The sequence below is a fragment of the Carcharodon carcharias genome, chromosome 15 (genome assembly GCF_017639515.1).
Source record: "Carcharodon carcharias isolate sCarCar2 chromosome 15, sCarCar2.pri, whole genome shotgun sequence".
Lineage (NCBI taxonomy): Eukaryota > Metazoa > Chordata > Chondrichthyes > Lamniformes > Lamnidae > Carcharodon > Carcharodon carcharias.
Window position 1 is genome coordinate 129,012,022 of NC_054481.1, and position 72,089 is coordinate 129,084,110.

A 72,089-nucleotide genomic window follows, 5' to 3' on the forward strand; every position below is an offset into this window, starting at 1 on the left:
GCAAAAAACTGTGGATGCTGGAAATCCAAAACAGGAAACAAAAATACCTGGAAAAACTCAGCAGGTCCGGCAGCATCTGCGGAGAGGAACGCAGTTAACGTTTCGAGTCCGAATGACCCTTCAACAGAACCAAGTAAGAATAGAAAAGAGGTGAAATATAAGTTGGTTTAAGGGGGGGGAGGGGGACAAGAAGAGCTGGACAGAGGGCCAGTGATAGGTGGAGATAACCAAAAGATGTCACAGACAAAAGGACAAAGAGGTGTTGAAGGTGGTGATATAATCTAAAGGAATGTGCTAATTAAGGGTAGAAAGCAGGAGGAGCAAGGTACAGATAGCCCTAGTGGGGGTGGGGTGGGGGAAAGGGATCGAAATAGGCCAAAAGGTAGAGATAAAACAATGGATGGAAATACACTTAAAAATAATGGAAATAAGTGGGAAAAGAAAAATCTATATAAATTATTGGAAAAAACAAAAAGGAGGGGGAAAATCAGAAAGGGGGTGGGGATGGAGGAGAGAGTTCATGATCTAAAATTGTTGAAGTCAATATTCAGTCCAGAAAGCTGTAAAGTGCCTAGTCGGAAGATGAGGTGCTGTTCCTCTAGTTTGCGTTGGGCTTCACTGGAACATTGCAGCAGGCCAAGGACGGACATGTGGGCATGAGAGCAGGGTGGAGTGTTGAAATGGCAAGTGACAGGGAGGTCTGAGTAATGCTTGCGGACAGACCGAAGGTGTTCTGCAAAGCGGCCACCTAGTCTGCATTTGGTCTCTCCAGTGCAGAGGAAACCGCATTGGGAGCAACGAATGCAGTAGACTAAGTTAAGGGAAGTGCAAGTGAAATGCTGCTTTACTTGAAAGGAGTGTTTGGGCCCTTGGACGGTGAGGAGAGGGGAAGTAAAGGGGCAGGTGTTGCACCTTCTGCGGTTGCATGGGAAGGTGCCGTGGGAGGGGGTTGAGGTGTAGGGGATGATGGAGGAGTGGACCAGGGAGTCCCAGAGAGAACGATCCCTGCGGAATGCTGCCGGGGGCGTGAAGGGAAGATGTGTTTGGTGGTGGCATCATGCTGGAGTTGACGGAAATGATGGAGGATGATCCTTTGAATGTGGAGGCTGGTGGGGTGATAAGTGAGGACAAGGGGGACCCTATCATGTTTCTGGGAGGGAGAGGAAGGTGTGAGGGCGGATGCGCGGGAGATGGGCCGGATACGGTTGAGGGCCCTGTCAACCACCATGGGTGGAAAACCTCGGTTAAGGAAGAAGGAGGACATGTCAGAGGAACTGTTTTGGAAAGTGGCATCATCAGAACAGATGCGACGGAGGTGAAGGAACTGAGAGAATGGAATGGAGTCCTTACAGGAAGTGGGGTGTGAGGAGCTGTAGTCGAGGTAGCTGTGGGAGTCGGTAGGCTTGTAATGGATATTGGTGGACAGTCTATCACCAGAAATTGAGACAGACAGGTCAAGGAAGGGAAAGGAAGTGTCAGAGATGGACCATGTGAAAATGATGAGGGGTGGAAATTGAAAATTAATAAATTTTTCCAGGTCCAGACGAGAGCATGAAGCAGCACCGAAGTAATCATCGATGGACCGGAGAAAGAGTTGTGGGAGGGGGCCGGAGTAGGATTGGAATGTTCCACATACCCCATAAAGAGACAGGCATAGCTGGGGCCCATGCGGGTACCCATAGCCACACCTTTTACTTGGAGGAAGTGAGAGGAGTTTAAGGAGAAATTGTTCAGTGTGAGAACGTTCAGCCAGACGGAGCCATATTTCCTTCCTCAGTGACTGTCTCTGTCTCCAACTTACCCCACATGGATGCCAACTGAAGTTCCATCTCTCATGTTTCAAACCCACCCAGGATTATAGGTATCTCCGTGAGATATAATGCTCCTCGGACTGCTGTTCTCAACGCATTCTAAGATCCACACTCAGTGCCATGCGCCGCCATATGAACACACTCGACCTCTCCCTCCAGCAGCACCGCCGTACCCTTTTTCAAAGCTGCACGTGCCCCCAGTTTCATTTTATTCTTCGGCTCATCCGACGCCTCAACAAGAAACTTTGTCTCTTTCTTTCAGGTGCAAAGGAACGCAAGCTCCAACAACTCATCAACACCAACACCCATCTAGGACCCTCCACACCTGCCTGTCCCTCTGTCCCCACCCCATCTTCCAATCCCAGCCCCGGCCGTGTATTCACTATACCCCCTGACCTTCCCCTCTCTGATGCTGAACGTTCAGTGCTCAGCAAAGGACTCAGTTTCATACCCTTATGCCCTCATCTCAATGAATTTCGGGCTCAGCACGATGCTGAACTCTTCTTCCGCCGCCTTCGTGTCCGTGCTCACTTCTTTGGGCAGGAGTCCTCTCCCCGTTCAACGGATCCTTTTACCCACCTCAAATATTCTCCCTCCACCTGGACCCCTCCTTCTGGATTCTTAGCTTCTCTGGATCTTTTCATTGATAACTGTCAGCGTGACCTTAGTCGTCTCAATTTCTCTGCTCCTCTCACCCACTCTAACCTGTCTTTCTCTGAACTTGCTGCACTCCGTTCTCTCAGGTCCAACCCTGACATTGTCATCAAACCCGCTGACAAGGATGGTGCTGTTGTTGTCTGGCGCACTGACCTCTACCTCGCAGAGGCTGAGCATCAACACGCAGACACTTCCTCCTACCTCTCCCTGGACCTTGACCCCACCACTGAATATCAAGCCATTGTTTCCAGAACTGTTACTGACCTCATCTCCTCTGGAGATTTTCCTTCCACAGCTTCCAACCTGATAGTCTCCCAAACTCGGACGGCCCGCTTCTACCTCCTACCCAAAGTCCACAAACAGACTGTCCCAGCTGATCGATCGTGTCAGCCTGTTCCTGCCCCACGGAACTCATTTCTTGCTATCTTGACTCCCTTCTTTCTCCCCTTGTCCAGTCCCTTCCCTGATTCCTCTGATACCCTACATCATGTCAACAATTTCCAGTTCCCTGGCCCCAACCGCCTCCTCTTCAGCATGGACATCCAATCCCTCTACACCTCCATCCCCCACCAGGATGGTCTGATGGCTCTCCGCTTCTTCCTCGAACAGAGGCCCGAACAATCCCCATCCACCACTACTCTCCTCCGTCTGGCTAAACTTGTTCGAACACTGAACAATTTCTCCTTAAACTCCTCTCACTTCCTCCAAATAAAAGGTGTGGCTATGGGTACCCACATGGGCCCCAGCTATGCCTTTCTCTTTATGGGGTATATGGAACATTCCTTGTTCCAGTCCTACTCCGGCCCCCTCCCACAACTCTTTCTCCAGTACATCGATGATTATTTTGGTGCTGCTTCATGCTCTCGTCTGGACTTGGAAAAATGTATTAGTTTTGCTTCCAATTTCCACCCCTCATCATTTTCTCATGGTCCATCTTTGACACTTTCTTTCCCTTCCTTGACCTCTCAGTCTCAATCTCTGGTGATAAACTGTCCACCAATATCCATTACAAACCTACCGGCTCCCACAGCTACCTCAACTACAGCTCCTCACACCCCCCTTCCTGTAAGGACTCCATCCCATTCTCTCAGGTCCTTCGCCTCCGTCACATCTGTTCTGATGATGCTACCTTCAAAAACAGTTCCTCTGACATGTCCTCCTTCTTCCTTAACCGAGGTTTTCCACCCACAGTCGTTGACAGGGCCCTCAACTGTGTCCGGCCCATCTCCCGCGCATCTGCCCTCACACGTTCTTCTCCCTCCCAGAAACATGATAGGGTCCCCCTTGTCCTCACCTATCACCCTACCAGCCTCCGCATTCAAAGGATCATCCTCCGCCATTTCCGCCAACTCCAGCATGATGCCATCACCAAACACATCTTCCCTTCAACCCCCCCCCCCCACCGGCGGCATTCCACAGGGATCGTTCCCTCCGAGACACCCCGGTCCACACCTCCGTTACCCCTAAACCTCAAACCCCTCCCACGGCACCTTCCCATGCAATCGCAGAAGATGCAACACCTGCCCCTTTACTTCCCCTCTCCTCACCGTCCAAGGGCCCAAACACTCCTTTCAATTGAAGCAGCATTTCACTTGCACTTCCCTTAACTTAGTCTACTGCATTCGTTGCTCCCAATGCGGTTTCCTCTACATTGGAGAGATCAAACGCAGACTGGGTGACCGCTTTGCAAAACACCTCCGGTCTGTCCGCAAGCATTACCCAGACCTCCCTGTTGCTTGCCATTTCAACACTCCACCCTGCTCTCATGGCCACATGTCCATCTTTGGCTTGCTGCATTGTTCCAGTGAAGCTCAACGCAAACTGGAGGAACAGCACCTCATCTTCCGACTTGGCACTTTACAGCCTTCCAGACTGAATATTGAGTTCAATTTTAGTTCATGAACTCTCTCCTCCATCCCCACCCCCTTTCCGATCCCCCCCTTTTTTCCAATAATTTGTGTAGATTTTTCTTTTCCCACTTATTTCCATTATTTTTAAATGTATTTCCATCCATTGTTTTATCTCTACCTTTTAGCCTATTTCGATCCCTTCCCCCCACCCCACCCCCACTAGGGCTATCTGTACCTTGCTTGTCCTGCTTTCTACCCTTAATTAGCACATTCCTTCGATAATATGACCACCTTCAACACCTCTTTGTTCTTTTGTCAATGACATCTTTTGGTTATCTCCACCTATCACTGGCCCTCTATCCAGCTCTACTTGTCCCACCCCCCTTAAACCAGCTTTCTTTCACCTCTTCTATTTTTACTTAGTTCTGTTGAAGGGTCATTCGGACTTGAAACGTTAACTGTGCTCCTCTCTGCAGATGCTGCTAGACCTGCTGAGTTTTTCCAGGTATTTTTGTTTCTGTTTTGGATTTCCAGCATCCGCAGTATTTTTTTTTGCTTTTAGAAAAGAGGAACCAGACCCACTGAACCAATGTTTTAAATTGGCCTTTTAAACGCCCATTCCACATAAACACTGAGCGACAGGAAGACTGTAAGAGGAGTTTTTAACCAGCAACAAAACACACAGACAGGACTCTACTGAACATTGGGTCTGCAGGATGGGAGAATCATTAACAACATCCAAGTACTGGATTGCTTTAATCCTGGGGTAATGATTTGGGCGGAGCTAAATTCGCGAAACTAGAAGTAAAAGTGTAGACTTCATCTTACGCTGGAGGCTGGAGTTCGGAGCAGGGACAGTTTTAAACGGCGTTTTCTCCGGGATTGGGGTCGGGTTCCCGTCTCTGTGGAATGGGGATCACTCCGGTGAGTGATTGGGTTTGAGAGAGTGTCCCGGGTGTGAGTGTCCCGGTTACTGCAGGCTCCGGGTTCGAGCTTCGTGACCGCACATGGACACTGACAATAGCGGCGGGGGGCGGGGAGAGATTGTTTTTTCTTTAATCAAAATACCTGGAAAAACTCAGCAGGTCTGGCAGCATCTGCAGAGAGGGACACAGTTAACGGTTGGAGTCCATATGACTCTTCAACAGAACTAAGTAAAAATAGAAGAGGTTGAAAGGGGTGGCGAGGGGGAGGGTGGGGTGTTGGGACAGGTGGAGCTGGATAGAAGGCCAGTGATAGGTGGAGATAACCAAAAGGTGTCACAGACAAAAGGACAAAGAGGTGTTGAAGGTGGTGATATTATCTAAGGAATGTGCTAATTAAGGGTCTAAAGCAGTATGAGCAAGTGACAGATAGCCCTATGGGGGGTGGGGTGGGGTAAAGGGATCAAAATAGGCTAAAAGGTAGAGATAAAACAATGGATGGAAATACATTTAAAAATAATGGAAATAGGTGGGAAAAGAAAAATCTGCATAAATTATTGGAAAAAACAAAAAGGAGGGGGAAAATCGGAAAGGGGGTGGGGATGGAGGAGAGAGTTCATGATCTAAAATTGTTGAACTCAATATTCAGTCTGGAAGGCTGTAAAGTGCCTAGTCAGAAGATGAGGTGCTGTTCCTCCAGTTGGCGTTGAGCTTCACTGGAACAATGAAGCAGGCCAAGGACGGACATGTGGGCATGAGAGCAGGGTGGAGTGTTGAAATGGCAAGCGACAGGGAGGACTGGGTCATGCTTGCGGACAGACCAAAGGTGTTCTGCAAAGCAGTCACCCAGTCTGCATTTGGTCTCTCCAATGTAGAGGAAACTGCATTGAGAGCAATGAGTGCAGTAGACTAAATTGAGGGAAGTGCAAGTGAAATGCTGCTTTACTAGAAAGGAGTGTTTGGGTCCTTGGACGGTGAGGAGGGGGGAAGTAAAGGGGCAGGTGTTGCGCCTTCTTTGGTTGCATGGGAAGGTGCCGTGGGAGGGGATTGAGGTGTAGGGGATGATGGAGGAGTGGACCAGGGTGTCACAGAGTGGTGATAAGTGAGGACTCCCCCTGGCCGTCTCTCCCTCCCCCCTGGCCGTCTCTCCCTCCCCCCTGGCCGTCTCTCCCTCCCCCCTGGCTGTCTCTCTCTCTCTCTCTCTCTCTCTCTCTCTCCCACCCCCCCCACCCCCCATCCGTCTCACCGCCCCCGGCCCTCTCCCCCTTCGCATGACAATTCACTTTTCTTTCAGATTTGTTTCATCCTCCTATTGGTTCATTACCTACAAGTCGTGGTCTGTTGTGGCCAAGATGAGTATACCATTAATGGACAGTGCTGCTCGATGTGTTCACCAGGTAAGTGATGGCCTCTATTTTAAACAATTGTCATTATTCCACAAAAAATGTGGTCATTTTCTTTAACTTTGGAAAGTGCTACATGAATAATTGTTCTTTTAGCAGTGTCAGTTGCCTATTGTATGAGACATATGGCGCCTGTTTCCCCTTTTCCTTAAATATTAATTAAGGTATGTGTTTTAATTTTTCTGTAAAACATTTCAATTTCTCATAAGTATACAGGTCATTAATTGTTTCAGTATTTAAAGCTCAGATTAATAGTTGTATTGTTGATTATATTTTTCAATGACACCTACCCAACGGTATCTAATTTTACCAGAATAAACTTTGGAATATTCATTTTCAGGTTTACTTACTTAAATCATAAATAAGACTAGGCTGTGGCTGTGCAGAAATTGCTGACTGGGGTTTCACGTTTCAATACTCCTGTAAATATATTGGCTACTCCATGTTTTTCAATGAGCCGTTCACCTCGCTGACAGCTGCATCAAAGTTTTTGCAGTCCTTTGAGCAGAGGGTTGCTGTAATCAGGCGTCTGAGTAGGAGAAAAAAACACAAGGGTCAACCAATCAGATTGAAGAATCCTCACTGAAACACGCAGGAGGCTAAATTGGATAACCTCTAAAGGAGGATACATGGAGTGTGATACACAATTAAACCATGCCCATTATTTGAAAGCCAGGCAAAATGCTAAATCTGTGCTGCCTATGCCTTCCAATGCTTTCTGCATGCAGCCAACACTCCCCACACTGTTCAATGGCTGCACACACCAGCAGAAGGGTCAATAGTGTTGGTACCTGGACTGCACCTGTTAAAGGGGAAGGGCATTGTACCTGCTGGTGGTGCTGCAATCATTCTAAATATTGCACGATGTCAGAATCAACAATGGCTGGCAAGAGGAGAGAGCATGCACTAAGGCTTTCAGATGCTGTACTGGAGGTCTTGGTGAAATAGATAAAAGAAATAAGAGCAGTTCCATACCGTAAGGGGGGTGGTGCCGGAAGCCTTCCAGGTACATGCTCAGAAAGCAGTGACAAAAGGGAACAGACGAGGTCAATGCCAGGAATCTAATGCCAGGAATCTAATCCCAAGGACCTGGATGCAGTGCAGGAAGAAGTGTAATGTTCTCACACAAGTTGTCAAGGTTAGCAAGTACCTCTTCAAATGATATAAAGTTACACACTACTTCTACAGCAGAGGACTCAGGTGAGGACTTTAGATAGTTTAGGCTACCTGCAGGAAAACCTGCATTCTGTGTTAAGTAGTATGAAGGAGCCCAGCACCAATTTGTCACAGGGCATTCCACAGAGCTTGGAACTCACACTTTCAAAGGTGGAATGAATGGGCACCTCGATAAACACACTTGTGGAATCAACAATTATGCTGCATTTGAAGTCCGATGTCTGGGCTTTCATTACAGCATGAGCAGCATACATTCACTCTCTGGAGTGCTGCAGTGGAAGCTGAGACTGTTGTTATTCAAACTCAGCTTGCTGAGATGGAAGCTCGGCCTGCTGCCATTATGACTCTTAATACCAAAGTGAAAGGGGCTTCCAGGGGTTCACAGCACTCCAGACATCTGTTCTGCATTAAATCTATTCCCTAAAGACCCTTTGTGGATATGGCCTTCTGCTGAGATGTCTTCTAGCCCTCCTCCTCCTCCCTCTGCTAGCAGCTCATCCTGCTCTGCATGGCCTCTAACATTTTTGCAGTCATGCAAAATTCAAAGAGGAAGCCCAATGAAGTCACCCATGTCTGGGTGAAATTAGTTTGTGCACAAGCCATTAAAGTCATCATAAAGTACTTCAGTACCAGCCAGACAACTCCCTGAAGACTATTGAGACTTTTAACAAGTATAGAACAGTACCCAAAGCATGTGGCATTGCAGCAACAGCTTAAAGATGTATTAAACTATTAAAACTTCACTTACTCCTGAATGCAGCAAACCTAACTTTTTCTGGTGTGTTTAATGGTATCTAATGGGTAAGTACCTGAACTTTGTGCCCTTACATGAGTAAACCCCTTGATTATACTATAATTTCCCTGTTCTTCCTGAACTACTGTGATTGCTGTCTAAAAATAATAAAGGTTCTCATGTCATTTTCATAGCTTCTTGCAGCAGAATCCTTTCTGTCAACAGTTTTCCAGGAGCAGTGCAAGTTTTGTAATTTCGCAACTGACTTACACATATGTTTTTGTTTTGCAGGCACAATAGTGTTCAGGCATTGCAGGATAGGTTTTGGTACAGTATGTAAACCATGTACAACTGGAAGATATAACGACCATCCTAATGGGTTAGAGAAATGTTTTAAATGTGCAGCTTGTGATCAAGGTAAACATCACAGTCACATTTATTTTACCCAGAGTGTTGTGGAGGCTGACTGGTTAAATATATTCAAGGCACAGATAGACATATTTTTGAACAAAAGGGGAGTCAAGGGTTATGGGGAACAGGCTGGAAAGTGGAGATGAGGCCAAGATCAGATCAGCTTTGATCTTATTGAATTGTAGAGCAGGTTCATGAGACGTTATGGTTCCTGCTCCTATTTCCTTTTGTAGATTGAGTATTTTCTTAGGAGCAGTAATCGAGCAATTGTTTAAAAATGCTATGGTTTAGCAAAATATCATTGTTCAAGATCTTCCTTAACTGGGTTTGCTCTCACTGCTGTTGAAGAAACAGTGGAAAATCTCTCATGTGCAGCGCTGCTCTGGGCAACGCTACACAGATTATATTTATTCCCAGGGGATAGACAGTGCCAGAAGCCTCTACCTGCACAATCTAACAGTACTATCTGCCCCTGGGGAATTGGCACAATCTGCCTATTGCCACTATGAACAAATTTTATTCAAATAACATTAGTAGACCTTGTTGGTGAGCAACAGATCCATAATTATTTTTTATTCGATTATGGGACTTGGGCATCACCAGCTAGGCCAGCATTTATTGTCCTTCCCTTATTGCCCTAAAGGTGGTGGTTAGATGCCTTCTCAAACTGCTGCAGTCCTTGTGGTGTAGGTACATCCAAGGTGCTGTTAGGGAGGGAGTTTCTGACTACATCAATGGTGAAATCATGCAGTTCAACTTCAAACCTGATATGAAATTTCCTGTCACCAAAATCTTGTTTTGGAGTTAGGTGTGATCAGATTAAATCAGATTAGATATTTTGTCTAACATTTCCTGTTTCCATTTTTCTATCGTCTCCATTCCCAAGGATGCTCACCTGTGCTGGTATATGGTTGCACAGGTGCCATTAACTCTCCTGACCCTCAGCCAACTACTCAGTATTCATAAAGGAGGCAATCTGATGAGAGGATGGGGCCATGAAAGTCAAGTCCTCCTCTTTTGTCATTTAATGTAGCAGACGAAGGTGGCTGGTTAGCTTTTGAGGTTAGTGTGTGGTTCAGAATAATGGCAACACTATGGGCTCAACTCCTGTTCTGGCTGCAGTAGGCTTGGAAGAGTGGAAGACAATGGCAAACCACCACTGACAAAAAAATGACCCAAAAAGTGCTCAGGCTGAAGCATCAGCAAACAATGAACAAAGGACCTCCTTTCAGGCAGGACACATATCTGTGTTGTAGAGGAATGGGAGCAGCTGCTGAGTCTTCTGCCTGTGGACATGATACCAGTTCATCCTTTCAGTTACTCTGGTTGAAATGAACAAATGCAATTTTATCCGGACTCCTTGGGGCATTTAATTACAGTACTGAGCTATTGGGGATGAAAAACAACTGCCCGCATATTTAACATGTAAATATAAAGTTCTGGAAGTGCCCAGCAAGTCAGGCAGCATCATCAGTGGAGAGAGGAAGGTACGGTTCATGATTCAGGTTGTTGACCTTGGACATTGGCCTTGGTGGGGGTGCAGCACAGATTCATCAGAATTATATTAGGAATTGAAGGGAAAAATAAATTGTGAGTACAAATTTCATGAATTCTGTTTGTATTCCCTTGAGCTTAGTTCTGAGGGCTGAAGTAATCAAGCTCCTTAAAAAATTAAAGGGATTTAATTGACAAGATACAGAGAAACTCTAATGGAGTGAAAATCCAAACCAAGGGATGTAATCTTAAAATTAGAACTCAGCCATTTAAGGGTGAAATTTGAAAGCAGTTTTTTCAAATAAAGGATAATGGAAACATGGAACTGCCTTACTAAAAGTCTCTGGGTTCTACGTCAGCTGAAATTTTCAAGATTGATTTTGTTAGATTTTTGGTAAGGGTATCAAAATGATACGGAGCAAAGAGGGGTAAATGATGTGGAGGAACATAAGCCATAATTCAATTGAAAATGTTCAGGAACTGAATGGTTTACTCCTGTTCTACCTTCTAATGCTCCTACGGAACTAGATGGTAGTCGTCAACAAAGTTGTAAGAAAGGAATGCTGAAAGGATTGTTAACAAGAAATGGAAGGAGATAAATGCAGCCACAAATGAGCTAAATAAAAATTTTCCCATTCTTAATCTCCTCCTGTAAGTGAAAGCCAAGACACTCAGTATATATGATTTTTTTTAAAAACTGATCTATAAAAAAACACTCAAGAATTTGAGGAAAACATTAAAAATGTTAACTGAAAAATATGAACCAGAAAATCGCCAGAGTCTCTGTGTGAAGGAAGGGGAAAAAGTTTGAAAGGAATGTGGAAAATAGAAACATGACAATGAAGAAACAATGAGAACAAGTTACTGGAAAAGCAGGAACTTCGCGACTCTGAGATTGGCCCCCAATCCACGCCCCCTCATTAAAGATCACAACTTGCTGGCTCATGTGAACAAGTCTGGGGGCTCCGAATCATGGTTCCCTCTTCTTCATTAGATTGGATGATTGGTTGATGCGTTCCACCCAGTTGGTCACCCAAAAGTCAAAATCAATCCTCTAGATTCTAATCTTAAAAGAGAAGCCTTCGCTATTTCATGTTTTGTATCCATTGTGTACCTCATAAGGAGGTATAAAGTGAAGTCATTCATATTTCATTTCTATCATGTTTTCTATTTATAGAGCTTGGGCTTCAAGTTAAACATGAATGTATTGCTACACAAAATACAGTATGTGAAGCAAGAGAAGGTTATTACTGCATAGACAAACCCTGCCAGCTGGGTAGAAAGCACAAAACATGCCCTCCAGGTGAAGGAGTTAAAGAGAAAGGTATGGTGTCAGAGTTCCTTATGTTTCATTACTTAATCCTGTCTTGTAGAAGATAATATGCATGACTTTCCTCCACTATATCCCTTAGGATATTAGCAGCAGAGGATGGACAATCAGGTATGAAGGCTGGTTGCCATATACTTGATCCTAAAGTGTCATATGACCTTTTAATGGTCTGTAGATTTGATTATGGGAAGGACTAGGGAAACAAACCAAATTTGATATAACTAGAGGGAGCTTGTTCCCAGACAGGCGATCTGCATTGGGACACCCGATGGGCACCTGCACCTTGTCAGATTTATTCCAATAAGGATCATGGACAAATCCGGGACAGTCTCTGGGCTGGATTTTTAGGCCCTGCTGACATCAGGAATGGAGGCGAATGGGGCACAAAAATTACGTGGCTGGCTGGCGTGCTGGCTTCCTGACTCCCTTCCTGACGTCAGCCATTATGGCCAATGTGGGTTCAGGGCACTGGAAGACTACCCGCCCCACAAGGCGGACAGGCATTTAGGCTCAATACTTGCTTAACTTGCACTGCAACCGGGCGCATCTCTGTAGCTGGAAGGCCTCTGGCAATCCAGCTTCGAGAGCCTGCCAGCTGCCCTTAATTGGATAGGAAATCAGTCCCAATGTCAATTAAGGGGGTTTGTCAACATTCCAGGTTAACATCGCCCCCTTTGGGCTGGTTTGAGATCTGGAAATAGTCCCAGCTCTTATTTTGTGCCCCAAAGTGAAAATTCAGCCCTTTAGGCCTATCTTCAGGTGCACTAATTCATCCTATGGAACATTTTTCACCTATTATTAGGCCATATGGATTCAGGCTCCCTTTGCCTAATTCATCACTTGCCTTTTACTGGCCAAAACTCAAATTTGTCCAAAAACTGGGCTTCCCGCATTCCTGTCCACACCATCACCCCATCATCTCTGCTCACTGACCTGCACGTCTTCCCTGTTAGACAACAGATCCCATTTAAAATCACTGGCTTCACCCTCAAATCCCTCCGTGGATTTTCACGTCCCTACCTCTGTAACTACCTCCTGCCACAGATCCTCTCATGAACCTGACAACCCTCTGACTCCAGCCTTCTGGACAACTCTCCATCCCCTTTCCCTGCCATTGGTGGCAGAGTTTTTGATAGCTTTACTCCTGGTGCTGAATTTTTTGCCTGTCGGGCGGGCGGGGATCTGATTCCCGCTGGAGAAGCAGGCCCCGCCGCCATTTTAAGTGTGGGGGCCAATTAAGGCCCGCCCAGCGTGGTGTCTACCGGGAAGCGTTATGCACTTCCTGGGCGGTGGCGGGATTCCCCAAATGCGAGAGTGCGCTCTTTCGCGATAAAGAGCACATCTCCCTGAGGCTAAGTGCTGCCTCAGGGAGATCGCTGAAAGGTTTTCAAACTTTAAAAATAGAAAAATTTTAAAAATCATTAACATGTCCCCCTCATGTGACAATGTATGAGATGGGACATGTTAATAAATTGCACAAAAATTTTAATAAACTTTTTTTAAACCCTACATGAAACCTCATCCCGCCAGTGGATGAGGTTTCATGTTTTTTCAGTAGTCCGCTGGGGTTCCTGGCCTACCCACCACCGTTAAGGTTGGACGGGCAGGGCCTTTTTTAATTGTTTTAATTATCCTGTCAATGACCTCAGTTGGCCATTGAGAGGTCGGCGGGCAGACAGCTGATCTTACTGTGCCCCCGCCTTTCTGAAGATTCCCCCCAATGTCATCCCACATCATTTTTGCGTCAGCGAGCGATCCCAGCCCCCTTCTCGCCGACGGAAAAATTCAGCCCCTGCTGTCTGCACCGTGTAGTAGAAAGGGTTTATGTGGGACAGGGTACAGTACCATTCACATAGTGATGTAAGAGAACACATGACCCACACCCAGAGGTCAGTGTAGTGTTGGACAGAGCAGTAAGTAGAAGCAAACATGGAGACAGCTCCTATCTTAGACCCTTTACTGTACACATGGATATAGTTACTAGTAGTTAATAAATACTGACAGTTGAACAACCTAAGACTATTATTACCTTAATAAGAGTTACTGAGCTGTACCCAACATCCTACAACATGGTGACGGCAAATGGAAGAACCCAAAACCTTGCAAAGACTGCAGAAGAAAATTAAAATCCTGGATCACCAAAGGAAAAAATCAAAGAAGCATTCTTACCCGCAGAAAAGCTCAAGAAGCGAAAGCGCAGATGGAAATCACCAGAGAAAAGATCCAAAGAAAACGTGGAAGCTGAGGGCAGAAATAAAACTCTTCACTGCAGCCAAAGACTACACGGGATCCCGTGGAAGCCCAGTTTCAAAACCCAGAGAGTGCAGAGTCAGCAGACCTTGCAGGGATGAGCAAAAAAGTAAAAAAATTCCTGGACTAAACAAATCCTGAAGAAGTTTAAATATTGCAGTGGTCAAAAATTGCCACTTAAATCACAGTGAGAGAAACCCGATTCCTGATTCTGTGCCTAAACTATGCCGCCACAGCCAAGTCCACTTCTAAAAGAAAAGAAATAATTAAAGATTAATCACGACTGAGTAGGCAGCTTTACAACCAAGCAAAAGCCGGAATTCAACAACCCAAAAACATAACACTGAAGCAGGGAGCACTTTAACTAGTTTGTCCGAGCAGCCATTGTTCAAAAAATCTAAATGTTGAGATTGCAAGCACCATGACTGCGGGAGCCTGCCAAAACCAGCAAATGCAAAAAACGCTTTGCACAGAAGCATACGGTGGCAACATCTTGGATTTTCGGAAACCTCTTAAAGCTGAACCTGCATTTAAAAATATTTAACCATGAATCAGAAATCTACTCTTCCTCGGATTTATCCAAGGCCCAAATCAATCACAAAATTGGGAAACTTGAGAAAGACATTCCTTAGACACAGGATTGCTTCAGGTTCGGATAAAAAGACAGAAGCTGAACAAGTTAACACACTGCCTTATTGGGTAGGCCTGATAGCCAATGATATAATAGCTAGATAAGGAATAAATGAATCATCTGCATAATTTGATGAAGTTTGAAAACCATTCAACACTTTTTTTTAACTTCTGAATTAACAGAATCTGTTGCAAGGCTGTGATTACGGTGATGTGAAATCTGAGCTAATCAGGGATACAATAGTTGTAGGAGTGGCGGACGACGTATTCTCAGACATGCTTCAGGTGAAGGAAGATTTGACCCTTGTCAAGCAATCTGAAATCTATTTGCAGCACAGATCCATATTAAGAGGAGAAAGTAACCCGTGGTACAAAGTAAACCTCACTGTCCAGCTAGAGAAACAGCACAGAAACAGGGATACTCCAAGCCGAGGGAAACAATACCCTAACTGAGCAGTAGAGCAACCATGCCAGCACAATGGAGCAAAGTGGCCTCACAGGCATGATCAATGTCCAGCAATTTCAGCCCAATGCTTTCAATGTAACTGAACAGGACACATTGGAAAAATGTGCAAAACTAAAACATCAAAACACAGAGAATCGCAAGATGATTCATGAGGTCAAGACAGCACACCAAGAGGACACACAACCATGCTTCTTGGGTCAGGTCAAAGATCCTGGATTTTCATTCTGGAATGCAGACATCTCGGTTAATCTCACAAACTTTAAGTTGGACATGGGAACCAATGTTACCATCTTGTTGGGCAAAGAACCGTGGCTGAGAGACCCCTGGCTAAGAACAACAGACGCACCACTTTATGGGCCCAGAGGTATCCGACTTCCGGTCATAGGCGTAATTCTGGAACCATTAAGTTATGGTGCCAATCAAACCTTCGAGCTAATGTACGTCATCTGTAACCATTCTTTTTCTCTCCTGAGCAGAGATGCCTGTGTAGCCCTAAATCTCCTCAAAACAGCAGAAGATGTCAAGACAACATCTGTCATAAATTATACAGAACTGCAATTTCCCAAGAACTCCAACAAGAAAGGTTCTCTCGACTGGGCCTTCAGCTCTGAATTGTCTTCTCTCTTTGCACAGCTGGTTTGTCCATTTTCTGTGCAGGTACCAGAAGCTCTTCATTGGTCAGAGCAGCCAACCACTCACATGGTTACCACAGCGCCTGGAGTGGATGATAATCAAGAGAGCAACCAACAGCGAGAAGTACCTCAACCTCTGGCTCTGACTTTGTTGGTCAGATAAACTCAGAGGCCACAAAGGCGACGCTGCAATCCCCAGCCAGCATGACAGTGCCATGGACGATGTTGGAGAATAGTAGCAGCCATCCACTCATCACAACATGCTGCCAAGCGAAAAGGTGAGCTTTATCCCAATCACACCCTCACAACAGGAAGGGCCATCTTCTGTCCCAACATGTATCATGACAAGCCACATGATGGAAGGAAAGGAAAGAACACTGTAGAGATGAGCTGTGAGTTCCTTTGCCCCATAAAGCATAGGGTAAACCAACTAACTTCTGTCACTACAACTGGGGAATCAGCAAAGAGTGATTCAGTGTCAAAGAACGGAAAAATGATGAAAAGACACCCTGATGCCAGAACAACTTCCAATTCAACAAGGTGGACCTGCAATGACAGGGCCTACCAGTCCTCTGATTGTAGTGAGAACAAGATATAGAAGGGTTACAACGCCTCCAGACCGCCTGAACCAATGAACTCAGAGACTTGAAGATGGGAGATGTAGTAATAATGTTGTTAATTCAGTGGGTAAATTGGGATAACTTGTAAATATGTTGGATAAAGACTTGGTGGGTTAGGTGTAGTATAAGGGTCTGGCACATAAAGGGTTAATGTGGGACTTGGGTACATTACTGCCCACATAATGATGTGAGAGGACATATGACTCACACCTCGAGGTCAGTGTGTGTGTGTTATATATATATATATATATATATATATATGTATATATATATCTAAATTTAAGTAAGAACTACCAAACTACATCCACCATTTTACAACAGACTTCCCTCCTACATCCCAAATTCCTCCAGTAAGAAGAGTAGGAGTAATACAGTCCTTACCTCTTAAGATGGACTACAAACTGCAACCCCACACCACACAAAGTGGATTTAAGTACACAAGATAATTGGATCTTAAGGGGGTGCTAATTATTTTATTGAACATGTTTACAGTGATTACTTAGTGCAAACTGTAAGCCAACACTGGTTAGAGAGAATTAAGCACACAAAAAAATCGTATCTCCACTTGGAGAGGCAAGGTTTGATCAGGGATAGTCAGCATGGCTTTGTCAGAAGGAGGTCATGCTTAACAAATTTGATTGAATTTTTTGAGGAGGTGACCAGGTGTGTGGATGAGGATAGTGCAGTTGATGTAGTTTATATGGATTTCAGCAAAGCCTATGACAAGGTCCCACATAGGAGACTTATAAAGAAGGCAAATGCACATGGGATACAGGGTAATTTGATAAGGTGGATTCAAAATCGGCTTAGAACCATAGAACACTACAGCACAGAAAACAGGCCATTCGACCCTTCTAGTCTGTGCTGAAATATTATTCCGCTGGTCCCATTGACCTGCACCTAGTCCATAACCCTCCAGATCTCTCCCATCCATGTATCTATCTAATTTATTCTTAAAACTTAAGAGTGAGCCCGCATTTACTACGTCAGATGGCAGCTCGTTCCACACTCTCACCACTCTCTGAGTGAAGAAGTTCCCCTTAATGGTCCCCCTAAACCTTTCCCCTTTCACCCTAAAGCCATGTCCTCTCGTGTTTATTTCTCCTAATCTAAGTGGAAAGAGCCTACTCACATTTATTCTGTCTATACCCCTCATAATTTTGTAAACTTCTATCATATCTTCCCTCATCCTTCTACGCTCCAAGGAATAAAGTCCTAATCTTTCCCTGTAACTCAACTCCTTAAGACCTGGCAACATCCTAGTAAATCTTCTCTGCACTCTCTCAATCTTACTGATATCCTTCCTGTAGTTAGGCGACCAGAACTGCACACACTACTCCAAAGTTGGCCTCACCAATGTCTTATACAACCTCACCATAACATCCCAACTCCTATACTCAATACTTTGATTTATGAAGGCCAGTATGCCAAAAGCTTTCTTCACAACCTTGTCTACCTGTGACGCCACTTTCAGGGAACGATGTATCTGAACTCCCAGATTCCTTTGTTCCTCCGCACTCCTCAGTGCCCTACCATTTACTGTGTATGTCCTACCTTGGTTTGACCTTCCAAAATGTAACACCTCACACTTTTCCACATTAAATTCCATCTGCCATTTTCTGGCCCATTTTTCCAGTTGGTCCAGATCTCTCTGCAAGCTTTGAAAGCCTTCTTCGCTGTCCACAACGCCTCCAATCTTAGTGTCAATCTTAGTGGATCTTGCTGATCCAATTCACCACATTATCATCCAAATCATTGATATAGACAACAAACAACAATGGTCCCAGCACAGATCCCTGAGGCACACCACTAGTCACAGACCTCCAGTCTGAGAAGCAATCATCCATTACCACTCTCTGGCTTCTCCCACACAGCCAATTTCGAATCCAGTTTACAACCTCTCCGTGGATACCAAGTGTCTGAACCTTCTGAACTAACCTCCCATGTGGGACCTTGTCAAAGGCCTTACTAAAGTCCATGTAGACAACATCCACAGCCTTTCCTTCATCTAGTTTCTTGGTAACCTCCTCGAAAAACTCTACAAGGTTCGTTAAACACGACCTACCATACACAAAGCCATGCTGACTATCCTTAATCAGCCCTTGGCTGTCCAAATAATTATATATCCGATCTCTTGGAACACCTTCCAATAATTTACCTACTACTGACGTCAGGCTTACTGGCCTGTAATTATCTGGTTTACTTTTGGAGCCTTTTTTAAACAAAGGAACAACATGAGCTACCCTCCAATCCTCCGGCACCTCACCCGTGGCTAAGGACATTTTAAATATTTCTGCCAGGGCCCCTGCAATTTCTACACTAGTCTCCCTCAAGGTTGAGGGAATATCATGTCAGGCCCGGGGGATTTATCTACCTTTATTCGCTGTAAGGCAGCAAGCACCTCCACCTCTTTAATCTCTATATGTTCCATGAAACTATTGCTTGTTTCCCTTCCTTCCTTACACACTATGCCAGTTTCCTGAGTAAATACTGATGCAATAAAACTGTTTAAGATCTCCCCCATCTCGTGAGGCTCCACACATAGACGACCACTCTGATCTTCAATTGTGTCCCTTACTATCCTTTTACTCTTAACATGCTTGTAGAAACCCTTCGGGTTTACCTTCACATTATCTGCCAAAGCAACCTCATGTCTTAGTTGTAGGAGGCAGAGGGTGATGACAGAAGGATGATTTAGTGACTGGAAGCCAGTGTCCAGTGGTGTACCACAGGGATCTGTGCTGGGTCCCCTATTTTTTGTCATTTATATAAACGACATAGATGACTATGTGGGGGGTAGGATTAGTAAGTTTGCGGATGACACAAAAATTGGCCGGGTGGTTAACACTGAGGTTGAGTGTCTTGGGCTACAGGAAGATATAGATGGGATGGTCACATGGGCAGATAAGTGGCAGATGGAATTTAACCCTGAAAAGTGTGAGGTGATACACTTTGGAAGGAGTAATTTGACAAGGAAGTATTCAATGAACGTCATGGCAGTAGGTAGTTCTGAGGAACAAAGGGACCTTGGCGTGTGTGTCCAGAGATCTATGAAGGCAGAGAGGCATGTTAGTGGGGTGGTGAAAAAGGCATATGGGACACTTGACTTTATCAGTCGAGGCATGGATTACAAAAGTAGGGAGGTCATGCTGGAGTTGCATAGAATCTTGGTGAGGCCACAGCTGGAGTACTGTGTGCAGATCTGGTCGCCACATTATAGGAAGGATATTGTTGTGGTTTCTTAGATGAACAGACCACAGGAGACTCAGGTACAGGTTACAATCGTTTATTCGAGCAATTGCAAGGAGGGCACCATCTCAATGCAGCTTGAGACAGTACTCTGCTAAACTACAAGTGTTCATCATATTTATACATTATTGGTCACGTACAAGAACAGTTCCCAGATTTCGATCTTGTTAACATATAGGTTTACATTAAACAGACAAGTTTAAATGTTAAAAACAAAAAAACTGCGGATACTGGAAATCCAAAACAAAAACAGAATTACCTGGAAAAACTCAGCAGGTCTGGCAGCATCGGCGGAGAAGAAAAGAGTTGACGTTTCGAGTCCTCATGACCCTTCGACAGAACTCTGTCGAAGGGTCATGAGGACTCGAAACGTCAACTCTTTTCTTCTCCGCCAAGTTTAAATGTTAACTACTTAGCAATTGTGGTTTTGCATGCTGGGATATTTTAAGTCAAGTCCCTTGACCATTACTGTATTCCTTTATTTCCCCCTAACAATGTGATTGCACTGGAGGGGGTGCAGAGGAGATTCACCATGATGTTGCCTGGGATGAAACATTTAAGGTATGAAGAGAGCTTGGATAGACTTGGGTTTTTTTCATTGGAGCAGAGATGACTGAGGGGTGACCTGATTGAGGTGTACAAGATTATGAGGGACATGGACAGGGTGTATAGGGAGCAGCTGTTCCCCTTAGTTGAAGGGTCAGTCACAAGGGGGCATAAATTCATGGTGAGGGGCAGGAGGTTCAGGAGGGATGTGAGGAAAAACTTTTTTACCCAGAGGGTGGTGACGGTCTGGAACGCGCTGCCTGGGAGGGTGGTGGAGGTGGATTGCCTCACATTCTTTAAATAGTACCTGGATGAGCACTTGGCACGTCATAACATTCAAGGCTATGGGCCAAGTGCTGGTAAATGGGATTAGGTAGGTAGGTCAGGTGTTTCTCATGTGTCGGTGCAGACCCGATGGGCTGAAGGGCCTCTTCTGCACTGTGATTCTGTGAAACAATGGCTGTGTGGACACCTGTAACTTCCCAAAAACATGATGTGCAATGTGGCAATTTTAACATTGATAATAATGATAACACAAAAAAATTTATGGTAATGGTAACATAAAAACCCTACATGTCCCTTATACTATACCTCCCCCCCGCCCCGCCCACCCCCCACAAGCTTTATTTTGCCCTATTTTAAATGCGGGCGGTTTTAGCACAGAAAAGCTTGAAATAATTGAGAGTAAACTAGCATAAAACAATAACAGGAACTGTGGTCCTGATTTTGAGGTCACAATAGCAGTGAACTCTGGTGATGGCCCTGCTGGGCCACTCTTTCAGGCTGCAGGGACCAATACTGAGTGAATTTGGGTGCATTACCTGCAAGTTACACAGATTTTCATGTCCCATGTATTATAGCTGGTAATTTCAAGCATTAGGCCTCCTTTCCAAACAGACCTTAGCAATACAAAGTCAGTTCCAAAGATCTGCTATCAACATTGATACATTTATTTTTCAGGTACAGATTTCACAGATACTGTGTGTGAGGTGTGCCCTGAAGGAACATATTCAGGAACTGATTCATCAACTGAAGCATGTGAGAAATGGACTGAGTAAGTACATCAAAAAAATCCAGAATTTTTAACTTGCAGCATCAGTGTATGGTTGGCTGTAATTTGCAAACATACAGTGGGGAATTTAAACCTCGTGGGTGGGTGGCTGGGGAACGGCTGTCAGTTTGTGCAGATTGGAATGGGTGGTGGGGTTGTTAAAGAAACAAAAATGCCAGCATATTGGGAACACGACAAGAAGGTAACAACTTCTTTAATCAGTTCTGTTTTGGAAGCACATGCAAAACCCCTGTGGGACAGTTCGGGCGATGCATTACTTATGTTAAAAACCAATTGGCTGAAGATTTATCTCTGCATTCTGGCTTTAACTGCCAGCACTGGGTTTCCTGGGCTGTGTGAATCTCACCAGGGTGAACAAGGTGAGAGCAAAGGAAGGATTAATGTGTCTGTGAAATTGACAGGCTGGAAAGCCTTGAAATACTGATCGAGGACAGGCGTGTGTTTGTCTAAGTGAAAGGCTATTGCTCACAGGACTTATTCTGAGAGTGTGTTTTTACTTCTTTGTAGCTGATTTCCAACACTTGAGGATATTTCTGCAAGCTTGCACTTTCTCATTTTTATCTGCACTCTGTAAGACAGAGGGGATCAGAGGAGAAGGGACAGAGCCCATAACTTCTGAGCTCCAGGACATTGGAACTGGACGTGCTGGGGAACTCCACCCCCCCCCAACCCCTATAACCCTGGACATCCCCACCTTAGGATTGCACAGCAATTGCTCAGGAAGTTCAAACTCCTGTTGGGCAATTGGCCGGCAATGGGAACCATCCGAAAGCATTTTTTTTTGCAAAAATATACTTTATTCATAAATCTTCAAAAACATTTCGAAACATTTCAAATCACCATTACAAAGATACAAACAGGTTCAACTTTTACAACATGAATCACAAGGTGTATCAGTACAAACAATGAATATTTCAATCATTGGCAGACATACATTTTAATCTGTACAGCCTGAGGAGCTCTTTACAGTTCCCAGCCCCCCAGTGCACTGTGGCAGAAAGGTCTTAGGCAGCGACCCTTCCCCATTGCGCCTTTGCGGCGGCTGCCCCAAGCTTAACTGTGTCCCTCAGCACGTAGTCCTGGACCTTGGAATGTGCCAGTCTGCAACACTCGGTCGAGGACAACTCTTTGCGCTGGAAAACCAACAAGTTTCGGGCAGACCAAAGAGCGTCTTTCACCGAGTTGATGATCCTCCAGCTGCAGTTGATGTTTGTCTCGGTGTGTGTCCCTGGTAACAGCCCGCAGAGCACAGAGTCCTCTGTCACAGAACTGCTCGGGATGAACCTCGACAGCAACCACTGCACCTCTCTCCAGACCTTCTTTGCAAAGACACAATCTACAAGGAGGTGAACAACGCTTCCCCACCACAGCCACCTCGAGGGCAACGTGCAGAGGGGGTGAGACTCCTGGAGTGTAGGAAGGATTTTACAGGGAGGGCCTTTCTCACCACCAGCCAAGCTACATCTTGGTGTTTGTTGGAAAGTTCTGGTGATGAGGCATTCTGCCAAATGACTTTGTCAGTCTGCTCAGGGAACCATCCCACAGGATCCACCCTCTCCTTTTCCCTCAGGGCCTTTAAGACGTTACGTGCCGACCACTGCCTGACGGACTTGTGGTCGAAGGTGTTTCTCTGCATAAATTTTCCCACGAGGGACAGGTGGTACGGCACGGTCCAACTACTTGGAGCATCCGCGGCAGCGTGGCCAGACCCATCCTTCGTAACACTGGGGACAGGTAGAACCTCAGCATGTAGTGACACTTGGTGTTTGCGTAGAGGGTCTACGCACCGTTTGATGCAACCGCACACAAAGGTGGCCATCAGTATGAGAGTGATGTTGGGCGCGTTTTTTCCCTCTTTATCTAGAGGCTTGTACATCGTGTCCCTGCGGACACGATCCATTTTCGACCTCCAGATAAAGCGGAAGATGGCTCGGGTGATCGCCACCACACAGGAGTGTGGAATGGGCCAGACCTGCGCCACGTACAGCAACAGCGAGAGTGCCTCACACCTGATGAACAGGTTCTTACCCACAATGGAGAGGGAGCGTCACTCCCACAAGCCCAGTTTCCTTTTCACCATAGACACTCGCTCCTTCCAGTTTCTAATGCGTGCCCTGGTCCCTCCGAACCATATCCCCAGCACCTTCAGGCCATCAGCCCTGACAGTGAAGGGGACAAAGGATCGGTCAGCCCATTTCCCAAAGATCATGGCCTCGCTCTTCCCACGATTTACCTTGGCTCCCGAGGCCAGTTCGAAATGGTCGCAGATGTGGATAAGTCTGTGCACCAACAGCGGATCCGAGCAGAAGACGGCGACATCGTCCATGTACAGGGCGACTTTGATCTGAGTGCCTCCACTACCTGGGATCTTCACTCCTCTTATGCCCGGATCCTTCCTGATGGACTCAGCAAAGGGTTCTATGCAGCACACGAAAAGAACAGGCGAGAGAGGGCAGCCCTGCCTGACTCCAGATTTAATCGGAAAGCAATCTGATTCCCATCTATTGATTGAGACTGCACTACTGATGTTAGTGTAGAGCAGTTCGATCCAATTGCGAATTCCTTCCCAAAACCCCATTTTGGAGAGCACATCCACCATATAGGTGTGTGATATTCTGTCAAAGGCCTTCTCCTGATCCAGGCTGATGAGGCAGGTATCCACACCCCTGTCCTGTACATAGGCAATCATATCCCTGAGCAGCACGAGGCTGTCAGAGATCTTCCTGCCCGGCACAGTGCAGGTCTGGTCAGGGTGGATCACCAATTCCAGAGCGGATTTGACCCGATTGGCGATGACCTTGGACAGAATTTTATAGTCCACATTCAACAGTGAAATGGGTCGCCAATTTCTCATTTCCTCCCTTTCCCCCTTGTGCTTGTAGATGAGGGTGATAATGCCTTTCTTCATGGATTCTGACATACTGCCAGCCAGGAGCAAACTCTCGTACACTTCTAGCAGGTCTGGGCCGATCCAGTCCCACAGAGCCAAATACAACTCTGCCGGCAAGCAGTCGCTTCCGGGAGTTTTACTCTTCTCGAAGGACTCAAGGGCCTCAGTCAGTTCGTCAGGAGTTAGCGCTTTGTCCAGACTCTCTCGTGTACTGTCATCTAAGACCTCCGTGATAGAGGACAGGAAGGACTGGGAGGCCGTGCTGTCTGTGGTCTTCACGTCATATAATCCGGCATAGAAGGATTTGCTAATCCTCAAAATGTCAGATTGCAATGACCTTACTGAGCCATCTTCTTCCTTCAGGCTGCTGATCACAGAGCTCTCTCTGTGTACCTTTTGGAAGAAGAAACGTGAGCACGTCTCATCCTGCTCCACGGAGCGGACTCTGGAACGGAAGATGTTCTTGGAGGCCTCCGAGGCAAAGAGCGAGGCTTGCTGGCTCTTCACCTCTTGGAGTTCCTCCTTGATATCGACCCCCATCGACCGCAGCCAGAGCAGATTCTGCATGTTTTTCTGGAGTCGGGACATTTCCCTCTGTTCCTTTCTAGCTTTCTGGGTGCCTTTGAGGACAAAAAACCTCTTGATGTTTCCCTTGATTGCTTCCCACCAGTGTGTCAGTGACTCAAAGTGGGGTTTCATGGTTCTCCAACCTTTGTAATCCCTCTTGAGCTCCTCAATGTTCTCTGGGGTCAGCAGTTGCACGTTTAGCTTCCATGCCCCCCCCTGCCAACCCTCTGGTCCTTCTCTAAGTGACAGTCAGCCAGTAGGAGGCAGTGGTCAGAGAAGAACACCGGCTTGACGTCGGTGGATCTGACTGTGAATGCATGGGACACAAACAGGAAGTCTATCCTGGAACAGACGGACCCGTCAGGCCGCGACCAGGTGTATCTACGCTGCGCTCCGTCTGCAGGGTTGCTGAAGACGTCGTGCAGCTTGGCATCCTTTACTGTTTCCAACAGGGATCTGGACGTAGCGTCCAATCTACTGTCGGCCCTGCCGGATCGTCCAGCCGCTTCGATGATGCAGTTGAAGTCACCGCCCAGAATGACCGGTCTGGAGGTCGCCAGCAGCTGTGGGAGCTGCTGAAAAACCTCCAGCCGCTCAGCCCCTTGTGACGGGGCGTAGACGTTAATTAAACAGAGTGGAGCATTCTTGTACATTATGTCTGCTACGAGAAGGCGCCCGCCCACCACCTCCTTAACCTGGGAGACGGTGAAGCTGCCTCCCCGCAGCAGAATCCCCAGGCTGGAGGAACGAGAGTCGTTTCCTCCCGACCAGATCGATGGCCCATGGGACCACCATCGTGACCATTGCCTGTAGGAGCTGAGGTGCGGTATCGCACACTCCTGCAGAAACAACAGGTCAGCTTTGACCTTGGCAAGGTAGTCCAAGGTCGCAACACATCGCATAGTAGATTTAATGCTACGCACATTTATGGATACAATCTTTACACCCATTTTAAAGCAGTTAGTCGCTTACCAAACCTGTTGTCTCTGAGAGTTCCTTCATGCCCGTGGCGTGCTCAAATTGCTTCACTTGGGATGGGCTGAGGAAAGCGTCCTGAACCTCCCCATTGGCGGTGTTCTGCTCGGGTGGCATCTGGGGGTCCGTGCAGAGAGCGGGGCTTGAAATGTCCTCTGTTGGAGAAGCCTCTCCCCCTCTGGGGCGTTGCTGCTCCCGGCTTCCCGGAGCTGGGGTGCGCTGAGCGCCTCACTGTTCCCACATTCCTGGGGCTGGGGTACACTGGCCTCTTCAGGTTGTGGGCAAAGTTGGGGTGCGCTGGTCTCCTCATTTTCTCCAATGTTCTGGAGCTTGGGTGTCTCGTCCTCCAACTCCCTAGCGTTTTGCCGCTTCTTCTGTTGGCGCCGCCCTGGCACTTCTTCGTCCGAAGAGCTGCTGCTCTTATTATCCGTGTCGGATAGGAGACGCGTCTTGACTCTTGTCTGGGAAGAGGCTTGGTTTCTTTTTTGCCCCTTCTTCCTTTTTGCTCTCTTCACCAGCTGCCACTCCCCCTGCTGCTTTCCCACTGCTGCCTCCTCCTCCTCCATTGATTTGCTTTCCTGAGGAGTGAGAGGTTCAGGGGGCAGTGCTGTTGATTGGCTGTCTGTTGCCCCAATCTTTTCCTCCACCTTGTCTCTCTCTGTGTCCTCCTTTGTCCCGTTGTTCTCCCTGGGGGCCTTGGTGGTTGGAGTGACATGAGGCATTTCTTCTGCTTCCCCCTCGTTGGCTTTAGCTGCCTGTGCATAAGTACGGCAACGTTTAGGGCAGGTCTTGTAGAGGTGATTTGCCTCGCCACACAGGTTGCAGCACTTAGCCTGTTTACAATCTTTTGTCTGGTGCCCTTCCTTTTTGCAGTTCTTGCAGAGGACAGCACTGCAGTTGGCCGCCACATGACCAGACTTGCCGCATGAGCGACAAAGTTTGGGTTGCCCAGCGTAGACAAGGTACCCACGGCTTCCCCTGATAGCGAATCTGGAAGGGGGGTGGAAAACGGTTCCCTTACTGTTGGTCTTGAGCGTTACCTTAAACTGGCATTTACATGTCCAGATCCCCAAATTATCTTTAACTTCAGTGCAGCTCCCAACCTTATCGAAGTACCTGGTAAGGAAGGTGAGCATGTCAGCGACAGGGACGTGGGGTTGTACAGATGTACCGTCGCAACCCGTTCACAATGCAACGGTAGAACAAAGAGCGGCTCCGCCATCAGGATCTTCATTTCTGGCAGGTCTTTCTTTTCCTCAAACACCTTCAGGAGTTTGACACAAGCTGCCACGTGCTTGAAGGTCACATCAAAGAAACCAGCGCTGGGGAAATCCTGTAGGCAGTAGATCTCCGCAGCCTCGAAACCACACAGCTTGAATAGGATCCTCTTGGTGAAGAAGGTCCTATCCATTCCTGTTCCTTGCTCGCTGCCCTTCACCATGACTCGGATGGTGTTAGGTACCCCATGGTAAGGGGTTTGACTGGTTATAGCCATTGCTCTTTCCCTGGCAGAAACACGATGAAGGTCTCTCCCCTGCCAGGTAAGCATGGCATAAATTGCAAGCTTCGGATGGTTCCGACTGTCTTACAGTAACAGTTACCTAGAAAGAGTTAGAAGAATTAAAACCACTTCTAAGTTCTGGGTAACTATAACACTGACCCTATCCCTGCCCCCGACATCCCACTGAACTACCCCCACCCCCCACCACCAAACCCGCCCCAACCAACTAAACTTCCTATTATGACCCAGCAGTTGGTAAAGCTGAGTTATTTAAAAATCCCAGAGGGAAACTTTAAACAACTGTCATAACCTATATTTTTATTTTTGTATGTTTTGAGATGCAGCTCTAAATTCAGGAATCAGACCACCAATTCTCAAGAGGTTTTATATCAAAATACACGAGACATTTATTAATTTACACAAGTCAAATATATACACGTCGCTACAAATTATTACTGTCATAACTTTTAACAAATGCCTAAATTAATCTGCATTAAGGCAACAGCAACCCGTAGACTTTCAGCAGACACCAGGCAAAGCATTTTCACCTTACAAATTCAAAATGAGGTTCTTTTCACTTTGGTTCCTGTGGAGACAGTTGTAGGCTTACAGCTGCTTTGATCTTACATTGCCTGTGCCTTGCACACACAAAACTGCTGTCTGTTATACCCAACACAGCTCATTCTATGTAAATTCTCATTGAATCACCGGCCCCATTGACCTCCACCTCTTCTAACAATAAAACCCCTTTCATAGTACCAATTTTATTAGTAATGTAAACCAATTGCTTGGTCTCTGCCAGCTAGGTGCCAGATTTCACCCCCTCTTGAATGCTCTATTTAAAAAAAATGCAAATGCGCTCTACCTCTCTTACATCTCAAAACTAGTACACATCAACGCATACAAACTGGCTGCCTTTAATCCAATTAAGACTCACCCACAGACTAAACTTCTATCTTAAAAGAAAAAATAGTTTCCAATAATATCATATATGTTAATAGCTTCATGACACTCCCCCAACCAACCAACCCTGAGCACCCGATCCACCCCCTACCCCCAAACCTGCCCAGTTACCTTACAAACTTAACTTCGCCCAGGCTTCTCAAATAACTGGACCCTTAAACTTAACTCCTTTATGGCAGCTAGTGCTGTAAAAAGAGGTCGTGGCTTCCTTACCTCTGACTCTCCTGCCCTCGACACAAGGCCTCAGGAAACCGCTGTACTGCACAGTTCTCATCCGGCCTGAGTCGAAAGGTCGGGCAGAAATGGAGTGGCTGGATTTCATGGTAAATAAGCTGGTAGCAGAGTGGCAATTTAACTCTGATTGCCACTCCACGGAAGTTACGGGCCAGAGTTCCGATTCGCAGAAAGCAATACTCCCAACACAGAGTTTACTGACAGGGGAGAGGAGAATGCAGAGATGCTTCAGTGTGATTTGGACAAGCTGAGTGAGTGGGCAAATGCATTGCAGGTGCAGTATAATGTGGATAAATGTGAGCTTATCCACTTTGGTAGCAAAAACAGGATGCAGGTTATTATCTGAATGGCTATAAGTTGAGAGGGGAATGTGCAACGAGACCTGGGTGACCTCATACACCAGTCGCTGAAGGTAGGCATGCAGGTGCAACAGGCGGTAAAGAAGGCAAATGGTTTGTTGGCCCTCATAGCCAGAGGATTCGAGTACAGGAGCAGGGATGTCTTGCTGCAATTATACAGGATCTTGGTGAGGCCACCCCTGGAATATTGTGTGCAGTTTTGGTCTTCTTATCTGAGGAATGATGTTCTTGCTATAGAGGGAGTGCAGCGAAGGATTATCAGACTGATTCCTGGGATGGTGGGACTGACATATGAGGAGACATTGAGTCGGTTAGGGTTATATTCGCTGGAGTTCAGAAGAATGAGGGGGTATCTCATAGAAACCTATAAAATTCTAACAGGACTAGACAGGGTAGATGCAGGAAGGATGTTCCCGATGGTGGGGGAGTCCAGAACCAGGGGTCACAGTCTGAGGATACGGGGTAGACCATTTAGGACTGAGATGAGGAGAACTTTCTTCACCCAGAGAGTGGTGAGCCTGTGGAATTCGCTACCACAGAAAGTAGTTGAGGCCAAAATATTGTTTATTTTCAAGAAGAAGTTAGATAGCTCTTGGGGCGAAAAGGGATCAAAGGACATGAGGAGAAAGCAGGAGCAGGCTATTGAGTTGGATATCAGCCATGATCATAATGAATGGCGGAGCAGGCTCAAAGGGCTGAATGGCATACTCCTCCTATTTTCTACGTTTCTATGACGCTTCTAATTCTCATCTATATACTGCCCTTCGACAACATAATTTGAAAACAGAATGTTACATTCCACTTTACGCAGATGTCACTCAGCTCTGTCTCACCACCACCTCTCTCATCCCCTCCACCATCTCTAAATTGTCGGACTGTTTGTCCAACATTCAGTATTGAATGAGCAGAAATTTCCTCCAACTAAATTTTGGGAGGACTGAAGCCATTGTCTTCAATACTCATCACAAACGCCTTTCCTTGGCCACCGACTCCATCCTTCTTGTTAGCAACTGAGTTGAGGCTGAAACAGATTGATTGAAACTTCATATGTCCCTGAGTTGAGCTTCTAACCATGTATCTGCCCCATTATCAAGACTGCCCAATTTCTATTCTTATGCCTCAGCTCATCTGCTGCTGAAATTCACATCACCTTTGCTATCTCTAGACGTGACTCGTCCAAGGCTCTCCTTGGCTAGGCTCCCATCATCCACCCTACTTAAACTTATGCTCATCCAATTCTGCTGCCCATATCTCAACTTGCACAAGTGCTACTGACCCATCATCTTTGTATGTGCTCACCTGCATTGGCTCCCAGTCTGGCAGTATCTCAATTTTATATCTTTCATCCATGTTTTTAAATTCGTCCTGGGTCTCGTACATTCCTATTCCTGTAACCTCCGCCACCTCACAAGACTATGAGATCCAAACTTCTCCAATATTTTGTTTTGCATTTATGAGACATGGGCGATGCTAACAAGGTCAGCATTTATTGCCCAAACCTAAATGCCCTTGAGAAAGTGTTGATGAGCTGCCGTCTTGAACCGCTGCAGTCCATGTGGTGTAGCTACACCCAGAGTGCTGTTAGGAAGAAGATTCCAGGATTTTGACCCCGCAACTGTGAAGCAACAGAATCATAGTTCCAAGACAGGATGATGTGTAGCTTGGAGGGGAACTTGCAAGTGGTGATATTCCCATCGGTCTGATGCCCTTGTTCTTCTAGGTGGTAGAGGTCAGGGGTTTGGAAGGTCCTGTTGAAGGAGCCTTGGCAAGGCGCTGCAGTGCATCTTGTATCTAGTGCACATTGCTGCCACTGTGCACCATTGGTGCAAGGAGTGACAACTGGTGGTGGACAGCATGCCGATCAAGTGGGCTACTTTGTCCTGGATGGAGTGTTGTTGGAGCTGCATTCATTCTGGAAAGTGGAAAGTATTACATCAGACTTCTGACTGATGCCTTGTAGATGATGGACAGGCTTCAGGAAGTCAGGAGATGAGTCCTTCACTGCAGAATTCCCAACCTCTGACCTGCTCTTGTTGCCACAGTATTTATATGGCTGGTCCAGTTCAGTTTCTGGTCAATGGTAACCCCAAAGATGTCGATGTTGGGGGATTCAGCAATAATATTGTCATTGAATGTCTTGGGAAGATGGTTAGATTCTCTCTTTTGTTGGAGATGTTCATTGCTTGGCACTTGTGTGGCATGAAAGTTATTTGCCACTTAGAGCCCAAGCCTGGATATTGTCCAGGTGTTGCTGTATATGGACACGGACTGCTTCAGTATCTGAGGAGTTGCAATTGGTACTGAACACTGAATCATCAGCAAACAATCTCACTTCTGACCTCTTGTTGGAGAGAAGCATTGTTAAAGCAGCTGAAGATGGCCTGGCCTGACACTACCCTGAGGAACTCCTGAAGCGATGTCCTGAGTTGAGATGATTGGCCTCCAACAATCACAGCTATCATCCTTTCCTGGCATGACTCCAACCATAGAGAGATTTCCCCAATTCTCATTGACTGTTTGGTGCAGCATTTAGTCAAAAGCTGCCCTGAAGTCAAGGACAGTTGCTCTCACCTCATCTTTGGAATCTAACTTTTTTGCCCATTTTGGACCATGACTAACAAGGTCTGGAGCTTAGTGACCCTGGTGGAACCCAAACTGAGAATCAGTTAACAGGTTTTGTTGTGTAAGTTCAGCTTGATAGCACTGTTGTTGACACCTTTCATCGCTTTGCTAATGATTGAGAAAATACTCGCATTTTATGAGGCAGCTTTTGGCCAGATTGGATTTGTCCTGTTTTTTGCAGACAAGACGTAGCTGGTCAATTTTCCACATTGTTGGGTCGATGCCAGTGTTATAGCTGTACTAGAACAGCAGCTGGACTGCAGATAGTTGTGGAGCAGAAGTGTTCACTAATACAGCTGGAATGTTGTCAGTACCCAAAATCTTTGCCAAATACATTCCTTTTAATCGGTTCTTGATACCATGTGAAATGAATTGAACTGGATGAAGACTGGATCTGTGACACTGGGGATCTCGGGAGGAGGCCGAAATGGATCATCCACTCGGCGCTTCTGGATGACAATGGTTGCGAATACTTCAGCTTTGTCTTTTGAGCTGTTGTGCTAGGCACCCACCTCAGTGAGGATGGGGATATTTGTGGATCCTCATCCTCTAATTAGTTGTTTAAATTGTCCACCATCATTCCCAACTGCATGTGGCAGGACTGCAGAGTTTTCACCTGATCTGTTGGTTATGGGATTATTTAGCTCTGCCTTTCGCATGCGGCTCCTGTGTTTAATATGCAAGTAGTCCTGTGTTATAGCTTCACCATGTTGACACCACTTTTTTAGGTATGCCTGGTGCTGCTCCTGGAATGCTGTGCTACACTTCTCATTGAACCATGGTTGATCCCCGGATTGATGGAATTGGTAGAGTTGGGGATGTGCTGGGCCATGAGGTTACAGATTGTGGTTGATTACAGTTCTGCTGCTGACGGCCCTCAGCACCTCATGGCTGCCCAATTTTGAACTGCTGGATCTGTTCTAAGCCTGTCCCATTTAGCATGATGATAATGCCACACAGCACAGTGGAGGGTGTCTTCAGTGTGAAGACGAGACTTTGTCTCCACAAGGATCGTGTGGTGGTTACAGCTACCAACACAGCTGTCATGAACAGAATCATCTGTGACAGGTAGATTGGTGAAGGTGTGATCAATTAGGTGTTTCACTCTTGATGGTTTCCTTATCACCCTGCTGCAGGCCCACTGTGGCAGAAATGCCCTTCAGGACTTGGCCAGCTTGGTCAATAGTGCTGCTACTGAGCCACTCTTGGTGATGGACATTGAAGCACCCCACCCATAGAACCATAGAAAAGTTACAGCACAGAAGGAGGCCATTCGGTCCATCTTGACAATGCCAGCCTGAGGACACCCAGGTGCCCTTTCTAATCCCACCTTCCTGCACCTGGCCCATAGCCCTGCAGCTTACAGCACTTTGGGTGCAGATCCAGGTACTTTTTAAAAGAGTTTAAAGATTCTGCCTCTACCACCAACTTGGGCAGCGAATTCCAGACACCCACTACCCTCTGCGTAAAAAAAGTTCTTCCTCTTGCCCCCCCTACACTTTCTGCCACTTATCTTGAATCTATGTCCCCTGCTTCTCGAATTCTCCATCATGGGAAACAATTTTATTCTGTTCACTCTATCTATTCCCCTCATAATTTTGTACAGCTCAATCAAGTCACCTCTCAGCCTTCTTTGTTCTAAGGAAATTAACCCCAACCTATCCAATCTCTCCTCGTAGCTACACTTTTCTAACCCTGGCAACATTCTTCTAAACCTACTCTGCACTCTCTCCAGAGTACATTCTGTGCCATTGCCCCCCTCATTGCTTTTTCCAAGCAATGTTCAACATGGAAGAGTACTGATTCATCAGCTGATGGAGGGCGGTAGGTGGTAATCAGCAGGAGGTTTGCTTGCCCGTGTTTGACCTGATGAACAATACAGGCCATGATAATAGTAAGTGACACCTAACTACATTCAAATCATATCCATCTTCCCTCTACGTTACTGATTAATAGCTGTGACAGGAATGTCATACAGACTCACTTGGTGTTCGCCTGATATTATCATTAGCAGACATTTCTGATCTCATGTATTTTAAATTTTAGAAAAAGAAAATATCACAAGGGCACACCAGATCAATCAGCAAAGTGAAAAAGACCAGTTAGCGTTTCAGTGTGATGCTTCAGCAGAGTTCAGTTCTGAGATTTTGTTTCATTAAATCTCATCCTTGTTACTGAAGTTTCTTGAAAATTATTATTTTTTTCCATCCTTTCACAGGACATGGGCATTGCTGGTTAGGCCAGTATTTATTGACCATCCCTAATTGCCTTTGAGAAGGTGGTGGTGAGCTATCTCCTTGAACCATTGCACTCTTGGTGTCGGTACACCCACAGCACTGTTAGGAAGGGAGTCCCATAATTTTGACCCAGTGTCAGTGAAGGCACAGAAACAGAGTTCCAATTCAGGGTGGTGTATGGCTTGGAAGGGAGCTGTGTTCCCAAGCATCTGCTGCCTTATCCTTAGGTAGAGGTTGTGGGTTGGAAGATACTGGAAGGGACCTTGGTGAGTTGCTGCAGTTCATCTTGTAGATGGAATACACTGCTGCCACTGTATATTGGTGGCGGAGGGAGTGAATATTTAAGGTGGTTGATGGGCGTCACTCAAGCGGCTGCTTTGTCTAAAATGGTACTGAGCTTATCGAGTGTTATTGGAGCTGTGCTTATCCAGGCAAGTGTAAAGTATTCCATCAAAGTCCTGCCTTGTGCCTTGTTGATGGTGGGCAGGCTTTGGGGAGTCAGGAGATGAGTTACCCGCCTCAAAATTCCCAGCCTCTGCCCTGCCCTTGTAGCTACAGTATGTATATAGCTGCTCCAGTTCAGTTTCTGGTCAATGGTAACCCCCAGGATATTGATATGGGGGGATTGGCCTAAGTTGAAAGGCCTAACTGGTGATCCTTAAAATATATACATTAATCGCTTCATGACAGCCTCACAAGTGTCAGGCAATGGTCATCTCCAACAAGAGAGAATCTAACCATCTCCCCATGACACTCAATGGGTGTGTCTTAATTGAATTAAAGCCAGCTAGTCTAAGTGCTTTGATGTATACTAGTTTTGAGCTGTAAGAGAGGCAGAGTGCTTTTGCATTTTGTTGAATAGAGCATTCAAGAAGGCAAGTGAAATTTGGCACCTAGCTAGCAGAGACCAAGCAATATGTTTATATTACTAGTAAAATTGGTACTATGAAAAGGGTTTTACTGTTAGAAGAGGTGGAGTTCAAAGGGACGAGTGATACAATGAGAATTTACATTCATTGATATATGCTGGATATAACCAGTACCAGTTCTGTGCGTGCAGGGCAGAGGCAATGTAAGGTCAATGCCTTTAAGCCTACCACTGTGTCTGCAAGGAACCAAAGTGAAAGGAACCTTATTATGAATGCGTTAAGTGAAAATGCTTTGCCTGGTGTCTGCTTAAAAGTCAATGGGAATAATATTCCCGCCGGCGAGCGGGGGTGGGGCCCACTTGCTGACGTGTAAAATGTCATCCAAAACTCTCTTACCTGAGCAGTGATGCCAGGCGGTCGTCCCAATGTCACCGCGTATCATTTAGATTGTCAGTTCGGCGGGCACGTAGCCATGTCAGCTGCACACTCGCCAAACTGTCTAAGGCCCTTAAGGAAGTCATTAAACCGGTTAAGAATGGTTAAGATTGCTGCCCGCCCAATCTTAAGGTTGGCGGGCACGTGAAGAGCCCAGGCAGCTTTCCCGTTTTTCATGAAACTTCATCGATGGGCAGGTTAAGGTTTCATGAAGTGTTTTAAAACGTAATAACAATTTATACTTTTAGTCTTTGACATGTCCCAGCTCATGTGATGGTGTCTAATGAGGGGACATGTTTTAAAAGTGTTACAAACCTTCATTTCAAACTTTAGCGCTGAAACCAATCTCCCTGAGGCGCCTCTGTGCCTCGGGGAGATCTCTAAGAGCACAGGGAACCTCTCAGGGAATCCACCCCCTGCCCGCACAGGGACCTCTCAGTGTTATCGGCTGTGCGTCACGATGGGTGGCCACCTTAATTGGCCCACCCATGTAAACTGGCGGCGCCCACCGGATCGGGAGCGCCAATCGGGTTCACGCTCGCTCCTGCCCTCCCCCACGCAAACCCCCCAACTGGGGGATTATTCTCCCCTATGTGTTGCTGTTGCCTCAATGGAGATTAGTTTGGGAATTTGTTATATGTTAAGGTAGTGGTAATTTGTAGCCATGTATATGTGTTTAATGTGTTGTAACTTAATGAAATGTTTCATTTAGTTTAATATAAAACCTCTCAAGGACTGGTGGTCTGATTCTTGAATTTCAAGCTACATCTCAAACATACCACTTAAAAATATAGTTTATGACAGTTATTTAAAGTTTCCTTCTGGGATTTTTAAATAACTCAGCTTTACCAACTGCTGGGTCATAACAGCGGCACAAACGTTAGTTGACACTTATAAGCCGAAGTGGATTAGAAATAGTTGTAGCCATGCCTCAGTCAAAGCAACAACAACAACTTATATAGCACGGTTAAAGTAATGAAATGTCCCAAGGCTATTCATAGGAGCACTGTAAAATAAAACATGACACCAAGCCACATAAGGAGATATTAGGTGAGATGACCAAAAGCTTGGTCAAAGAAGTAGGTTTTAAGGATTGTCTAGAAGGAGGAGAGCGAGGTAGAGAAGGTAAAGATGTAGGGAGGGAATTCCAGAGCGTGGGGCTTTGGCAAATGAAAGCATGACCCCAGTAGTGGAGCACTTATAATTGGGAACGTACAGGAGGCCAGAATTAGAGGAGCACATATCTCAGAGGGTTGTGGGGCTGAGGTACATTACAGAGAGAGAGCTATGGAGAGATTTAAAAATGAGGATGAGAACTTTAAAATCAAGTCGTTGCTGCCCGGGACCCAATGAAAGTCAGTGCACACAAGGGGGATCAGAAACAGGACTTGCTGCAAGTTAGGGTGCAGGTAACTGAGTTTTGGATGACTTGAGGTTTATGGAGAATAGAATGTGGGAAAGCACCTTTTTGAGTCATATGCCCATGGATTCAAGCCACACTCCAGAGACTTGAGCACAAAAATCTAGGCTGTGCTTCAGTGCCTTATTCAACAAGTAATATTAAACTGAGGATCCATCTGTCCTTTTAGGTGGAAGTGAAAAATCCCATGAGACTATTTTGAAGAGGATCTTGTAGTTATTCCAGGTGCCTGGCTAGTAGTTATTTTCATTAAATATAATGAATCAGCCTTCCATCATTTCCTGTAATGGTAATGGGCTTGGAATAAGATTTCCACAAGAGATTAATTGTCACAGGTTCGTTATAAATAATAATACAACAATTAGTGTAGATATTTGTGTTGATTTAATTTTTTTCTGCATTTTCCCCAGTTGTAAGGAACGTAACCAAAATCAGGTCAAACTAGGAACCTCTAGTACTGACACGATATGTGAAAAAAAGACTAATCTGGTCGCTATACTTGTGCCGGTTGGCATCGTGGTGCTTATCATAGCTTGCGCGGTGGCTTTTTTTATTTGGAAGAGAAAGAGAAAGCGTACAAAACGTGAAGGTGAGTACTCCTTTTGATTTACTGTGTACATCTTCCTGTTCCAGTATGATTTGCCATATTCTTTCAATTAGATTGGAAAGAATTTACTTTTCTTTCAAACAGCGTATACTGCTGTCAAACCCGTGAGGAAATTTGGCAGCAGGAGGTCACAACAGAGAAATCATGGGATCAGTATCTGACAATTAGTGGGAAGGGGGGCCTGAAGAAGATCGTGGGGGGTGGAGGAAGTGCAGATGGGAGTTGAAGGTTCAAGACCAATTGAGGGAAGCCAGGTCTTAGGAGATCAAAGCACTCCTTGCAAAGCCTGGTGAGGCGAAGGGAGAGCATTCCTGATCCACCTGGCCCACAAGGAGTCCTAACTGAGAGTTTTTTTTTGGTATTTTGCTGCAGTCAGTGTGGACTGCAACGTCTGACTTTGTTTATTACGTTGCAGCCTGATTGGTATCTTCAGGCTGAGACTTTGAATTTAATTTACTGGCAGGTCCTTTCTGCCGGTAGTGAGCGTCTTGGTTGACTTCAATTTTGTCAAAGGTAAGATGGTGCCAGGTAGGTACGATGCAGCCTCAGCTGTTAAGTCACCTCGGCCTAATTTTAACCTTTGCCACATGTGATGAGCAAAGGTGGGAGTGTATTAAAATTGAGGCTAGTGTGTCATTTGCTAACAAGAACACCTGCTATTTTCATGTTAATAAAAGCTGGTAAAGTAGAACAAAATGGAATAACTCATGTTCACAGACTTTACTTCTCCTATTTTGTTTCTATTTTTCTTTTAGTGACAGATGCTGAGCAAACGACAGCTGGAAAGGGAAACATATATTCTTAATATACATAGTCCCATGTGTAAAATTGTATTATCTACAAATCTAAAAACTCAAAACATTCCACAAAGATGTTCCAATATGATTCTAAAGTTGGCATTATATCAGTCATTTTCCCTGTAAAATTGTCCCATGATCTTGATCTTCAGAGACCATAAGACATAGGAGCAGAAATTAGGCCATTCGGCCCATCGAGTCTGCTCCGCCATTCAATCATGGCTGATAAGTTTCTCAACCCCGTTCTCCCACCTTCTTCCTCTAACCTTTGATCCCCTAACAAATCAAGAACCCATCTATCTCGGTCTTAAATACACTCAATGACCTGGCCGCCACAGCCTTCTGTGGCATTGAGGCATTGAATTCCATAGATTCACCAGTCTCTGGCTAAAGAAGTTTCTCCCCATCTCTGTTCTAAAAGGTCTTCCCTTTACTCTGAGGCTGTGCCCTCAGGTCCTAGTCTCTCCTACTAATGTGCTTGAGGTTAGATTCCTAGCCCTTTCCAAACACTCTGTCCTATTTTGTGTTCTGGAGAATTTAATAGCCTCTCCTGGGTTCTCCTTTCTTTTCAGTTTTTTCATAATTTTCCATGAAGTTGAATCCCGCCCCCACACACACACACACACACAGACAAACACACGCTAACCTGCTGCTTTGTTTCTCATTAGTCATACTTCTTGGAGTTTTACCCTTCCCTGTAGGTCATTAATATTGTTCTGACCATGTGAGAAAGGGTGAACTGGCTACCTCCCCTTGATTCACCCTTCTTGATTGGTCACAACAAAGGTTTCACAAGGATATGCCTTTTCCAAATCAGAATGTACTTAACCATAAGCAGTGAGGAACAAGGAGCCAATCGAACAAGGTTTTCTTGGGTCATTCAAAGAGCAGATTTATTTCCCACTAAACTGGAGAAAAATAATAAAAACGTATTCGGCCCTCATGCAGTCAATAGGACACACACACAGGGAAAGGTTGTTTCCTTTGATTCTCTTTGAGGCATAAATTTTAATCGTTGCAGCTGATTTACATTACCTGGTTTCTTGGATGCAGTCAGATGTAGAAGATGTTGCGTCTATTAAGCAATCTCAGTTTGCTTTGCTGGTAGGTTTCTGGTACTGGGCGACACCCTTATTCCAAAAGAGAAAGCGGGTGAAAGAGAGCAGCCTTCAGCCTGTTTCCTCTGCTGAAGACTTTCTTGACTGCCTGCGTCACTTGTAATCTCGTGCTAGTGGCTGGGCAGCCTTGCCCTGAAATACGTCACCCATTATGTATTTCCAAGAAGATTTGGGTGTGTCTGTCTGTGACAGCTATTGTTTCAATATCCAGGACTTTGCATTTTTAATGACTCTTCTTTAGACAGTCACAAGTTTCGACGGTTGCCTGGATTATAGGAAATGTCTCTCACTTCGCACTCCCCTAAGGGTGATTTGTTTGTTTCTCACCTTCATCTTGGAAAGTGGCCGAGTGTACCTTCCTCCTGTCCAAAGTTCACCACTAATGTCCTGATAATGTTGTCACTCTCCCTTTTATTCCATGGGCTTCAACGTTGTTCCAACTCTACCATGTGGCACTTGATCAAATGCCTTTTGGAAGTCCATGTGCACTACATCAATCACATTACCTTCATCAACCCTCTTTGTTACCACATGAAAAAACACAATCAAACTGGTTAAATACAGTTTACCTTTAACAAGTCTGTGCTGGCTTTCCTCAATTGAGCTAACTTATACGGCAGCCAGTAACTGACACAGAAAGGGAGGAAAACTATCTTTAGTCAATAAGTAAAAATAAATATAATTTAATGTCAAAATTGGGCATTCATAATAAAAGAAAAAAATTTGCATTTATGTAGCGCCTTTCATAACCTCAGGACATTCCCTACAATTAAAATTCTTTTGAACTATAATCACTATCATAACTAGGGAAATGTGAAATCTAATTTGAGCATAGAGAAGTCCCAAAAAGAGAAATAGGCACTGAGGCGTATTCTTTGTTGGCTGGTATTTTTTTACTTTTCTTTAGAATCTTTAAAATCAGCTGAGTTGACAGTGAATTTTCACCTCTTCAGCTCCTTGTTCTGCTTATTTATATGGTTCTTATTTTTTTTGCTGAGATGTCTTCACATTTTAATATGAGTGATTTTTCCCTATTTCATTTTTTTTGTCTGTGTTATCCTCGTCTTCTATGATGCCACTTTCACTGTCCTATTCCGAGGCTTCTGCATGGAAACATGGAGACACAGGTTTCATTGTACCTTCAGTTTCCTTTCTGTTTGGGGAAATCCTGCACCTCTGCTTATCATCCTGCTTCAGTTGGGGGCGTGTGACGCTGGAAATCATGAAGCTGAATCCCTTACTTCTTACAAAGCAGCATGGTATGTTAGTATCACAGTGCACTGTCATAGTTACACAGATTGAAGAACAACTTTCAAGTTAAAAGACTAAAAACCTTTCAAATAATATTTTAGTTCCAGCAACCGTAATTACATACAACATATGAATGAACAGGAATAGGCCATTCAGCCCCTCGAGCCTGCTCCACCATTTGATTAGATCATGGCTCATTTGATTGTGGCCTCTAATTTACTGTCTGACCTTCTACCCTTTGACTCCCTTATCCATCAAGAATCTATCCAAATAGCCTTAAAAATATTCAATGACCTAGTCTCCACTGCTCTCGGGGAAGAGAATTCCACAGACTAATGACCCTCTGAGAGAAATCATTTCTCCTCATCTCCATCTTAAATGGGAGACCCCTTATTTTTAAACTGTGTCCCCTTGTTCCTGTCCCTCCCACGAGGGAAAACATCCTTTCAGCATCCATCCTGTCAAGTTCCCTCAGGACCTTCTATGTTTCAATAAGATCACCTCTCATTCTAAATGCCTGTAGATACAGACCTAGTCTGCCCCAGCTTTCCTCGTAATACTAGCTCTTCATCCCAGGAATCAGTCAAGTGAACCATCTATGCACTGTTTCTAATGAATTTATATCATTTCTTAAATAAGGAGACTAAAACTATACAGAGTATTCCAGATATGGTCTCATCAACACTCTGTAGAACTGTAGCAAAGCTTCCCTATATTTATATTCCATTCCTTTTGCAATAATTAACAACATTCCATTTTTCTTCCTAATCATTTGCAGTACTGCTTACTGACCTTTTGTGATTCATATACCAGTACACCCAGATCCCTCTGTACTGCAGAGTTTTTAAAAATTCTTTCATGGGATGTGGGTGTCACTGGCAAGGCCAGCATTTATTGCCCATCCCAAATTGCCCTTGAACTGAGTGACTTGCTGGGCCATTTCAGAGGGCAGTTTAGAGCCAACTACATTACTGTGAGTTTGGAGTCACATGTAGTCCAAACCAGGTAAGGACGGCAAATTTCCTTCCCTAAAGAACATTAGTGAACCAAATGGGTTTTTATATCAATTGATTATAGCTCCATGATCACCATTACTGAAACGAGCTTTCAATTCTAGATGTGATTGAATTTAAATTCCACTGGCTGCTGTGGTGGGATTTAAACATGTGTTCCCAAAGCATTAGCTGTGCCTCTGGATTACTAGACCAGTGACGTTACCATTCTGCCACCAATATAAATAATGCTAAAATAATTTAGCATTATTTAAATGTGAAATAAATGCTATTAATTAGCATTTAAATAAAATGCTCATTTTCTGTTCTTCCTGCCAAAGTTCATATTTCCCCACATTATACTTTATCTGCCAAATTCTTGCCCATTCATTTAGCTTATCTATATCTCTTTGCAGTCTCCTTATGTTCTCTTCATAACTTACTTTCCAACCTAGCTTTGTTGTCAGTAAATTTAACAAACACACATTTTGGTCCTTTCATCCAAGTCATAAATAAAGATTGCAAATAGTTGAAGCCCTAGCACTGATCCCTGTGGCACTCCACTGACTACATCTTGCCAACCTGAAAATGACCCATTTACGCCTTCTCTCTCTATCCTGTTAGCTAACCAATCCTTTATCCATGCTAATATGTTACCCCCTACACCATGAGCTCCTATTTTGTGTAGTAACCTTTGATGTGGCACCTTATCAAATGCTGTTTGGAAATCCAAATTTAAATAAATAAACCACATCTACAGGTTCCCCTTTATTCACAATGTTTGTTACTTCCTCAAATAACTCTAATAAGCTAGTCAGACACGATTTCCCTTTCTCAAAATCATGTTGATTCTGCCAGATTGCGTTATGATTCGCAAGGTACCCTGCAGAAACCTCCTTAATAATAGATTCTAGTATTTTCCCTGTGGCAGATGTTAGGCTAATTGGCCTGTAGTTTCCTGCTTTCTGTCTCTTCCTTGAATAGAGGAGTTACAAGCTCTATGTTACAAGCTCTGTTACAAGCTCTATGTTACAAACTCTATGTTACAAACTAATGGGACCTTTCCAGAATCTAGGCAATTTTGGAAGATTAAAACTGGTGCATCTACTATCTCAGCAGCCACTTCTTTTAACACATTAGGATGAAGTCCATCAGGATCTGGGGACTTGTGAATTTTTAGTTCCAATAACTTTCTAATTATCCTTTCCCTGATAATTGTAACAGTTTTAAGTTCCTCCCTTCCTTTCACTTCTTGATTTATAGTTATATCTAGGATGTTATTTGTGTCTTCTACAATGAAGGCAATCACAAAATATCTATTCAATGCATCTACTATTTCCTTATTTCACAGAATCACAATTTTACAGTGCACAAGGAGGCCATTCAGCCCATTGTGTCTGCACTGGTTCTTCGAATGAGCTTCATGCCTTTGTGCCATTCTCCTGCCTTTTCCCCATACCCTTGCTCATTGTTTCTATTCAAATAATCATCCAATACCCTCGTGAATGCCTCGAATGAACCTATCTCCACCACAAGTCCAGGCAGTGTATTCCAGACTTGAACCACCGCTGTGTGAAAAAGTTTTTTCTCACATCACATTTTACTTCTTTCGCAAATCACTTTAAATCTCTGCCCCCTTGTTCTCGATCCTTGTACAAGTGGGAACAGTTTCTCCCTATCTATTCTATTCAGTCCCCTCATGATTTTGAACACCTCTATTAAATCTCCTCTTAGCCCCCCTCCTCTCCAAGTAGAACAGTCTCAACTTCTTCAACCTATCTTCATAACTGAAGTAATTCATCTCTGGAACCATTCTTGTAAACCTCTGCTGCACTCTATCCAATGTATTCACATCCTTCCTATAGTGTGGTGCCCAGAACTGTACACAATACTCTAGCTGAGGTCTAACTAGTATCTTATATAAACGCAGCATAATCTCCTTGCTCTTGTACTCTATGCCCCTATTAATAAAGCTGAGGATACTGTATGCTCTATTAACTGCTCTCGCCACCTGTCCTGCCAACATCAATGACCAATGCACATATACACTCAGGTCCCTCTGCCCCTGCACCCCCTTAATTATTATACTGTCTCTCCATGTTCTTCCTACCAAAATGCATCCCTTATTTCCCCGTATTAATTTCCAAGACACTCTCTCTAGAGGAACAATACTCACTTTTATATTTTTAGCTAGCTTTCTCTCATTCTAACTTCTGATTTCTCATGTTTTTTTTGTTATTATTTGCTTTTATTTAAGTATCCTGTTCAATTTTCAGACCTGCCACTAATCTTCACGGAATTGTACACTTTTTCTTTCAACCTGATACTATCTTTTAACTTCCTTAGTTAGGCACGAATGATGCATCTTCTCCAAGAGTCTTTCTTTCTCACTGGAAAGTATAACAATCTTGTTATGATCACTGACAGCCTGGAGCTCCTTTATTATGAGGTCATTAATCAATTCTGTGTCATTACACATTATGTCATGATGACAGACATGATTATTGAATGTGATCTACCAACAACTTCACCAGCTAACCACGGGCATATTGAACTGTTTAAAGAAATCCTGTTTTTTTAAATGCAAGTAAAGACACTAACCAAAGATGGATACCAGCAGTCATCTGAGACCCAGAAATTTACCAAAGCTCCTTAGACAGCACCTTCCAAACCCATGGCCACTACCATCCAGAAGGACAAGGGCAGCAGATAGGTGGGCACACCGCCACCTGGAAGTTCCCCTCCAAGTCACTCACCATCCTGACTTGGAAATATATTGCCGTTCCTTCACTGTCACTGGGTCAACATCCTGAAACTCCCTTCTTAACAGCACTGTGGGTGTACCTGCACCACATGGACTGCAGCAGTTCAAGGAGGCAGCTCACCACTACCTTCTCAAGGGCAACTAAGGATGGGCAATAAATACTGGCTCAGCCAGCGAAGCCCACATCCCACAAATTAATAAAAATATTGTAAGTGACCACTTTGTTGGAAAGTTCCTATATGATTTGCACTACACACCTACTCTCAGATGTTGCATGGAATTTCATACCTGCAGGTGGAGATGTGTCAAGGCCCAGTTGAAACAGGGATTCTTGATAGGAAGGCATTAAAAGTGCAAAGTGCTGGACTTTTAATTCCCTGTAATGCTGTGAAGATAATGGATTTGCTGCTCAGCCAGTTACACCCAACTAGATACTCAACACCCCTTTGGAGGATGAAATAACTCCATCTCCTGTTGATTTATATCTCAAAATGTGTCAAAACGTTTCTGAGATGAAAGAGAAAAACTGGGATCACGACAACAATAGATGTTAATTGGAATCCCTTCTTGGAATATACAGAAATTAGTTTAAAAACTGGTTCTGCCAAAAGCAGAGAGAGGGAGAAGCAGGAAGAAACATGACAGTCATCTAAGAACGCTGCTGAAAAAGAGCAGGAAGCATCTCTCTCTCTCTTTCTGTATGTGTCGTCATGTCTTTTATTTTTTTCTTCAGTTTAGTAACTAATAAACTTACTCTTTCTTTGACTCAAGTAAACCTGGTTTGATTGACTCCTTGTTAAAAAGTAAGTACATTTAGACAAGAAAAGGTATCTACGGAAAAAAATAATTTTTAAAAACCTTTGTTGTAGCCAGCCTGCAGGGCTGAATGAAAGGGGAGCCAGCTCACTCTTCCTCACCCAATCATAACAATTACCAGATCTAGAATAGCCTGTTCTCTGGTTGGCCCTAGAACGTGCCTAATGAACTCATCTTCCAGACTATCTTTGCTCTCTGATTCGTCCAACCTACAAGTAGATTGAAATCACTCATGATTATCGCTGTACCTTTCTCATCAGACCCCATTATTTTGTACTGTATACCCTGTCCGACAGTGTAGTTACTGGTGAGATACCACTTATAAACTACTCCCACAGGTGACTTCTTACCTTTAGTATTTCTTATCTCTATCCATACTGATCCTAAATCTTGGTCTTTAGAACTAAGGTCATCTCTCACACTATTGTACTGTTGTAATTTCAAGTGCATGCATAGATTTGTCAGATGACCATTAGCTCCATTGTATTAAAGGACCTTTCCATTGCTTCATGCAAATTGGTTCAGTTTCAAGACCTAATTATTTTCCTTTACTGTACATATTGATTTTTAGACTCTTCATTTCATCTGTATCATCATTTGATAAAGATAAACAGTAACTCTAAAGTGACATTTCTGTATTTTTCGTTTTTAGGAGATCCTCATGATTCAAGAATCCAAAGTTCCTCTGAAACTATTTCACTGGCTGGCCAACATGAAATGAATAGAAGAATATGATTACTTTGGTCTATTTGGTTTGAGTGTTTTGTGCAATTGACTTGTCAAATCCAAATTCATTTTGGTACAGTCAGTACAGGAAGACAAGAGAGGGCTGTCAAAAGAAGTGAACATGGAAGACGGTGAAACCTCTACAAATAAATACATCTGAACAGAAACTCATTGGAAGCACCAAATCCATCACGTAAAAGATACAAGCTGCATCTTGAAACCACGGGCACTCGCAAATTCGGAACTACCAAGGCAGTAATTTCATTCACAACTAATAATGCCAGCCTGTTATAACCTTTCAGAATATTCAAAGTATCTGAACAGTGATTTATGTACCGTACACCCAGAATAATCAAACCTGAACCACAATTCAGATTGAGCACCAGCCAGCTCAAATACTGTCGTCCTCGGTGAGACATCTGGGCAGCTAGATCAGAGGAGAAGGAATAAACTGTTGGCTGGTGGTGTAATTTTTGTTGAACATTGATGGACTGTACCCGTATGTCAATTTAACACGTACCGATTTTAACATTTTCTTCATGACTTTAATGCTCTTTAATGGATGCATTCATTTTCGAAATGCAAAGATGAATCGTGAAAATTTGTATCTGATGTCAAAAGCCCGGATGGTAAATCGAGTCCAGCATGAGCAGAAAAAGAACTTGGAAAAGGACGTTTGAACACCTGTTGACTTTGGTTGATTTCACTTGACTCCGTTGTGGAAAAATGGTAGAAGATCACAGCAGAGAATGGACGAGCCAGCTATCGCTCAGTGGCTGGCAATCTCCCATCTGAATCAGACGATTTTCCAAACACATCAACCCTAATGTCTATCAACTCAGTAAACAAACTTTTTCAAAAAAAAACATAGCTTAACAGATAATTTATAAACTTCATTGGATAATTATTTTCATAACTCATTTAAGAAAAGCAAGGTATTTCCTATAGATGTCCAGGTAAAGATTCTGATAAAGAAATTCCACTTTTTTCTGTACTGTTCAATTTGCCATCAGATAACAGGGGTGCTGGGACAGTGATCATTTAGTGGTAGAAATCTCCTCTACATTGGGGTGACCAAACACAGACTGGGTGACCACTTTGCAGAACAGCTTCAGTCTGTCCACAAGCATGACCCAGACCTCCCTGTCGCTTGCCATTTCAACACTCCACCCTTCTCTCATGCCCACATGTCTGTCCTTGGCCTGCTGCAATGTTCAACTGAAGGTCAAAGCAAACTGGAGGAACAGCACCTCATCTTCCGACTAGGCACTTTACAGCCTTCCTGACTTAGTATTGAGTTCAACACTTTCAGATCATGAACTCTCTCCTTCATCCCACCCCCTTTCCGATCCCCCTTTTTCCAATAATTTATTTTTTTTTACACTATATTTTTTTCTTTTCCCTCCTATTTTTAAATTTATTTCAATCTATTGCTTCATCTCTACTTTTTAGCCCATTTAGATCCCTCCCCCCCCAACCCCTGCACCCGCAGAAGGGCCATCTGCCACTAGCTTGCTTCCCTTAATGTCCCCATTAGCACATTCTTTAGATAATATCACCACCATCAACACCCCTTTGTCCTTTTGTCTATGACATCTTTGGCAGTCTCTTCTTGGCCTCCACCTATCACTGGCCCCCTATCGAGCTCTCCTGTCCCACCTCCTTCTACCAGCATATATTTCATCTCATTTCTATATGTCTTAGTTCTGATGAAGGGTCATACAGACTCTAAAAGTCAACTGTATCCCTCTCCGCAGATGCTGTCAGACCTGCTGAGTTTTTTCAGGTATTTTTGTTTTTGTGGTAGAAGTGTGGTTAGACGAGAGCAGAGTGTGGGCAGGGGGAGCAGAACGTGCATGGGTGGAGCACTAGAGGAGCAGGGGTCGCCTCTGGTCACAGTTTATTCAGTTAGCCTTGACCACTCAGCGCACTGGTCAGAAACCCTCTCACTGCTCAGTCACAACCCCCTGTGCAAGATCATGACTTGAGGTGAAATTTTCCCTGTGAATTTGTGGACACATACAATTTGTAAGAGCTGGAGCACTGGTTGTAGGCTGAGGTCTCTCTCTAGCAACTTGGCACAAAAATCTAGGCTGAAACTCCAGTGCTCTACTGAGGAAGTACAATACTGTTAGAGGTGCTGCCTGTCGGTTTGGATAAGACATTAAACAGAGGCCCTGTCGGCGCACTAAGATGCACTTAAAGAATCCAATGGCACTTATTTTGAAGAGCAGGATAGTTCTCCACAGTGTCCCTCAACCAACATCACAAAAACAGATTATCTGACAGAGGATGGCTGGATCCTCTCACCCAATCCAAGGCCCCAACCAAGATCCAGCCCTCTGATCAGTTTTGTGCTCCAGCCCCAGGAGGGAGGGCATGTGGGGTTTAGGAAGAGGAGTTGCTGAGTGAGTGTGGTAGGGAAATAGGTTGGGAAAGTGTGTGTTGGTGTGGGTGATGAGGTTGGGAAAGAGTGTGTTGGTGTGTGTGATGAGGTTGGGAAAGAGTGTGTTGGTGTGTGATGAGGTTGGGAAAGAGTGTGTTGGTGTGTGTGTTGAGGTTGGGAAAGAGTGTGTTGGTGTGTGTGTTCACATTGGGAAAGAGTGTGTTGGTGTGTGTGATGAGGTTGGGAAAGAGTGTGTTGGTGTGTGTGATGAGATTGGGAAAGAGTGTGTGGCTTTCACCACCTGGCAGTGCCACCTAATGTGTAAATATATATATTAAGTATGTAAATATATATTAAATACTTTATGAGGATTATCTGAAAGCGTTGCTTTAGTCATTTTTGTCCTACTGCAACTCCAACCACAACAGGCACCAGGAACAGTTGTACGTACACACTCGGCTCACACTGTCCATCAGCTCATGCGTGGTTTCTCCTACCGCTGACCTCATTGGTGTGTGTCCATCAGCCTGTTCATTTGCGTTCAAGTGCAATATGCAAATGGCCACAGCAGCTTTACACGACTGGGGTATCTTTTCAGTCTATCATTATATTGTAAACTTTAGGCACAAATCATCAATCACAGTAGCAGCACATGCTGACTGATGGGAAATTGTCAATTTTCAGTCAGTGCCCTTCAGCACCTAAGGGGTAAATGGATGATGTCAGCTGGCATTCTGTGCAAAATGGAAGCATACTTAACCTGGCACTGCAGAGACAATGATTAAATATGCGAGACAACCATCTTTGGGAACTGGGCTGGCCAATCCTTTATCCCCTTCACCATCAGGTCAGACAACCTGAAGGTGCTGGGGATATGGTTCGGAGGGTCCAGGACATGTGGGAGCGACACTCCCTCTCCACTGCGGGTAAGAATCTGGTCATCAGGTGTGAGGCACTCTCGGTGTTGCTGTATGTGGTACAGGTCTGGCCCATTCCTCACTTCTGCACTGTGGTGATCACCCAAGCCATCTTCTGCTTTATCTGGAGGTCAAAAATGGATTGTGTTCACAAGGACACGATATACGAGCCTCTACATAAAGGGAAAAACGTGCCCAACATCACCCTCATCCTAAAGGCCACCTTTGTGTGCAGCTGCAACAAGCTGTGCATAGACCTTCGGTAAGCAAACACCAAGTGTTGCTACGTGCTGAGGTTCTACCTGTCCCCAGTGTTGTGAAGGATGGGTCTGGCCACGCTGCCACGGAACGCTCCAAGTAGTTGGACCGTGCCGTACCACCTGTCCCTCATGGAAAAATTTATCCAGAGAAACACCTTTGACCACAAGTCCATCAGGCAGTGGTCCAAACTTATTGTCCTAGAGGCCCTACAGGAAAAGGAGATGGTGGATCCTGTCGGATCGTTCCCCGAGCAGACTGTCAAAGTCATTTGGCAGAATACCTCATCACCAGAACCTTCCAACAAGCATCAAGATGTAACTTAGCTGGTGGTGAGAAAGGCCCTCCCCACCAGATCCTTCCTACACACCAGGAGTCTCAACCCCTCTGCACATTGCCCTCAAGGTGGCTGTGGTGGGGAAGAGACCGTTGTTCACCTCCTTGTGGAATGTGCCTTTGCAAAGAAGGTCTGGAGAGAGATGCAGTGGTTTCTGTCGAGGTTCATCCCGAGCAGTTCTGTGATACAGGACGCTGTGCTCTATGGGCTGTTCCCAGGGACACACACCGAGACAAACATCAACTGCAGCTGGAGGATCGTCAACTCAGTGAAAGACGCTCTTTGGTCTGCCCGAAACTTGTTGGTTTTCCAGTGCAAAGAGTTGTCCCCGACCGAGTGTTGCAGACTGGCACATTCCAAGGTCCAGGACTACGTGCTGAGGGACACACTAAAGCTTGGGACAGCCGCTGCAAAGGCGCAATGGGGAAAGGTCATTGTCTCAGACCTTTCTGCCTTAGCGCACCGAGATGCTGGGAATTATACAGACCCCTCGGGTTGTATGACTCACACTGAATGTATGCAGTGAATACTAAATGTATCATTATTGTATTGAAGCACCTCAGAGTGCAATATGATGTATGTCGATAACTCCAACACCCATTGCACAGCCTGACTGTCTGTAATGACCGTATTAAAATGACTGTAATGTTCATTGATTGTATTGAAGCTCCACGTGATCCATGTGTAAAAGTTGAGTATGATTGCAGTTTTTGTGATGGCCAATTTGAAATGTTTTGTCACGTTCTTTCAGATATTTTAGGAACATCACTGTGTTGTTAGGGAGGGAGTTTCAGGATTATGACCCATCAACAGTGAAGGGATGGTAATATTTTTCCAAGTCAGGATGGTGAGTTGTTTACACGGGAACCTCCAGGTGGTTCCCATCTATCTGCTGCCCTTATCCTTCTAAATGGTAGTGGCTGTGGGTTTGGAAGGTGCTGTCAAAGGAGCCCTGGTGAGTTCCTGCAGTGCATCTTGTAGATGGTGCACACTGCTGCTACCATTCGTTGGTGGTGGAGGGAGTGAATGCTTGTGGAAGGGGTGCCAATCAAATGGGCTGCTTTGTCCTGGATGGTCTCTTGTTGGAGATGGTCATTGCCTGGTACTTGCATGGCATGAATGTTACTTGCCACTCGTCAGCCCAAGCCTGAATATTGTCCAGCTCTTGCTAAATTTGGACATGGACTGCTTCAGAATTGAGCACAATATTCAATTTGTGGTCTAACTAGGGCTTCGTATAACTGAAGCATAACTTCTACCCCTTGTATTCTATTCCTATTGATATAAAGACCTTTGGGATTATTTCCTGTATCTGTTCATAGCACTTTAATATTTTTTCTCAAAAGATATCCTTTTTTCATAAAATTTGTCAAATGTACATTACATAACAGTTGTAAGCTCAGTCCTCAAGAACCTCAAGAATGTTATGTGTGGTCCACTGCCTGATGGACTTGTGGTTAAGGTGTTTTTCTACATAAACTTTTCCACAAGGAACAGGTGGTACAACTGAATGGTGTGTTTCACAGCAATGTGGCCAGACCCATCCTTTGCAACATTGAGTTCAGATAGAAACTCAGCATGTAGTGACACTCGGTGTTTGTTCACTGATGGTCTATGTGCTACTTGATGCAGCCACACACAAAGGTGGTCATCAGGATGAGGGTGATGTTGGGTATGCTTTCCTCCTGCCGCACCCAATATTTTATCGAGATTTGTATCAGGTGTTCCTCCAGACACTGTCCATTTTCAATCTGAAGATAAAGTGGAAGATGGTTAGAGTGGCCACCACAACTCAAGAGCAGGTTATGGGCCAGACCTGTGCCATGTGCAGCAACAGTGAGAGCGCCTCATGTCTGATGACCAGGTGCAAGAGGGAGGATTGCTTCCACATACCCAGTCTTGTGCTTTACTTTGGCTATGTGGTCCTCCTGGTTTTTGGGGCATGTCCCAGCCCATTCAAACCATATTCTCAGCATATTGAAATATAACGATAGCGGTGTGAATTTAATCATCGTAGTTAATATGATGGCGCTGCACACCTGAAGCGTAACCCCTTATAACATCACCATCTATAGGAATACTGTGGTATTGCAGCGCTGTAGACTTTTATACTGACTGTAATATCAATAAATACCAGCTGAGGGCGGTGCAGACCTACTAATGATCAAAAGCCATCGCTGCCAACAGCGCCCTCTCTACGTTGTTGCTGGTATCACAGCTGTTTGCACTACATTATTCTCACCAACAGGCGGCGCTAATTCAACCCTTTTAATCTATTAAACCTTCAAATTCAAACCTATTTCATGTTTTGGGCAGAAACTTTCCTGCAGCTATTTCCACTTTTTGTCACAAAGAGATCAGATGGGACAGAGGAGAGGAAAAAGCACTAAGATACATTAACCATGACAGCCAGAGGCGATATCCCTGCTTGTATGTTAATCTTTATTTAATGTCCTGTTTCTGCTGCAAGTATGACCCAGACCTCCCTGTCGCTTGCCATTTCAACACTCCACCCTGCTCTCATGCCCACATGTCCGTCCTTGGCCCGCTGCAATGTTCCAGTGAAGCTCAATGCAAACTAGAGGAACAGCACCTCATCTTGCGATTAGGCACTTTACAGCCTTCCGGACGTAACATTGAGTTCAACAACTTCAGATCATGAACTCTCTCCTCTGTCCCCACCCTCTTTCCGATCCCCCTTTTTTCTAATAATTATTACATTTTTTTAATATATTTTTCTTTTCCCACCAATTTATATTATTATTTTTAAATTTATTTCCATCCATTGTTTTATCGGCACCTTTTAGCCTATTTCAATCCCTTCCCCCCACCCCACCCCCCACTAGGGCTATCTGTCACTTGCTCGTCCTGCTTTCTACCCTTACTGTCACCATTAGCAAATTTCTTAGCTAATATCACCACCGTCAACACCTCTTTGTCCTTTTGTCTATGACATCTTTGGCAATCTCTTCTTTGCCTCCACCTATCGCTGGCCCTCTATCCAGCTCTACCTGTCCCACCCCCTTCAACCAGCTTATATTTCACCTCATTTCTATTTTTCCTTCGTTCTGATGAGTCATACGGACTCGAAACGTTAACTGTGTTCCTCTCCGCAGATGCTGTCAGACCTGCTGAGTTTTTCCAACTATTTTTGTTTTTGCGTCAGAATTACAGCATCTGTAGTATTTTACTTTTAAACAAAGGCTTGTCCTTGCTTCACAGCGACATGAACAACCCAGAAGAAACAATCTTGTGAAAAGGAACCGTAGTCAGCTAAGCAAGAAACTATTTACCGACCGCAACCTACTCACCACAAAAGCTGTCAGATATCCAGAGAAAAACAAAACAGAAGATCTGTAAGACCCAGAAGGATAAAACAGTTTGACCAGTACTCTTATTTCCCAGTTTCACTGATGTGCCATTTTAAGGTTTAGAAGACCAGCTCGGACCAGTATTCTTATTTACAAGTTTTCATTGTTTGTTACTTTTGGGGAGGGTGAAGAATCGGACCCTAGCAAAGAATTCCCCTTTTGTCCTTTCCCCTCCTCAGTGCTTTACATCTGTACACCTCTTTTTCTTCAGTTCTATCACTAACTCTCCACAGATTCTGCCAGACCTGCTGAGTAAGTAACAGCCGTAGTCCACAAAGAACACAGGCATCTCTTTGCATTAGTTCCAGCTTTTTCTCTATTTCAGGTTTCCAGCATGCACAGTATTTTACTTTTCTTTCAGAAATCAGAGTGTGCACTGCTGACAGTGTAATAATCGGTTCTCCTCATAGAGGCTGTGTTTCTCTGGCATTATCGTTTCTGTTTCAAAGCCCCAACTTTCGTGGTGATCTGGAAGCAGACATGTGGTTAGGAGCAGTTCAGAGAAGGTTTACCAGACTAATACCTGGAATGGGTGGTTGTCTTATGAGGTAAGGTTGGACAGGTTAGGCTTGTATCTGGAGTTTAGAAGGGTAAAAGTGACTTGATTGAAACATATAAGATCCTGAGGGGTCTTGACAGGCTGGATGTGGAGAGGATGTTTCCTTTTGTGGGAGAATCTAGAACTAGGGGTCACTGTTTAAAAATAAGGGGTCTCCCATCTAAAACAGAGATGAGGCAAAAATTTTTCACTCAGAGGCTCATGAGTCTTTGGAACTTTCTTCCTGAAAAGGTGGGGGAAGCAGAGTCTTTGAATATTTCTGAGGCAGAGGTGGATAGATTCTTGGCAAGCAAGGGGGTGATAGGTTATTGGGGGTAGGTGGGATGTAGATTTGAGGTTATTATCAGATCAACCATGATCTTATTAAAAGGTGGAGCAGGCTCGTGGGGCTGAATGGCCTACTCCTGTTCCTTGTTTGTTGTATGAATAATCCCAGGAGGGTAAGTGCAGGAAGGGATGGGACCTTATTGATGGTAGTAGGTGGTTTGACATCAGAGATGGATGCAAAACCAGAGGGTGTGGCATCACAAACCAAAACTCCTGTTGCTCACACCTCCCTGAACATACCAGATGTCAACAAGATACTGGGGTTTTAGGAAGTGGAGTGGTGTAAAGTGGGGCCCCAGATTAGGAATCCTGAAAATAACTCAGGGAAGAAATCAATGCTTTCAGAAAGGGGCAATTTTAACACATTACTGAATCTGAAGCCAGTCTGGCCAATGCTACATTCTCCCTCCTCCCCCATCCTGCACTCCCCACAGGGGCCACCTAAGATTAAAAAGTGATTGTTCTAGCAGATGCTGTGAACCCCAACTCCTGATGTGCATCAGGAGGCCAAACACTGGGATGAATTTTCCCATGGGAGAGATAGAATTTACCTGCAGTGTTCTCTGATTGTTGAGAATTAAGTCTTTCCTCTGTGGGTTAATGGGCAGGCAGTGAGCAGGAGACACCAGTGGGTTGATCATTTGGCCTGTGCCATAGACAAAGTGTTTTATAGAGTAAAATTGTGGGACTAAAGTCAATTCAAGGGTTCGAGCTCATCCAAAACCCGCTGCCCCTTTCTTAACTCACACTTGTCCACCATTACTCCTGTACTTGATGTTTTTGGCTCCTGGCACAGCAATGTCTCAATTTTAAATTCCCAACCTTATGTTCAAATACTTTCATGTATTTGACACTCCGTTTCAGTAAACACCTCCAGCCCTACAAGCCTCCGCAGACTCTGTGTTCCACTTGCAAATCCCATATTCTGCCACTATTGGTAACAATGCCCCCTGCTGCCCAAGCTCTGCATTTCCCTCTCTAAACTTCTGCATCTTTCTCCCCCTCTCTCCTGTAACTCTTTCGAGTACAAACCCGTTTCCATCTGTTTCAGATGAAGTTACATTGTTTCATAGTTTCGCCATTGTGAGATTTGAACTCTTGAGCTTGGGGTTACAAACCCAGTACCATAACCACTTGGCTATTTAGGCCAAGCCCTCTATCCTGTAACTCTTTCGAGTACAAACACGTTTCCATCTGTTCCTATTCAGATGAAGTTACATTGTTTCATAGTTTGCCAATGTGAGATTTGAACTCTTGATCTTGCAGTACCATAACCACTTGGCTATTTAGGCCAAGCCAAAATTATCTTTTCAGCAGAATCCAGACAGAACGAACTTTGTGCCCAGACCAAAGCTTCAGGTACATTGAAAAGCCGTGAGCCTGACGTGATTTGAACACGCAACCTTCTGATCTGGAGTCAGACGCGCTACCGTTGCACCAGGTGCTCCACAAAACCAATCTCTTTGATTAACCTTTTAGTCACCTGCCCTAATATCGCTTCTTGTGATTTGATGTCAGATTTAGTTTGATAAAGCTTCTTTGAAGTACTTTGCAATGTTTTAATTTAAAATTGTTTTCCCTCAGTACTGCACTGAGTATCATGCTAGGTTTTTGTGCTCAAGTCCTGGAGTGGGATCAAATCCATAACCATCTGAAACTGAGGTGACAGTGCTACTAACTGGCTGACACGCCACACACACTATGTAATGAAATGCAAACAGCGAGCAGTGGTGCACACTGTGAATTAGGGACAATTGTTTGATCCAATTCAAATCATGTTTTCATGGTTTTCAGATTGGGAGGCTACAGTTGTCTTCAGGATGACATCAGCTGGTAAATTCCTGATAAACTAACACACAGGGAGACCATGTGTAGGTTGTCATCAACAACAAGTGGGTTTCAGATAAGGAAAAAACTACTCTTACCAGGCCCTCTCACTCATGACCAACATGGAGGAATGTTCCAGAGGCAGCTAAAGGCTGCAGGACACTCACAAGTGATTTGGACCTACTGAAATGCTACTTCCAGATCTGGTCCCACCATCTAATCAAGAGAAGACATTAGTGTCAGGGTACAGTTCCACCGGAACTAAACTGCCACTGGGAAAGAACTCAATGTTTCCTTCTGTGAAAGGCAACTTCCCATGAGCCCCATCCAAAATACTCTCACCTATGGATCTCATCTCAACAACGCCACCCAAAAGGTAAAAAACCAGGACAAACCCAGACCAAAACTGAGAGGCTCCCTGTACTGCCCTACATTACACTATCTGCCATTCACCATGACACCAATATGCTGTGAGCTGGAAACAGTCACGAGCAACATTAATCTTCCCATTTCCCAAGACTTGCAAAGCCACCAAGAAAGCCCTTCAGTATGCACCAGCAAGGGTCTTGCACAACATGGCACTGCAGAGAGGAATGGAACTGAAGGTGAAGGAAGACACAGACCACTCAGTATCCACCAACAAGGAGGAAGAAGATGAAGAGATGGAGGAGCTGATTTAGACTGGGTGTCTGCAGCCTCACTGCGAGAGAAGGTCATGTCAGGCTCACACAACCACACTTCAGCTAACCTGAACGTGTAAAACCACATGGCACTACAATCTCCCACCAGCATAAATCCTTCTATCATATTCACACCCTTAGTTTGTTCTCCACTCCAGTTGTACCTCTCTTCTGAAGGCTGATATCCATTTGGAATCAGGAATGCAACAGTGCAGAAGGTAGGACAATGAAGAGTTCAAATAAAGTGCTTCATTCATTTATAATTCCACAAATATAATGACATTTGGACTCATAAACACCCAATTACCCTTGTGCAACTCAGAAATCTTTTTATATGAAATAAAAACAAAAAATGCTGGAAATACTCAGCAGATCTGGTGGCATCTTTGGACAGAGGACAGAGGTAACGTCGGAAAGCGTCATAGACAGAAGTTTTGCAGACGTGGTCACACCCAAGGTACAGACAGAGAGATGGGTGACTGCTGGAAGGGGCAGGCAGTCAGTGCAGAAATCTCCTGTGGCTGTCTCCCTCTCTAACAGGTATACCATTTTGGATACTATTGGGGGAGATGGCCTATCAGGGAAAAACAACAGCAGTAGCCAGAGCAGTGGCACCACAGCTGTCTCTGTTGTTCAGCAGGGTGGGGCTGGGGGGGGGGGGAGGGGGAGGAGGTTGCGGTGGTCAAAGCACAAAAGAGCAATTGTCATAGGAGACTCTATAGTCAGGGGCTCAGATAGGTGCTTCTGTGGTCGTGAAAGAGACACCAGGATGGTATGTTGCCTCCCTGGTGCCAGGGTCCAGGATGTCTCTGATCGGGTACGGGACATTCTGAAGGGGGAGGGAGAACAGCCAGAGGTCGTGGTACACATTGGTACTAACGACATAGGCAGGATGAGTCGACAAGGTCCTGCAGCAGGAGTTCAGGAAGTTAGGCAGAAAGTTAAAAAACAGGACCTCTAGGGTTGTAATTTCAGGATTACTCCCTGTGTCACGTGCCAGTGAGGCTAGAAATAGGAAGATGGTGCAGCTAAACACATGGCTGAACAGATGGTGTAGGAAGGAGGGTTTCCAATATCTGGATCATTGGGATCTTTTCCGGGGCATGTGGGACCTGGACAAGGATGGGTTGCATCTAAACTGGAGGGGCACCAATATCCTGGCTGTGAGGTTTGCTTGTGTCACTCGGGAGGGTTTAAACTAGTATGGTGGGGGGTGGGTGGGAACCAGAGCAATAGGTCAGCAGATGAAATAAATGACTGGGAACTAGTGAATATGGCCAGTAGGACTAAGAGGAAGAGCAGGCAGGGAGAAATTACTGAACACAGTGGAACTGGGGGTCTGAAATGCATTTGTTTCAATGCGAGAAGGCAGGCAAGGCAGATGAACTTAGATCTTGGATTAGTACTTGGGACTATGATGTTATTGCTATTACAGAGACTTGGTTGAAGGATGGACAGGATTGGCAGATAAATGTTCCAGGATTTAGATGTTTCAGGCAGGATAGAGAGGGCTGTAGAAGAGGTGACAGAGTTGCACTGCTGGTTAAGGGGAATATCACAGCTATACAACAGGAGCACACCTCGGTGGGCTCATGCAGCAAAGCAATATGGGTAGAGCTCCGGAATTGGAAGGGTGCAGTCACAATGTTGGGGATATACTGTAGGCCTCCCAATTGCCGGGGGGAGATTGAGGAACAGTTATGTAGGCAGATTTTGGAAAGATGTAAGAGCAATAGGGTTGTTGTGGTGGGTGATTTTAACTTTCCCTATATTGACTGGGAATCACTGAATGCTAGATGTTTGGATGGTGCAGAATTTGTAAGATGCAGCCAGGAGAGCTTTCTGAGACAATATGTAGATAGTCCAACTAGGGAAGGGGCAGAAAATATATAAAAACAAAAAACTGCGGATGCTGGAAATCCAACACAAAAACAGAATTACCTTGCAAAACTCTGCTGAAGGGTCATGAGGACTCGAAATGTCAACTCTTTTCTTCTCCGCCAATGCTGCCAGACCTGCTGAGTTTTTCCAGGTAATTCTGTTTTTGTTAGGGAAGGGGCAATACTGGACCTGGTATTAGGGAATGAACCCAGCCAGGTGGTCGAAGTTTCAGTAGGGGAGTATTTCGGTAAAAGTGACCATAATTCAGTAAGTTTCAAGGTACTGGTGGATAAGGATAACAGGAGTCCTTGGGTTAAGGTGCTTAATTGGGGGAAGGCTAATTATAACGACATGAGGCAGGAACTGAGGAATCTAGACTGGAGGCGGATGTTCGAGGGCAAATCAACAACTGACATGTGGGGGGGCTTTCAAATGTCAGTTGAGAAGAATTCAGACCAGCATGTTCCTGCTAGGATGACAGATAAGTATGGCATGTTTCAGGAAGCTTGGATAAAGGATATTGTGAGATTAGTCAAAAAGAAAAGGGAAGCATTTGTAAGGGCTAGAAGGCTGGGAACAGATGAAGCCCATGGAGAATATAAAGAAAGTAGGAAGAAGCTTAAGCAAAGAGTCAGGAGGGCTAAAAGGGGTCATGAAAAGTCACTGGCAACCAGGATTAAGGAAAATCCCAAGGCCTTTTATACATATGTAAAAAGCAAGAGGGTAGCCAGGGAAAGGGTAGGCCCACTCAGGGACAGAAGTGGGAATCTGTGTGTGGAGCCAGAAGAAATGGGAGAGATACTAAATGAGTACTTCTCATCAGTATTCACCAAAGAGAAGGACTTAGTGGTCGATTTGTCTAGGGAAGAGTGTATAGATAGCCTGGGTCATGTTGAGATTAAAAAAGAGGAGGTGTTAGGGGTCTTGAAGAATATTAAGGTGGATAGGTCCCCAGGGCCAGATGGGATCTACTCCAGAGTATTAAGGGAGGCAAGGGAGGAGATTGCTGGGGCCTTGACAGAAATCTTTGTATCTTCACTGGCTACAGGTGAGGTCCCAGAGGACTGGAGAATGGCCAATGTTGTTCCATTGAAGAAGGGTAACATGGATAATCCAGGAAATTACAGGCCGGTGAGTCTTACGTCAATAGTAGGGAAATTATTGGAGAAGATTCTTTGTGGCAGGATTTACTACCATTTGGAAGCAAATGGGCGTATTAGTGAGAGGCAGCATGGTTTTGTAAAGGGGAGGTCGTGTCTCACTAACTTGATTGAGTTTTTCCAGGAAGTGACAAAGATGATCGACGATGGAAGGGCAGTGGATGTTATATACATGGATTTCAGTAAGGCCTTTGACAAGGTTCTTCATGGCAGACTGGTACAGAAGGTAAAGTCGCACGGGGGCAGAGGTGAGCTGACAAGATGGATACAGAATTGGCTTGGTCATAGAAGACAGAGAGTAGCAGTGGAAGGGTGCTTTTCTGAATGGAGAGCTGTGACTAGTGGTGTTCTGCAGGGATCAGTGCTGGGACCTTTGCTGTTTGTAATATAGGTAAATGATTTGGAGGAAACTGTAACTGGGCTAATTAGTAAGTTTGCAGACGACACTAGGATTGGAGGAGTTGCAGATAGTGAAGAGGATTGTCAAAGGATACCACGGGATATAGATCGGTTGGAGACTTGGGCAGATGGAGTTTAATCTGGGCAAATGCGAGGTACTGCATTTTGGAAGGTCTAATAGAGGCAGGAATTATACAGTAAATGGCAGAACCCTTAAGTGCATTGACAGGCAGAGGGATCTGGGTGTACAGGTTCACAGGTCACTGAAAGTGGCAACACAGGTGGATAAGGTAGTCAGGAAGGCATATGGCATGCTTGCCTTCATCGGCAGGGATATTGAGTATAAAAGCTGGGAAGTCATGCTGCAGCTGTATAGAACCTTGGTTAGGCCACACTTGGAATATTGCGTGCAATTCTGGTTGCCACATTACCAGAAGGATATGGAGGCGTTGGAGAGGGTGCAGAGGAGATTTACCAGGATGCTGCCTGGTCTGGAGGTTATTAGCTATGAGGAGATGTTGGAGAAACTTGGATTGTTCTCACTAGAGTGACGGAGATTGAGGGGCGACTTGATAGAAGCTTACAAAATTATGAGTGGCAGGGACAGAGTAGATAGTCAGAAGCTTTTTCCCAAGGTGGAAGAGTCAATTACTATGGGACATAGATTTAAGGTGAGAGGAGAAAACTTTAGAGGAGATGTGCGGGGCAAGTTTTTTACGCAGAGGGTTGAGAGTGCCTGGAATTTGCTGCCAGAGGAGGTGGTGGAAGCAGGTACGATAGTGTTGTTTAAGAGACAGCTTAACAAATACATGAATAGTATAGGAATAGAGGGATACGGACCCCGGAAGTGCAAAATATTTTAGTTTGACAGGCAATATCATCGGCGCAGGCTTGGAGGGCTGAGCGGCCTGTTCTTGTGCTGTACTTTTCTTTGTTCTTTGTAATGTTTCGAATCCTTATGACTCTTCTTCAGATCTGGCTCTGACGAATTCTGTTTCTCTCTCCACAGATGCTTCCAGACCTGTTGACTATTTCCATCATTTTCTGTTTTTATTTCAGATTTCCAGTGTCTGCAGTATTTTGCTTTTATTTTGGAAATCTTTTTCTTCTGTTGTCTATCACTCTTACCCTGTGGCTTCAACAGTGTTAGAGGCTGACTGCTCCTTCCATTGCTCCGACAGCTGAAATGCCTGTGGCTCTGCCAAAGCCTGTCCATTTTACACCTGTGTATGGAAAGACTTGGTTATGGGGCAATAGGCAGCTCTGGCTGGGGGGGCAGGGGCAAGGGATGAGAAGTGGGAGCACCTTGAGAAGAGTCCCTATTTCCAGTTGATCTTTCTCCATCTTCTCTCTTATAGCCCACCTGCATTTCCCAGCTAGCCAAAGCTGGAGGGCACTTTGCTGCAATTCAGTAAGGCATTGAACAGACAAGGTGAAGCATCCCCCAATGGGGAGACTCCACTCCTCAGCACCTATCCCTGCATACATGTGATGTGCATCTCACCATGTGGCAACTTACTTATCTCTATTGGACTCCCCACTGGGATGTGTTCCTGCAGTGGTGGAGGGTGCGCATTAGTCATGTATATGACCATTCTCCTCCAAGAGTGCATACCCTCCTCTGATGACTCATCTGCCTCCTCCTGCTCTAGCTCCTCCATCAGCCTTGAAGGACCTATGGGAGATGAAGACATGAAATTGAATGTGGAAGGGTTCAAAGTCTACGTTGTGCAGAATGATATCTAATTCTGTCACCAGGTATGTGGGAGGTCCCTATCTCTCAATTGCCTACGTCCACAGACTGTGCCACACTGCCAATATCCAATGCCTCCACTTCTGCAGCAGTCAGGGTGATACAGCCTGGGTCTCTGTCTCTCCCTGGAGTTATGAGCTCTCCTCTTGCAGTGAGAGAAAACAGAGAATTATGAATGGGAGAAATGGAATATGTGGAAAGGACGGATTGACAACACTTGTGGGAGGGTTTCTGTGAGTGATGGGTGCGGGCTGATACCATGATGAGGGCGAGTGTGAATGCTGACTGTCCAGATGGGGATTTGAGGAGGTGCCTCGAAGAGAAAAGTAAGCAGAGCTGCAAGGCATGTTCTGAGGAATGCTGAGCAGGAAATGCTGTGGAAGTCAGACAGGGAGAATTGGCACCTGATAGTGGTATGCCACTCAGCTTTCATACCCATATGAGGTCAATGAACCTCTTGTGGTACTGTACCATGTTCCAGGGACCACACTCTTGCTGTTGACTGCTTCACAGACTTCTTGTTTAGTTTTCATGACAGGCCTCTTGCCCATCCACGGAAAACAATAATCTCTTTGAGACCCCAGCACCGCCTGTATCATCTCCAGGGAAGATCCAGAAAACCAGGAGAGGCAGCCTTCCCATGTCTTGTATCCATCCTTTTTCCACATGCAGCCTTCAGAAACAGAATCACAAAATTGTGTTACAGCACAGAAGGAGGGCATTCGTGTCTGTACTGGCTCTCCAACTAAGCATGATGACTTTGTGTCATTCTCCTGCCTTTTCCCCATACCCCATGCACATTGTTTCTATTCAAATGATCATCTAATGCCCTCTTGAATGCCTCGATTGAACCTGCCTCCACCACACTTCCAGGCAGTGCATTCCAGACCTGAACCACTCGCTATGTGAAAAAGCTTTCTCTCACATTGCATTTGCTTTTTTTTTGCAAATCACTCTAAATCTGTGCCTTCTTATTCTCAATCCATTTACAAGCCATTCTGTCCCATGCCATGGACCCTTTAAATAGAAATTCTTTCATTGACAAGTGGTGGTCGTCATCATACCCATGCTCTGTGATTGGTCAGGAAACCCGGAAGTTAAAAGGTCCGCTTCTGCAAAGATAGGATTCCCATCCTCTGGAAGCAAACACCCCACCTCCCCGTTCCCTGGTGAGGTTAGCTCCATTAAAGTTCTATCCTGAGGATCAGATTTTAACAACTTGCATTCATATGTGTCATTCACAGAAAACAATGTCCCAAAGCATTTCACAGCTTTTCTTTGGATTGGCACTAACAGCTATGAAAGCTCACATGACATAATTGATGCTCAAACTTGCTGTCTTTAACAAAGCTTTGTTTGCTGAAGGTATAAACTTGCTTAAAAGGCACAGTAAGCATCATTTATTTTTACTGGACCATACTAAGATGCTTCAAGCCGCAGTCTCAATTTACCACATAAAATGAATATGCTTCATCATCTCACATTATCACTCTCCGTAATCAAAATGCAGTCAAGAAATCAAAGAAAATAGGCAACAAATTTGCAATGTGCACAACTATTCAAAGGAACAACAATGGTTTGCTCCTGTGTAGTATCATTCTATGATTATTACATTGCAGGATAAATGGTTCATTCATCAGTCGTGGACAGTGTTTATTGCTCATCCCTTATTCTCCTTGAGTAGGTGGTGGTGAGCTGCCATCTTCAACTGCTGCAGTGCTGCTGGGGAGGCACTCCAGGATTTTGACCCAGCAGCAATGTAGCAATGGCGATATATTTCCAAGACAGGATAAGCTGTGATTTGGAGGAGACTTGGAGATTATGGTAATGTATAAATACTTCTAAAACAATAACTGTTGGTTCAGTCATTAAGAGTTTAAACTATCTTCTAGAGGCCCATGGTGTGACACTTCTATGGGTTTTCCCAATCGCTTCATTTAACGTTAGCACAATATTGACAGAAACCCCAGAGAAAAGCATAAATGGTCCAGGACAATCCATCTTCAGGATTTGCATGAGATTGGGGAATGCCTGTGGAAATTCACTCCATCCCCCTTATTTCTTGTATAGTCTGATAACCAGAACCAGAAGGATAGCAGGAAGTCTACTGCAGACAGTACCTGTACTTATTTCCTATAAACGATGTTGCAATTTTATGTTCGCCGATTAAATGAATTTCATGATGAATTTCTGAACTGAGTCAATAAATGGAGGATGTAATTTTAAGATTGCCAAGAATGAAGCTAAGCGTGCAGGAATATCAGTCCTCACACATAAAACCTACATATTGGACTCCCACTTCAGATTGTCGTCCACTCCCAGGAGTTAGAGTTGTCGTTATAGAATTACTTGATGAGCTACTGTATATGTCAGTGATCCATTTGTCAGTGGAGACATTGAAGTAATAAAAACAAAAAAACTGCAGATGCTGGAAATCCAAAACAAAAACAGAATTACCTGGAAAAACTCAGCAGGTCTGGCAGCATTGGCGGAGAAGAAAAGAATTGACGTTTCGAGTCCTCATGACCCTTCGACAGAACTTGAGTTCGAGTCCAAGAAAGAGTTGAAATATAAGCTGGTTTAAGGTGTGTGTGTGTGGGGGGCGGAGAGAGAGGTGGAGTGGGGGTGTGGTTGTAGGGACAAACAAGCAGTGATAGAAGCAGATCATCAAAAGATGTCAACAACAATAGTACAAAAGAACACATAGGTGTTAAAGTTAAAGTTGGTGATATTATCTAAACGAATGTGCTAATTAAGAATGGATGGTAGGGCACTCAAGGTATAGCTCTAGTGGGGGTGGGGAGAGCATAAAAGATGTAAAAAAAAGGAAAATCTATATAATTTATTGGAAAAAAAAGAAAAGGAAGGGGGAAACAGAAAGGGGGTGGGGATGGGGGAGGGAGCTCATGACCTAAAGTTGTTGAATTCAATATTCAGTCCGGATGGCTGTAAAGTGCCTAGTCGGAAGATGAGGTGTTGTTCCTCCAGTTTGCGTTGGGCTTCACTGGAACAATGCAGCACGCCAAGGACAGACATGTGGGCAAGAGAGCAGGGTGGAGTGTTAAAATGGCAAGCGACAGGGAGGTTTTGGGTCATTCTTGTGGACAGACCGCAGGTGTTCTGCAAAGCGGTTGCCCAGTTTACGTTTGGTCTCTCCAATGTAGAGGAGACCACATTGGGAGCAACGAATGCAGTAGACTAAGTTGGGGGAAATGCAAGTGAAATGCTGCTTCACTTGAAAGGAGTGTTTGGGTCCTTGGACGGTGAGGAGAGAGGAAGTGAAGGGGCAGGTGTTGAGTAGAGGGTGATGGAGGAGTGGACCAGGGTGTCCCGGAGGGAGCGATCCCTACGGAATGCCGATAGGGGGGGTGAAGGGAAGATGTGTTTGGTGGTGGCATCATGCTGGAGTTGGCAGAAATGGCGGAGGATGATCCTTTGAATGCGGAGGCTGGTGGGATGATAAGTGAGGACAAGGGGGACCCTATCATGTTTCTGGGAGGGAGGAGAAGGTGTGAGGGCGGATGCATGGGAGATGGGCCGGACACGGTTGAGGGCCCTGTCAACGACCGTGGGTGGAAAACCTCGGTTAAGGAAGAAGGAGGACATGTTAGAGGAACTGTTTTTGAAGGTAGCATCATCGGAACAGATGCGACGGAGGCGAAGGAACTGAGAGAATGGGATGGAGTCCTTACAGGAAGCGGGGTCAACCTCGGACGGCCTGCTTCTATCTCCTACCCAAAATCCACAAACAGAACTGCCCCGGTAGACCGATCGTCTCAGCTTGCTCCTGCCCCACAGAAATCATTTCTCGTTATCTTGACTCCCTTCTCTCTCCCCTTGTCCAGTCCTTACCACCTCCGTGATTCCTCTGACACCTTACGTCACATCAACAATTTCCAGTTCCCTGGCCCCAACCGCTTCCTCTTCACCATGGACGTCCAATCCCTCTACACCTCCATCCCCCACCAGGATGGTCTGAGGGCCCTTAGCTTCTTCCTCGAACAGAGGCCCGAACAATCTCCATCCACCACTACTCTCCTCCGTCTGGCTGAACTTGTTCTCACGCTGAACAATTTCTCCTTCAACTCCTCTCACTTCCTCCAAATAAAAGGTGTGGCTATGGGTACCCGCATGGGCCCCAGCTATGCCTGTCTCTTTATGGGGTATGTGGAACATTCCTTGTTGCAGTCCTACTCCGGCCCCCTTCCACAACTCTTTCTCTGGTACATCGATGATTACTTCGGTGCCACTTCATGCTCTCGTCGGGACTTGGAAAAATTTATTAATTTTGCTTCCAATCTCCACCCCTCCATCATTTTCACGTGGTCCATCTCTGACACTTCCCTTCCCTTCCTTGACCTCTCTGTCTCAATCTCTGGTGATAGACTGTCCACCAATATCCATTACAAACCCACCGACTCCCACAGCTATCGAGACATTGAAGAGTGTTTCTCTCATTCCTTTCTTCTGCACCACACAATTTAACTTTTATACTATTTATCTGTATTCGCACTCGTATTTTACACTATTTCATGTTTATTTAATTACACTATGGGATATTAACATACGAACAGTTTACATATTTAGGATAATTCCTTCTTTTACTATTTCACTGTAGGTGATAACTTGATCCCGATGAATATATTCTCTGACTGTTGAATCTGTAGCTATACAGTTAAGCTATTGTGGCAATTTGTATTAACATTTGACTCGAGGCTGAACTTGAATGTTAAAGGGGATTAGCATTACATTATGAAGTTCCAAGACAGGCTTTTAGGAAATCTTCAATTCAATCCGCATTCCTGATATGGAGTCCACGTTTCAGCACCACACAGCAGTTTACTTAGTACGCCAGCATTATAGATTCTTAGTCGTGTGGCAATTCTGAGTTTGGGATTTATGAGGTTCTTGCCCAAAGCTTTCCAAATGCTGCAGCAGCAGTACCAATACAAGCTGACATCTCCTCATCAAACTTCATCTCACTTCACTCCAGGTAGCAGAATTTGTCTACATTTTTCAATTCAGTATTGCTGTAGTGCAGCTCTAGGTTGACCACCTCAGGTCATTGTCTTTTGTAGGCTGATCCTGACCCCAAATTCCTCTGCAGCATTTAGAAGTGACTGTAGGTCTTCAGCTGAATGCACCACAAAAGCTGCATCATTGGCAAACAGGAGTTCATGTATCAGAACATGTCTCACTTTGGTCTTTGCTCTCGATCTGAATCGGTTGTACACTCTTCCACCTGATATTGTGCATAATAATACTCTTTCATAGGAACACGGGACTTAGGAGCAGGAGTAGACCATTTGGCCCATCGAGTCTGATTCATCAATCAATAAGATCATGGCAGATCTGATCATCTTGAACTCCACTTTCCTGCCTGTTCCCCATAACCCTTGATTCCCTCACTGATTCAAAATCTGTCCATCTCCGCCTTGAATATACTTAATGACCCAGCTTCTACAGCCCTCTGCAGTAAAGAATTCCACAGGTTAACTACACTCTGAGAGAAGAAATTCCTCCTTATCTCTGTTTAATTGGATGACCCCTTACACTGAGATTATGCCCTCTGGTCCTGGACTCTCCCACGAGGGGAAACAGCCTCTCTGCATCTACCCTGTCAGGCTCCATAGGGATCTATATCTATGGGCAGAATTTTTACCTCAGCGGGGGAGGGGCGGCATGCGTCTGACCCACTCGAGCATAAAATGACTTTGGGCGAGCGTTCCAACGTCAACACACAGTTGTGCGATACTTCAGTCAGTGGGAATGCGTGGGAATCAGCAGTGTGCCCACCGACAATTAAAAGGCCTGTCAAGGCCATTAAAAAGATAATTGACTTAAATTTTTCACCGCCTGTCCAACCTTACAGTTGGCGGGCAGGCGAAAAGGCCAAGCGGCCTTTGCATGTTTTAGGAAACCTCATCCACGAATGGGATGAGGTTTCGAAAAGCAAATAAAAATAAAACAGTTTACATTTCATTTATAACGTGTCCTTGCTCACGTGACAGAGTCACATGTGGGGACATGTTTTATAACATTTTTTAAATCTTTATCATTTTTTATTAAAACTATTCATCTCCCTGAGGCAGCTCTGTGTCTCAGGAAGATTTTCAAGCGTGCACTCGGCCCACCAGCGTGAAATCGCGGTCCGGCCCTGATCACGGGCAGCGGTCAGCTTCCAAACCACCCCCGCCAAGCCCGCCCAACAAGGGCAAAATTCTAAGATAAAAGCAAAATACTGCGGATGCTGGAAATCCAAAATAAAAACAAAAATAGCTGGAAAAACTCAGCAGATCTGACAGCATCTGCGGAGAGGAACACAGTTAACATTTTGAGTCCGTATGACTCTTCAACAGAATTAAGGAAAAGTAGGAAAGAGGTGAAATATAAGCTGGCTTAAGGGGGGATAGGTAGAGCTGGACAGAGGGCCAGTGATAGGTGAAGATTGCCAAAAGATGTCATAGACAAAAGGACAAAGAGGTGTTGACAGTGGTGACATTAGCTAAAGGATGTGCTAACGGTGACATTTAGGGTAGAAAGCAGGACGAGCAAGGGACAGATAGCCCTAATGGGGGTGGGGTGGGGGGAAGGCATCGAAATAGGCTAAAAGGTAGAGATAAAACAATGGATGGAAATACATTTAAAGATAATAGAAATAGGTGGGAAAAGAAAAATATATATGAATTATATATAAAATTCTGCCCTTCGATAAGGTTCTATAAGATCACCTCTCGTTCTTCTAAACACCAATGAATACAGGCCCAACCTACTCAACCTCTCCTCATAAGAAAATCCCTCCAAACCCGGAATCAAACTAGTGAACCTTTTCTGGACTCTCTCCAATGCTTTGCTGAGATCAGGAGACCAAAACTCCAGTGCACTAGATACAGGTTGCCATCCTGAAAATGCCCCCTTATCCTAACTCTCTGTTTTCTATTGGTTATCCAATCCTCTATCCATGCTAATATACTACCCCCAACACCATAAGCTCTTTATCTTATTAAGTAGCCTAATGTGTAGTACCTTAACGAGCGTCTGTTGGAAATCCAAATATATTACATCAACTGGTTCCCCTTTATCTATCCTGCTAGTTACCTCCTCAAAGAGTTCTAATAAATTTGTCAGGCATGATTTCCCCTTTATTGAACCCATGCTGACTTTGCTTGATTAAATTAAGTAATTGTAAATGCTCTATTACATCCTTTATAATAAACTCTAACATTTTCCAATGGCAGATGTTAAGCTAACTGGCCTATAGTTACCTGTTTCTTGTCTCCCTCTCTTTGTAAATAAGGGTGTTACTTTGGCAGTTTTCCAATCCTCTGGGACCTTTCCAGAATCTCAGGATTCTTGGAAGATTACTACCAGTGCATCCACTATCTCTGTAGCTACTTCCTTTAATAAACTAGGATGCAAACCATCAGGTCCAGGGGACTTATCGGCCTTTAGACTCATTAGTTTCCCAAGTACTTTTTCTCTAGTGATAGTTATTCTATTTATTTCCTCCCCATATCTGCCCCTTGATTATTTAGTATTGGATTGTTATTAGTATCTTCTACCAGGAATACTGAAGCATAATATTCATTCAACTTCTCTGCTATTTCCTGGTTCCCCATTATTATTTCCCCAGCCTCATTCTGTAAGGGGCTTATGCTCACTTTGGTCTCTCTCATCTTTTTTATATATATTTAAGGAAGCACTCACTGCCCATTTTTGTATTACTTGCTAGTTTACCCTCAAAGTTTATTCTCTCCTTCCTTATTATTTTTTGGTCATCTTTTGTTGGTTTTTAAAACTTTCCCAATCATCTGGCTTACTACTAGTCTTTGCCACATTGTATGCATTTCTTTTAATTTAATACTATCCTTAACTTCCTTGGTTAACTATGGTTGGTTTATCCCCTTCCTTGAATCATTCCTCTTTGTTGTAAGTCAGTCATGAACTATTTTCTTAAATGTCTGCCATTGTTCATCAACCGTTTTTTCTGCTAAAATCCTATCCCAGTCGACTCCAGCCAACTCTGCCCTCATTCCTTTGTAATTACCCTTATTAAAGTTTAGCTTCCGAACCAAGCTTCCCATTCTCAAACTGAATGCTAACTTCTACCATTTTATGGTCACTGTTTCCTAGGGTATCTTTTACTCTGTGGTCATTTATTAAACCTACCTCACTGCATATTACTAGATCCAAAATAGCTGGATCCCTGATCCTTGGCTGGTTCCACAACATATTGTTCTAGGAAACTATTGCAAATATGTTCGATGGGCAGAAATTTTTGGCATGGCGGGCGGGCAGACGGGCTTGCGCCCGATCCGCTCAAATGTGAAATGACGTGCGATGATTTCGGCCCTGCGTCCCGATGTCAACGCACACTCTCGTGATATTTCAGTCGGCAGGTGCATGCAGGGTTGGAGCCAGGCCCACCATTAATTAAGAGACCAGTTAAGGCCTTTGACACCCTAATTGTCAGCGATTTTACATAGCCCGTGCGACTTCTTGGTTGTAGTGCAGGTAAAATGGGCAGGCGGGCAGGCCACAATTTGCAAAAGCTCATCCACAGATGGGATAAGAAGGGTCAACAGCATTGTCAATGTGAGTCGTGAGGAGTTTTGGAGATCGTGTGTTGCTGTTTGCTTATTTGAACTGGACAGATTCACCTCGCTTCATTGCGTCATTCTGTGCATTTCTAGGCTTTCTTTCAGGACTCATGTTGTCTTACAGGCCTCTGGAGGATTCAGACTGTGCGGGCCTTTCCTAACCCTGGTAATGGGGATTGTGGTCTCTGCTGGAGGCACCTGCTCTGAGGAGAAACAGAGGGACAGAAGGGAGAGGAGGCCAGGTGTCCCATTGCAGCTTCCAGAGGAGCGACCTGCGAGAGGAGAGGCGCAGGCACTGGGGTGGGGGTTGCAGGTGCAGGGCCAGCAGGAAGTCCAAGGTGGAAGGGGTGGCTGAAGACGGCATTAGGGATTACAGGTGGCAATGCAGCTACCTCAATATGTCTGAGATGCAATGCCGAAGAAAGCTCCGCCTCTCCAGGGAGACCATTAACTCCATTTGTCAGATGATCGGGCCTAGGATCAACCCCAACTATGTGGGTGGACACCCCATGCCAGTGGCTCTGAAGGTCACAGCGACCCTCAACTTCTATGCCTCTGGATCTTTCCAAGGCAAAGTGTGGGATCTGTGTGGAGTCTCCCAATTAGGTGTCTGCAGTTGCATCAAACTGGTAACAGAAGCTCTGTTCAGGCATGCATTGAATTTCATTCATTTCCGCATGGACGAGGGCAGCCAGCCTGAGTGAGCCAGGGGCTTTGCAGCGATTGCTGGGTTTCCCTGTGTCCAGGGTGCCATCGACTGAACATATGAGGCCATCAAAGTGCCAGTGGGTGAGCCAGGTGCCTTCATCAAAAGGAAGGGATTCCACTTCATGAATGTGCAGACACTGCATGATCACAAAATACAGATTCAGCAAGTCTGGGCAAGGTACCCTGACAGCTCCCATGACATCCTGAGACACTCCCGAGGTGCTGAGGCTCTTTAGTGCTCCAGCCCAACTGGTTGGATGGCAGCTGGGTGACAAGGACTATCCTCTGAAAATGTGGCTCATGACGTCTCTCTGGCATCCAAGAACAGAAGCCGAGCAGCGGTACAACAGGAGCCATGCCTCCACAAGTGCGCTGGCAGAGAGGAGCATTGGTCTTCTCAAGATGCGCTTCCGATGCTTGGGCTGTTCAGTGGGGTGCACTGCAATACCCCCCAGAGTGGGTGTTACTGATAGTGGTTGCATGCTGCACTCTCCACAATCTGGCACTGCCAAGGAGGAAGAGGATGTTGACTCAGCTCCACAGGCAACAGATGATGAGTCCAGTAGTGAGTCTGAGGATAAACATGGTGAGGAGAATGCTGAGGGTGTGGAGGCAGAGCTGGCTAATCTCCAGGGAGGCAGGGACACCCAGGATGCTTTGATCCAACACTCCTTCAGCTAGGCTACCAAATAAGAACCACCACCACATGCCAGGGCTGCAGCCTCCATATTCGATCCCAGAGAGGAGCATTTCCTTGGCCACCAAGATACACTCAATGTCTGTGCAATAAAGTTTCAAGAGACACATGTTCATCATTCAAAATTGGCCGAGCTGCATCCACAGAACAAATGAAGCAGACTCAAACCAATAACACCAAATCAAATGTCATTTCATGATGCAAATGACAGATTGCTGAACTGAACATTAATCTGTGTCGGTTGTCACACCATTAAAAACTCAAAGCAAAATGGGGGAACAAAATATCACCCGTGACAAGCCTGTCTTGCGCTTAAGATGCTTTAAATTTACATTTGCGGGTGCTACATCTAGGTGCTCCCCCCCTCGCTGGCACCGGCATTGGGGAGAGGCTGCTGACTCTGCATTCGGACCGCCGCGCCCCCCCCCCCCCCCGCCCCCCCCACCCGCCCCCCACCCCCCCTCCACGCCCATCCAACAAGGGCAGAATTCTTCCCACTGAGTTCTTGCTTGTGGCTACCTCCACCAATTTGATTTTCCTAATCCACATGAAGATTAAAGTCACCCATGATTAATGTACTTCTTTTTTACGTGCAATGATTGTCTCCTGATTTATTCTCTGTCCTACAGTATAGTTACTGTTCAGGGGCCTATAGACTACTCCTACTAGTGTCTTCTTCCCCTTGTTATTTCTAACCTCCACCCATATGGATTCCACACCTTCTGATCCAAGATCGTTTCTTGCTATTGTACTTATTCCATCTCGTACCACCAAAGCTACCCCACCACACTTTCCGTCCTGCCTGTCCTTTCGAAAAGTCACACACTCCTGAA

At 45.0% G+C, this 72,089-nt stretch overlaps 1 protein-coding gene across 2 annotated transcripts; it reads left to right on the forward strand.

Annotated features, from left to right (window-relative positions):
* The first annotated feature begins 5,139 nt into the window (after positions 1-5,139).
* Positions 5,140-46,567, forward strand: LOC121288706 (tumor necrosis factor receptor superfamily member 14-like). Of its 2 annotated transcripts, none has more exons than XM_041207451.1 (7): positions 5,140-5,242; positions 6,536-6,638; positions 8,845-8,970; positions 11,636-11,782; positions 21,142-21,235; positions 36,736-36,914; positions 45,323-46,567. In XM_041207451.1, exons 1-7 carry the CDS (start codon positions 5,228-5,230, stop codon positions 45,403-45,405), a joined length of 747 nt encoding a protein of 248 aa, XP_041063385.1. In that variant the 5' UTR covers positions 5,140-5,227; the 3' UTR covers positions 45,406-46,567. The 2 variants fall into 2 exon arrangements, with proteins under 2 accessions (XP_041063385.1, XP_041063386.1); XM_041207452.1 differs by lacking the exon at positions 45,323-46,567 and adding an exon at positions 37,688-37,796 and having other exon boundaries at positions 5,142-5,242.
* The last annotated feature ends 25,522 nt before the right edge of the window (positions 46,568-72,089 follow it).

What these genes read in the sequence shown, in the direction of transcription:
- LOC121288706 (XM_041207451.1), top strand. An exon ending in CTGCTCGATGTGTTCACCAG is followed by an intron (nt 6,639 to 8,844) that starts GTAAGTGATGGC and finishes TTTGTTTTGCAG; the next exon opens with GCACAATAGTGTTCAGGCAT. An exon ending in AAAGCGTACAAAACGTGAAG is followed by an intron (nt 36,915 to 45,322) that starts GTGAGTACTCCT and finishes TTTCGTTTTTAG; the next exon opens with GAGATCCTCATGATTCAAGA.